A 67,111-nucleotide genomic window follows, 5' to 3' on the forward strand; every position below is an offset into this window, starting at 1 on the left:
GAGATTTTCTTTCTTCTTCTTTACAACAACTACTTCGAAGGATAATGTGGCGGCTGTTGTACGATATAGACAACTGTTGTGGATTTAATGGACAATTCTCCCCTTTCGATCAAAATAGCGAGTTTTAATCTTCAGCATTAATTAATTTTCTTGACGGGACGTACAGAATCACACCTCACGCAAATTATCATATTTTCCACAAAGTTTTGTGTAAGTTGACATTTTTGTAGCATCCCTTTTCACTTAAATGCACAAGTATACAAACTCAAGAAGTTGCAAACTAAGTATAAGATGCATTCATGTCCTCTCTATGGTACTCTGTACAAGCGCGCGTGAGTATGCAACCGGATTATATCGTGTGAAGAAGTGATCTTGGCGATCAATGTCTCAGGCCAAGAGATGTAGGACGATAAAGTAATTAAGTCTCATATCACTATAAAATGGACCGTGCTTCAGACTTCAGAGAGTCCGGCGGAAATACAGGAGCACTCTCCGAGAAAGAGCTCACCTTCTCTAGGTTTAGAATCAACGAAGCATAACGAAACATAATCCACAAACAGTGTTAGGTTTATTCAGCCTAGCAAGGTTCGGGTCTCTACTACTCCCTCCGTCCAACAACATATGTTTCAAGTTTGTCAAAATTTGGATGTATCTAGACATGACTTAGTTATAGATGCATTCAAATTTAGTCAAAATTGAGACATCCTTTGTTGGACGGAGGGAGTACATTGTTCTAGTACTTGTTTTTCCTTCTTCTCTAAAAAAACAAGTTGCTACATGGGGCTGCATTGGAAAAGGGTTTTGCGGGCCAAAATGATCTGGAAGGAATCTATCTTCGATGTGCTGTTATTCAAAGAAGCTTCAGAGTAAGGATCCAAAGAAGTTTGGTTTGAGCCCATGTTTGTCGTTCTAGATTTTTTTTTGTTGGTTTTGATAGCCCATGAGTGCCTGTACTACTGACAAGAAAAATGAACTAGAGTTGTCGGTGTGAAATTAACTTTCAAAGAATTGATTTTCATCCAAATAAGGATCAAATTTTGACCAATTTTTTGTAAGATGGAGTTTGGTCACCAGCCCACCTTGTCGACAGATTGGAGATTTTGGTACCTAAAGTAGCGTGGGTAGGATTTGCAATGTGAGAAGTTTAGTCGTCGCTGAAATAATACGAGTCATCCATATTTTCTAATCTAGTATACTTAAAAATCAGTTGTGGCGGTCATGATGGGCTCGTGAAGCAGCAAGGACGGGCTTCACACGCCCTGCTCGCGCGCACTCCTTGTGCGGCTGCGCCTCCTCGGTCGCATCGCATGGGCTCTTGATCGGGGCTAATTGATTCCAACGTCGGCCCATCACATGAAAGACAAACCATAATTTCAGTAATTGACATGCCTTTGGGTTCATTACAAGACATTGCAATTTGATTATATATTGGTAACTCGAATACACGAAAGTTTCAGTAAAGACATGCCCAAAGTTCAGGATTAATTCTTTCCTGAACCTTGAGCCTGGAAAACGGATTGGCTGAATCTTCTTTTCTTTTCGCCCCGTTCGATATTGTTGAACTTAACTTGATGCGCCTGGGTCTATTGGTTTGTTACAAAATAAGTTGCTAGTCTGTTTTTGCATCTTCTGTACATGCACGATGTATAAGAGCCGTTTGCTTTTGTAGCACCTGGTCAGCTTATCTGTCAGGTTGCTAGCTTTCTATTCTGCACGTAGATTAGATCGCGGCTAGCTCGGATCGTGGGATGGCACGTTCAGTAGTTGAGCTGGTAAACCGCGGATTGGTTTTTCATGTAACGGATCCTGGCTATTCGGCAGAATAAAGAGAAGAGAAACAGAAAAGCCGCAGTTGTTGCGCGCGGCACAAATCCTCCTGTGTGTTCGTGTGTTGCTCCTCAGGTAGGATAGCTACTGGGTGTTCGTGTGTGTCCACAGAGAGAGATTCGGTGAGATTGAGTTGAATCGCTGGTCCAGTTCTAACAGATATGTCAGGAAAAAAAATGCAAACGAAGAGATAAAAAGACAGTTTGATTCTGTAAGGCGGATTATTTAGCCCAACGAATGAACATGTTCAGCATATTTTAGGGTTCTAACTTACAAACAACTTCACATCCCAGGGTTTCTCAAATATATATCACCTGGCTGAATTGGGTTAATCCACATGATCGAAACTTGCCTTGCAAATACACCAAAACATCTTCTCATCATCTTTTGTTTTGACAATCCTCCTACTTCTCACCTCGCTTGTTTGTTGCCGGCAATGGCATTCGATGTTTGGCAGCTCTGATATCGATGATCATCTCTTAGGAGGCCTAACCGCCTGGTCACCCCCGCTGACATGCCATTGCCTGATGTCGATGACAAACCTAAAAAGGGCTAAAGAGTAATAAAATATTTCTCCAAAAAAATCCGCCTCATGTCCAAAATAACACTTTGATCATTCGGTTTTTCTCCAGACACGAATGCCCCCGTTTTCTAGAAACACAAAGTAAAGTATTTGCACAGCTACACGTACCTATGGGTTTCAAGCTTCAACACGACCTCAAAATGGTTGTGAGAAACGCCTGGGTAGGTCTGCATGGAAGAGTAGATGTAACACTGCAGACCTACCTTTCCTCCTTAATGATGTAACAGTTGTGTCGGATCTTTAATATAGATGGTTTTTTGCTATTAAAAAAATCCTTCATATGCATTTTCCATGCTTACTCTGCGGATGTAGTTTTGTCCTTTTTTCGGAAATACACATTTTGTACTCAATTTATGTTGGAATTTAGGACAAGGCACAGGGCCTAAATTAAATTAAATTCTTGGAAAATCTCAAAAGCCCATTTATCGAGTCGGTATGTCCGGATCGTTGCTTATTCTTTTGGCAGTTGGAATGTGTTGCGGACGCGTAACAAATTCCGATAATTGCTGAGTCTATTGGTTTACCAAAGTGAAGATTTTCTAAATCAACGTCGGTTGGTTTTCCAAACCGAAGGTTTCCTAAATCAACGTCGGTTGGTTACCTAAACTAAAGGTTTTCTAAATTGATGGTTTCCTAAATCGACGTCCGCATGCGTGCCTATATAAGAAGATGTTCCCGGCCTCAGAATGAATACACCACAAATCCGTCGTTGCGCCCACAATCCAATCTCGTTGTTCGCTGCCTTCTGCTACTCCATCCCGCCGGCTGCGTGCACAGCTCGCCGGGAGAGCAGGCCTCCGGAATCCCGACCTTCGAGATCTTGCCCAGGAGACGGTCGATAAGGTTTTTGGGGAGCGTTCTTACGCGACTGCTCGCTTCATCACGTCCCTTCTTCGTCGGCTTCTTCATCACCATGGTCAATAACGGTGATCCCACGGCTCTAGCTACCGCTCAGGCTCAGGCTGCCGCTCAAGTTCTGCAGCAGCAGGCTGCTCAACTCCAAACACAGCAGCAGATCGAACAACGGGCGACTGCTGCTGCCCAGATGCAAGCATAGGCGCTCACAGCTGCCCAGGAGGTTGCCAGGTCGGCTGCTGCAGCCGGCGTGAACATTGACGCCGCTGGACTCATCACCGACTTCAACAAATTCATCAACAATGAACCAACTCAGGAGAAGGGCACCTTAGCGTACGTAATCTGCTCTTTCTTGTTGATTTTATTCAGTAGTTATATTATGCATGCTGTGGAATTAGACGAGTTTTATCGCTTTGCATTGCTGTTTAGTTTGTCTAGTTTGCATTACATAATTTGCTACATGTTTTTAGCCATGATTTTCTGAATTAAATATTCATAAAAAAAAACCTAATTATTGAACAGTTTAGATTGAGGGCGAAATTTTCTAATCATCGAAGGTTGCACTACAAGAAAGATGTAGAGACTTTTCCAAATGAATAAAAGATATCCATGTAATGAGAACCATGTAACTGAAATTGTTCGATAGCACCAGAAGGAAGATGTTCTTTCCCGAATGATTGTGTATGCCATAGTTGTCGTGGTAATAGAAGAAGATAAACATGAATTTAGATTGATGGAAATTTTTCTTTGGATTTGCATCCAAAGTTGAATCATAGATATTTTTTTCCTACAGTTTTCATTTCTACAAAGTACAAACCAAGCAGATTCCACAGGTGAATTCATAAACCAAGCAGATTTGGTTCAAAGTTCAAAGTTCAAACTTCAAAGAGGTCGTCGGGTCGCCCCTTCCGAAAATACCCTGCAACTTGATTTGATGGAAAAATTAGGCCAGATGTGCCGGCGTGCCGCCGCGTCCCTCTCGCCCGAATAGCTCCTCTCGTGCCGATCCTCTGCTACTCCGCCCCCCGCCGCCCTCGCCTCCGGCGCCGTCGTCCCTCTCTTCCCTCCCGCCGCTCCTCCGCCGTCGTCCTCCCCGGCCGCCGCACAGATCTGGCACGAGCTCGCACTTCCCACCCCCATTTCCCCCAGCAGCTCGCCGCCTAGGTCGGTGCCCCGACCTCAGTCGCCCTCCTCTCTACCGTCGCCTGCCAGCCTGCGCCCCAGCCCGGTAGCTCAGCTTGTGGCCGCCAGTTGCCTTCTTCCAAGCCCGTGGCCGAAACCAAGTAAAGTATTTGCACAGTTAAGTTACACGCACCACAACTGCGTATCCCCGTGGGTTTTAATACATTCTGAGACAAACATGGAAATATGACCTGATAGTTTGGTTCAAGGAAAAAAGTTCATATTATCATGTTTGTAAGCTGGAGATGTTGAGCTATATAACAAATGCACGTTCTTATCTCTTTTGCTGCAATACACAAATAATCATATTCTCCACGAAATTTTGTACAGATTAACATTTTTGCAGCACCATGTTTTTTTAATGAAGTGCAGCAAGTAGTCCAGTATTCAACTCACGAAGTTGTGAACCTTTATTCATAAAATCTGCATTCATGTCTGGTACTATATGCAAGCACGTGAGAGTGCAATAGAAGTGATAAAAAAGAGACATAAATACCATGTGAAAAAGTGATCTTTACCGCAAGTGTTCTCATGCCAAGAGATATATAATGGCAAAGCATGTCTCGTTTCATTAATATATAATAGACCAAGAATCAACAAATATACTTCACGCAAATCATAGTGAAATAGAATCCACAACCCATGTCATCTAAACGTTCGGGGCGTAGTGTCGTCTGATTTATCCTAACAGGGTTCCTACTATATATATGTTCTGCTTGTTTTTTTTTGTTAAAAAAACCCTACATGTGACTGGGATGCATTGGGATAGGATTTTGCATGTCAATCCGTTTGGGCCGAGAAGACATGATATCGCCGGCCTATGGACAGCCTCGCAATGGTTGCGAAAAAGGCTTTGGCTGGTCTTGGACGAGTGTCCGCTGCCAATGGTTACTAAGCCCGACTGGACGGTGATCATTCCTGGAGATGGGTACGCCAATTAACTTTTGCACCTTCTGATTATGTTGATTGAATGATTGGTGGCGCATGGCATGGGCTTGGGTACTCAGGGCATTGTCAATTTCTCATACACGCTTTTGTGTCTATGGGTGAACAAAATACACGTACTTTAAAAAATAAAGGAGGACACGATCGCTAGGCGCGTGCCTTTAGAAGGGCGTTTGACGATGACCTCGGACGTAACCTTTCCTCGCATGTGATTGCTTTGCTTAAATATTTGGTAGTGTAACCAATTTGGCATCGTGTGTGGTAACATTTTCCTGCTGGCCAAATGAGAACATCTTGCACACTCCGTTGTGAATTAGAACGGGAGTGAGCGAAACTATTATTCTAGTTAACTTAGTCAACTTACGAGTGTTAACCATCAAGTCATTTTTTTCCCCGAGCTCACTCTCTCTGCCATACTGGCATATGGTTTAATAGGATTGAAAGACTACATATACCGATAAGATGCATCTTCTTTTCTGGAAGCCCATCCGAAAGAAACCTCAAAGTTAAGTGTGTTTCGTTGAGAGCAATTTGCTGCCGTGTCTGCCGTCCCTTCCTTTCCTGCCGCCGCACGGATCGAGCTCGTGCTGCCCACCCCGTTTCCCCGGCGAGCAGCTCATTTGACCTAACACACTCTAAGTGCGCATATAAGATGTAGACTGGGTTGTTGAGCCCGTGGCCATTGTTCAATCAAAATACTTCATCCGTCCTGAAATAAGTGACTTTGATTTGTGTAAGAATCTATACAAATCCACGTCATTTATTTTAGGACGGAGGGAGCGGAAAGTTTCAATCTTCATCATTACATTAATTAATTTGTTGATGGGGTGTACAGAATCACAGTTCACGCAAATTATCATATTTTTCACAAAGTTTTATGTAAGTTGACATTTTTGTAGCATCACCTTTTCAATTAAATGCACAAGTATACAAACTCAAAAAGTTGCAAAAAAGATAGGGATTACATTGATGTCCTCTCTATGGTACTCTGTACAAGCGCGCGTGAGTGTGCAGCATGAGTGATCAATAGTAACAAAAGGTATAGGATTATATCGAAGAAATGATCTTTGCAATCAGTGTTCACAGGCCAAGAGATATAGGATGATAAAGCAAGTCTCATTTCCCTATAAAATGGACCAAGGTTCATAGAGTCCAGCTGAAATACGGGAGCACTCTCCAAGAAAGAGCTCACCTTCTCTAGGTTTAGAACCAACGAGAACATAACGAAACAGAATCCACAAACAGTGTTAGTTGCTGCCTACTCTATACACATAGTTCGACTTGTCTTTTCTTCTTCTCAGAAAATCAAGTGCTACACGGTGTTGGGATGCATTGGGAAAGGATTTTGCATGGCAAAATATTCTGAAATAGGTTTGTCTCGAAAGTGATGTTATTCAAAGAAGCTGAGGGTACGTTTGGTTTGAGCTCGATGAGGTGCATTGGAAAGAATTTTCCCGAAGATGTGTTTTTCCTCTAGCAAGGCACGGTTGTTAGACCGTTACTTTATGTGCTGGCTAGTGCTGTAGTTAGTTGTAGTTAGCCGTTCCTTCTCTATAAATTGTACCAAGTATCAATGAGATGTGGTGTGCTCGCGCGGGCTCTACTGCTCTTTGTCTCTCTCAATTTCTTTCAACAACTCGTCTTGCCCCCTCATATCCGTCCGCTCCGACGGGTTCCTTCGGCCCGCACCACCACTGCAAAAGGCTGCTCCGGCCCACGCCGCCGGTTCCCTATTTGTCCCACTGCGACCCCTCCTATTGCTGATTTTTCTGCGTCCGTGCTGCCGGTAGCCGCAGCCAACAAATTCCAGGCTGCTCTCTGCTGCTGTTGGTGTTCAGCTTTTGCTTGTGATTCTTGCAGAGGAGAAACAATGTATGGATTGCATTCTGCGATTCAGAATAGAAGATCTTGCCTGTAGTTCTGATCTCCGAGCCTGTAGTTTTCTCCTTAGTTAACTGTTAATTGAATCGCATGTAGTTCTGTATTGTTAACTGTTAACTGAATTCGGTCCGTACTCTCCAACGCCATAATTAGTTAGCTGAAGGAGCATCCAAGTTTCCCTGTCTGTTCCGTCTAACTGCTGGTGCCGATCCGTCGCACCTGATCGCCCCAAGTCATCACGCACGCTGACACGCCATTTCTCGATGAATCCTAAAGAGTTCTACAGTATTTTTCTGCAAAAAAGAAATTGACTTCGGTCCAAGATAACAACTTGATCATTCAGTTTTACTCCAGATGAATGGCCCCGTTTTTTAGAACACCAAGCAAAGTATTTGCACAGTTACACGCACCACAAATGTGTGTGTCCGTGGGTTTCAATACATTCTGAGACAAACATGGAAATATGACCTGATAGTTTGGTTCAGGGAAAGAAGTTCATGAAAGTATAACAAATGCACGTTCTTATCTCTTTTACTGCGATATATAAATAACATATTTTCCACGAATTTTGTACAGATTAACATTTTTGCAGCACCATGTTTTTTTAATGAAGTGCAGCACGTAGTCCGGTATTCAAACTCACGAAGTTGTGCATAAGAATCTTCTTTATTCATAAAATCTGCACTCATGTCTGGTACTATATGCAAGCACGTGAGCAGTGTGCGATAAAAGTGACATAAATGAAAGGAGTGATCAATCTCTAGATTCAAAGCCAACAACACTTCACGCATAGCATAGCATAGCATAGTGAACCCATGTTATCTAACCGTTTTCACGTTTGGGGCGTAGTGTTGGCTGATTTAATTAGCCTAGCAGGGTTCCTAGTATATGCCGTTCTGCTTTTTTCCTTGTTAAAAAAATGGTTTCATGGGATTGGGATGAATTGGGATAGAATTTTGCATGTCAAACCGTTTCGGCCGCAAAGACATGGCATTGCGGCGTATGGACAGCCTCGATCGGAATGGTTGTGGGAGTGGCACTGGCAGCTAGCATTTGGAGATGACTGGTTGTTAGTGGCTATTAAGATCGACCAAACGGTGATCATGCCCGGAGATGGTCCGCCACCTTCCGCACCTCGTGCCTTTGTTGATTAGTAGCTGATGACATGGTTTGGGTTAGCGCTAAGGCCAGTTCAATCCATAATTGCCATGCACAACATGTGTCTATGGGTGAAAGAAATTGATGTACCTTTGAAGATAGTAGTATCTCTGTTGCTAGGGTTGCCGTCCTCGTAAAGGAGGCCGTCGCTTGCCTCTGTGTAAGTGTGTCAGACGATGACCTTGTATAGTTGTATGTGAAGATTTTCCTCGGCTGTCACTCGTTGCATGTAAATATTGGTGTGTAACCAATTTGGCATGGTGTGTGGCAACATTTCTTTTTGCTAGCCAAATAAGAACATATTGCACATTCCATTGAGAATCGGAATCCGGGAGTCAGGGGCTGGGAGAGATTCGTGAGCCGGTAAGTTTTCTGCAAATTCGTGGGCTTAGTTGGGCTACCTAGGAGCAGGCGTTGGTGTTGAACGGATGCAGGGATGCACCAATGTGGTCAGATTCACCTGATACAACGGCGTGAAAAAGTGATCTTTACGGCCAGTGTTCTCATGCCAAGAGATACACGATGGCAAAGCATGTCTTGTTTCATTATATAATAGACCAAGGTCGGAGAGTCAATTTAAAACATAGGATCACTTGCAGAGCTCACTCTACAGTGCAGTGATCATTCTCCAGCTAGATTCAGAATCAACAAATACACTTCACGCAAAGCATGATGAAATACTAGAATACACAACCCATGTCATCAAAACGTTCGGGGCGTAGTGTTGATCTGATTTAGCCTAGCAGGGTTCCTATTACATGTTGTCCTGCTTGTTTCTTGTTCAAAAAATCGTACTACTAGATGGGACCGTGATGCATTGGGATAGGATTTTGCACGTTAAACTGTTCGGGCCGAAAAGACATGGCATCGCCGGCCTATGGACATCCTCCGAATGGTTGGGAGAAAAGACACTGGTTGGTCTTCGACAAATAGCAGCTATCGATGGTTGGTCATGAGCCACCAAAATCTTCGTCAATTATTTGGCTAGCCAAATGTTGACAAGAATTGATAGCACAAGAGTCATGAACTAGACGTGTCATGCAACACTGTCTCGCCGTCCTCCCATCGCCGAGGTCCGCGCTCGCGTCGTGCTAGTGCCGATGCCGCGTGCAGCAATCCGCGGTCCAGTCGGAGCTGGCACGACGCGACGAGCCTGAAGAAGCGTACACGGCGGCCATGAAAACGTCAATACGGCGAGCCGCAAGGAAGAGATCGGCCGTGTTGCAGGGAGAGGGACGCTGACAGCCCCTTGGATCCCCTTTGGCACTCGTTGGGGGTGCTCCTCCGAAACCCATCTCGCTATTCTCGGGAGGTACGAGGTGGCGTCCAAAACAGAAAAAAAGAGCAGACGCACGAAAAGACGACGGACGGACGGACGGACGGATGCGTGCCACGTCCCGTAGGAGCGCACGGATAGGAAGGAGGAAAATACCCTGCAGCAGCTTGGAAAAATTAGGCCAGATGTGCCGGCGTGCCGCCGCGTCCCTCTAGCTCCTGCCGCCCTCGCCTCCGGTCCGGCGCCCTCTCTTACTTACCGCCGCTCCCCTGCCCTCGTCCTCCCCGCCCGGCTCCCCAGCCGCCGCACAGATCTGGCGCGAGCTCCCGCTGCCCACCCCGTTTCCCCGGCCGGCGAGCAGCTCTTTCGTCCGCCTCCCTTTCCACGCCGGCGGGCCAGAGCTCGCCGGCTAGGTCGGCGCCACGATCTCAGTCGCCTCCCCTCTCTCTACCCGTCTCCCGCCAGCCGCGGGCTGCGCAGACCCCAGCCCGGTAGCTACGCTGGCGGCCGCCAGTTCCCCCTTCTCCAAGCCTGTGGCCGAAACATCCAACCAGGTAATAAAAACATAAAATTCTACGGTATCTCCGCGTATGGTTTATGTGATTTAGTTTCTGCAGATTGAAAACCGTATAATTGTATATGCCCATGTATATTGCTGTGCGTGCTGTAAAGTGTAAACCGATATGTAGGTTTTACGCCGTAAATGTGCCCATGAAAATGGTAGTGTATGTTGTATAAAAATGCAAATGGCAGACAGTGAATAATTTCTTTTCTTTTCAAATGTTATGCAATGAGAAAGTTCATAATTATTCGAATGAAAACGCTTTTTTATCGCCACAGTTATTACTCCCTCCGTTCCTACAAGAATTTAGGAACGGAAGGAGTATAATTTAACATTCTAGGGTACCAAAACGGATCAGATGTCACTGTCGGGACAAAGATGGCAATGGTGCAAACCCTAACGCACGTCATCCCTTGCTACCAGGATGAGAGAAAACAGTTCAGGGTGCAATGAGAGAAAAATTGGAGTAGTTTGAGATTTATCAGGTGGCAAAACTTCAATAATTATGTGAACTTCAGGGTCTACGTGAAGATAGGTGGGGCATTTAGAAGCTTCATGCTACTAAACAAGAAATGGCGTGCTTAGAGATAAGCCCATTTTAAGCTAGGCATTTGGAACAACTTATGACTCATTTGGACCTATAAGTTAAGCGTTTGGAATAGCTTATGGCTTCTTTGGAAATATAAGCTAGTAACTGCGAACATGCTAATATATACATGGTCATGAGAAAGTAAAAAAAGAATACTTCTTTGTCTAATTATGGGATTACTCTTAAACTCAACACAATAATACTCATCTACTTTGTCTCTTTGAACCACGCAGGGCATTTACACCTGACCGTGAGTGAGCCCCCATGGCGGGGCTAGAGGAGTTGAAGAAGAAGTTGCAACCCTTGCTGTTCGACGACCCTGACAAAGACGGCATTAGTACCAGGGTTCCATTCCTGGAGGATAATTGTGATTCCTATGTGGTAAGAATTTATGTTTTATGTATGTTTTAGTTGTACCTTTCCCGGTATACTATGGTGTTACGCCCGAGTTCTTGTATTGGGGGTGTTTCCAGTAAATGTAGTTGCTACTTGCTACAAGTCCATGCAGTATACGATTTCAGTTGCCCATTGATGAAACTATGGATGATATTTTCTTAGCAGCAACTGAATAAATGCACCTGTGTTCAACGATTTTTTAGCCTGCAAGAAGCAATCTTTTTGTATTTGTACCATCTTCAGATGCAACCAATTGATATTCACATAAACTTGACGTGTTTAGATCTATACTGATGTTTGTTTCCTATTTCTTCTGTGAAGGTCTCAGATGGTGGAACGATAAATTTACTGAGTAGATCATTCGGTGAGTACAACATCAACGAACATGGCTTTCATAAACGAAGTACTGGGGCAGATGAGTCGGATTTTGGTGAGAAGGCATACAGATGTGCCTCTCATGATATGCATATATTCGGTCCCATTGGTAATGGTGCAAGCAGTGTCGTGCAGAGAGCTATTTTCATACCAGTTCATCGAATTTTGGCATTGAAGAAGATAAACATATTTGAGAAGGTTCATATCTTTATTCATTTATGGTCTATGTAAATTGCAACCACATTATTGTGCATTTTTTTTAGTTTCCATGAAAATTGAAGGTTGTTATTCCTTCAATTCGTACCCATGCTGTGGAACAACATATTACCTATTGCATGAAATAATTTACTGGTTTATTTTGCTGTACTTATTGAATTGATACAATTCATTCACTCTGTTTGAATTGGGAAATGAGTTATCAAGTTCTATTTTCATATGTTCATATCTTTTGGTACCTGTACAGGAGAAGCGGCAACAAATTCTGAATGAGATGAGAACATTATGTGAAGCATCTTGCTACCCTGGTTTAGTTGAATTCCAGGGTGCATTTTACATGCCTGATTCTGGCCAAATAAGCATTGCCCTTGAATACATGGATGGTGGCTCCTTAGCAGATGTTATAAAGGTCAAGAAATCTATACCAGAGCAAGTTCTCGCACATATGCTACAGAAAGTATTACTTGTATGGATCTTTCACTACACTTTTCCTATCTATGTTTGTGTTAGACAAAATCAGGCTGTGACCTGATGTATTTTTGAAGTTATAAATTGTTCCTTTTACAATTCTGAAGGGTTTGCGCTACTTGCATGAAGTAAGACATCTAGTGCATAGAGATATAAAGCCAGCAAATATGCTGGTTAATCTCAAGGGTGAGGCTAAGATTACAGACTTTGGTGTAAGTGCTGGTCTGGACAATACTATGGCTATGGTATGCTACTTCTTGGTGACAATATCAGTGTGTTCTTTTGATACTTCTTAACTATCAGCTAATGATTTTTGTATCACAATAACGGATTGAAATACTTCATATTTGTATTGTAGTAGCAATATATTTCCTGCTAAATAAATATGTTCCAGTGTGCTACCTTTGTAGGCACTGTCACGTATATGTCACCAGAGAGAATTCGGAATGAGAACTACTCTTATGCTGCTGATATTTGGAGTCTTGGACTAACAATATTGGAGTGTGCTACTGGTAAATTTCCATATAACGTAAATGAAGGCCCGGCCAATCTCATGCTGCAGGTAAGGTGCATTGATTTATTTTTTTCTGTTGTTTATTTTCATCATTGTCTATGTCACGAAGCAGTACCATCCTTTTATGGACCACATTGTCAACATTTATAGATTCAAAATTCAAATAGGTATACAAACTCAACACGTTAAACCAGCTCAAGGAAAAAGAAGGTGCAGAAACTAACATAACCAATGGGTGGACTTGCAAGAATGAATTTGCCTGGGTTGCAGTTGGATTAATTGATATGGTTAATGTCTAGTTCTTGCAAGTTCATCCTTTGGTTATGTTTGTTCTTGAACCTTCTTTTTCCTTGAGATGGTTTTAACGCTTGGAGTTTGTGTACCTGTTTGAATTTATAAATGCTGACAATTTGGTCAGCATGCACTGTTAGTACTATTGGTGTTATAAATATTGTGATAATTTTTTCAAATGTTTTATTCACTTTCATTGCTTTTCATCCTAAATCCTTAAATCTTGTTTTTCAGATACTTGATGACCCATCACCAACACCACCAGCAGATGCTTATTCACCAGAGTTCTGTTCGTTTGTCAATGATTGCTTGCAGAAAGATCCTGATGCAAGGCCTACATGTGAGCAGGTAAAGAAATGTTGTATAATATATGAAAACATTCACGTAATTTCAGTTATGTAGAGTGTAGACGTAGCATTTATGTTACTGTTTTGTGGTCCCTTTGGGTGTAATTAATAATGGATATAACTTATAAGCAGAATATATCAATATAAGTAGTGCCTTGATATAGTAAGTAATATCATATTAGTTATCTGAGTCACTGAATGCCAGTGCGCTTTGGATATCGAAGAAATCAAGTAGACCATGCGTCTGTGCCCTTTTGTTTCTTCCATTGTTAGATTTGTTTTTTGAACATTTTGCAGCTTTTCGGACACCCATTCATTAAAAGGTATGAAAATGCTGGTGTGGACTTGATAGCATACGTCAAAGGTGTTGTTGATCCAACTGAAAGGTTAAAGGAAATAGCCGAGGTGAGTCCCTTAGAGCATATTTCAGCTTATTGTTTTTTATACTTCAGTTTAGTATGACAACACACAGTTGATGTTTACCCTCCATCCCCGATCATGAACCAAAGAATCTAGATTGTTTACCCTACACACAGTTGATGTTGACAACACAGTTTAGTATGACCTTTTGTACCCATTTATACCGTTGACTTGAGTAGGGGCAGGATTGTGTCTTTCACTATCTGCTTATCTACTAAGCAGATTTTTTTTCCTTTCAATCCCAGATGCTTGCTGTTCATTACTACCTCTTGTTTAATGGCTCTGATGGGCTTTGGCATCATATGAAGACATTCTACATGGAAGAGTCAACTTTCAGGTACCTACATATTGTCACACTTGTAAATATCATCATAAAACATAGTTGTTACACTCCATATAGCATCTTGTTCCTGTTCAGGGTTTTATCCTGTGTGTTTCATTATGGCTCCAATAAAGATCGGGTGTTCTTCAAACCAGCTTGGTATGTAGAACCTACTGGGCCATTAGTAAGGATTCCAGTTGTTTGTAGATTTGGCTCGTGTACAAGAACCAAACTCTACATGTGAAAATTGTGGATACTTTGCTAGCTATGATTTTTAGTCCAGTTTTGCTAATAGTATTCAAAATATGTTATCATGGAATGTTAATGTGATAAGTTTCAGTGGCATGATTTCCCAGCAATTTGACATATGTAGGTGAATTCTTACTTGCAATTTACATGATCCATGCTTTCCTGTTAATCTGGAGCTGAATTAGGTGGCAATCGTCTGGTTATTGCCATTCCGCCTCAACTGTATATATAGGCAATGTTGCTTCTACATCAGGTGTTAACCCCTGGGTGGTAGAATCAGCTGTTTCTGATCATATGGATGATAATTGTTGCCTGTCCTGTTTTGGCAGTTTCTCAGGGAATGTATATGTCGGCAGAAATGACATATTTGATACTTTATCAAGTATAAGAAAGAAGTTAAAAGGTGATCGGCCTCGGGAGAAAATTGTCCATGTCGTGGAAAAGCTACATTGCCGTGCAAATGGGGAAACGGGAATTGCTATTCGTGTGTCTGGATCATTAATTGTGGGCAACCAATTTCTGGTATGTGGTGAAGGGCTGCAAGCTGAAGGGATGCCCAGCGTGGAGGAACTCTCGATTGACATTCCAAGCAAGCGGGTAGGTCAGTTCCGAGAGCAGTTTATGATGCTGCCAGGGATATCCATGGGATCCTTTCACATCTCAAGGCAAGATCTCTACATCATCCAAGCCTGAAAACGTTGGTCAGTCTCTGTTTGACAAAATCTCATGTGTTTTTACCTCCAAACTCGTATTATGATCTTTAGATAGTCTTTTATTTAAACCACGTGTCTAGTTTGGTAAATTACTGATAATGGTGTTGATCATTTATGTGCTCCAGCCATTGCTTTTATTGCAGTTCGCTCATATTTATGTTGTCATGGTGGGAACCTTATTGGGCAAAAAGGGACCATACATGGCATATTCTTCACAGGCTTCAGATAATTTATTCAGTCCCGTGACTTATTTTATATTTTGTTGCAAGCATATTTGTAATGTAAAATTTTCTTACTATTGTCTGTACGAAAACAAAACATATTTTATTTGTGACATTTTGATATTTTTATTTTTAAGAATCACAATTCAAAAATGGAGCCTAGAAAATAGGTCTGATCTCTGATTGTTTGATTTTTGTCTCCTCGCGCGACCACACGCTTGCTTGGTTTCTGACCAATAAAAGGTGCTACGCTTTTTCGAAATCCACTTTAAATGAGATTATTCGATGACAACTTTAAATAAGAGCGCAGATTGTTTCTGACAATGAACAGCAGAGAAAAGCTGTCTGATTAAAGATGCACTACTCTAGACGACCTATTATTCATAAGAACCTCAGTGCTAATCTTAAAGCTAACATTAAGCAGATTGGCCTAAACTTTTGAATTTGTTTTGCATCCTTACACTTTGGGACTAAAGTAACTATCCGGTAAATCAGCCTTACTATATCCAGTTATCCCTTATGAAAATCATATAACAAGTTTTAAAAATCAGCTTTAACAAGCTTCCAATAATCTATTACTATCTATTAAATTGCAGCCGGTGGTGAGGTACGGGCGGCGTAGGCGTATGTCATGTCATCAAAATTACAGCAATATGCCACTACAGGGGAAACCAATTAGGGCCAGGAGATTTATTATGTCCTTGCTAAACAACAGCCTCCTTAAGCTAATCCATATTAATTAAAGGGTTGAACCAAATAAGCAGCCTCTTCACTAGAATTTTTCCTAGCTCCATCTTTTTTCAAAGTGATGTGTCCAATCAGCTCTTTGTAGAAGCTAGTAATATATTTCATAAGGACTTCCTCCCCCTCAATCACCCCCTCTTGTTCTAAATACAAGATCAAATTCTTCCAACACCTACCATTAATCCAAGCATAATTTCTTCCATTAAGATCTAGTTCCCTAAGTCCTACTTGTTCAATGATAGCATTGAACAAGAAGCTCCATTTAGAATACCCTCATGGCTTATTCTTCTCACGTTATTTCCTAATTATTTTGAAATCCCCACCTACCAGAGCAGGATGATGCTTAGCCTGACACACCCTAGAAAGCTCTGCTAAAAAAAAACATCTTTCATGTCCTTCTGTGTAGCTCCATAAGTAATCACCAAATTCAATGTGAAATCCTCCCTCTTATCCAATAAGAGAAGATTTACTCAGTAACCTCCATTGTCATTTCCCAAGAACTCGAAAATATTTTTGTCAATGCCCCCTAATATTTTCCCAGATCTCCCTTTGAATGAAGACCATTTCCAAGTAAAATGTCTCCCTCCACTAATACAAGAAAAATCGAGGGCGGAGAATCCAGACTTCATTGTTTACTGAATTCGCACAAAATCCAGGTTTTTCCTTCTATGTTTCACAAGGGGTTCTCACACAGATAATATCTAGAGGCAGGGGACCTTTTGCCCCTTTTCGCAAAAAAACACAGAGATAATATCTGGAGAGCTCCCCTTTTTTTTTTCTTTTCTTATTCTGAACTACTCCGTAACTTATAAGCATGTAAACTCATATGTTCAGTCTGAATAGTATCCCCTCATCATCAGCAGCAGCAAGCAGCTCATCTCACTTGATGAAAATGACCATTGGTATTACCTGGCAGTGCCATTGTAATTCTCTCACGAAGTTGCAGCCTAGGTTTTTCCAAGTCTTCATTCTGATATCTCGGTGCTCACCGATGCTCCTCGGAGCCTCACCTCGTAGTGTAATTACCTGTACACTTTTCCTCAGTATCTTGTTAGCACCGTAACTTATTACTCCTCGTTTTACTTGAGCAGAGAGCACAATAATGCTAATCCATTGCGCTGGTGCAGCACGGGGGCTGATATGATGTTGACCAGGATCATTTTCAGAATATGCAGGCCTCAGAACTCAGCTAGAGAGAATATGCTTTCTGAAGAAGAACCCCGTCGAATCGAAGCAACCAAGCTTGCTTGCACACATCTACTATCTCCTCCAGCAGAGTCGTCTACTGGAGTACCAGTAGTGCTGCATTTCGCTCGAAGACTCTTTTACCCAGGGCAGAAAGCGAGAGCTCATCGCGTCCCAGCCAAGCCAAAGCCACAGAACCAACCAACCCAATCTCCAACAACAGCTCGACCAAACCGATCGGATCAATGGAGGCGGGGGACTCGCAATCCATGTTCCTGCCATTCCTGCTGATGTTCGCCTCCATCTACCTCGTCGCCTACCTGTTCCTCTTCCGCCGCTGGAGCCGGGACCAGCGTCCCGACGCGTCGAGCTGCCTCACCTCGCTCTTCCACGGCACGCCCGCGGCGCTTCTCGCCCTGCGCGCGGTCCTCTCCAACCCTAGTTTCGCCGGCGGCGACCTGGCGCTGGCGGCGCCCAACACGGCGGCGGAGGACCTCGTGCTCGACTTCAGCACGGCCTACTTCGCCGTCGACCTCCTCCACTACCTCGTCTTCCTCCGCCACGAGACCCTCTTCATCGCGCACCACCTCGCCACGCTCTACGTCTTCGCCACCTGCCGCGCCGCGGCCCGGCGGGGCGCCTACGGGCTCCTGGCGCTCGAGGTGCTCGCCGAGGCCACCAGCCTCGCGCAGAACCTCTGGACGCTCGCGGGCATGCGCCGCGCCCAGGGATCGCCGGCCGCCGCCAGGGCGCACGCCGCGCTGTCGCTCCCCTTCTACGTGGCTTACACGGCCATGAGGGGGGTGCTCGGGCCGCTGTGGTTCGTCAAGATGGTCAGGTTCTACGCCGCCGCCGGGAGACAGTCTGGATTGCCGGCGTGGGCGTGGGTTTCGTGGAGCGTGGTGATCGGGGCCGGGATCCTGCTCAGCGTGCTGTGGGTGGCCAACCTCTGGCTCGCCTACTTCAGGGACAGGATCCACAGCAGCAAGACGAAGGAGCAATGATTTGGAGAAACGGACGTTCGTTCTCCATCTGTGCAAACAAACACCACACTTCTTTCATTGTTTGTTTGCCATCCTTCCCTTGGGATGGGGATTTGGAGTTGGAGCACGAAAACTGTGTGATATTCCCTGCAATTATTAGAGCATTTAATTTTTTTTCCACCCAGCCGAATCCTACAATTCGAGCCCCATTCGGTGACATGTCTTTTGAGGTTGACGCAAGTGACCATCTCAATCTTGGAGAAGCCTCTTATAAAGTTTTCCAAGATCTGCCTGGAGCTACGTGGGATTTGTCACGGCGCACCACGCCAAATTTGGTGACGATTTTTTTTTTCTGACGCTTGATTTCTGACTTGTCTTGCTAAAGGTCTTTGGTGTCTTCACAGAGCTCCTCTGTTGTACCCACTCGACGAGAAATAGTTCCGGTCAGTGGCGCGATGGGAGGTCTGGGTTGCGATCAATACAGATGCTAATTTCGACGGACTGACAAAAACAGAGTAGCGTAGTATGAAGTACGAACTGAAACAATTAGCTAAAAGGGGTGCAGAGGCTCAGGTGTTGCGGCTTGAGTCACCCCCATGCATTGCGGAGTTTCTGCTTAGACAACTGAAATACTATAACTTTTAGGATGGTGCGTACACATTTCGGAGAGTTAATTTTAACCACCAACAGATTTTGCGTGAGAACTTTGTTTCTCGTGTTCCTCCTTGCACATCTGTGTTTCCTACACCTTGCTGCCGCGGTTCTGTTTCGGTTGCCCTCCTCAAATCGACAGGCCACCGTCAACCGGTAGCACCTGCGCCATCAGAATTAAGGAAGTCATCAAGTCTTCAATACACAGCCCAAAACTATTGAATGTCATGATCACATATCTGAAAACCATTTCTACTTGCCTGTCCAGTGATGTAGCTCGCAGCCGGATGAAAGGCCAAGAACTCCACCAGGCCAGCGATCTCTTCTGGCTTGCCGTACCTTCCTGAAATCTCCATCAGAAACAGCAGCACAGGCAGTAAAACCTTGTCAAAATTCAGAATAATTGCACTGAACTATGAAGAAGGCACTGCGTGCTACAACTATTTACCTAGCGGTATCGTGTCGAGCGCCTTCCGTTCGATGTCGTGGCTTAGCTTCGCGGTCATGTCAGACGCAACCCAGCCCGGAGCCACCGCATTCACCTGCAAGACCAAGCAGGCCCAGTTTCAGATGAGCATAATGATAGTAAGCTTTGAGATGAGTCTGTTCTTCTTGGTTGGATCGGCAAATTGGCCTTGCGTTTATGTTCCGGCTGCCGTACTCCCTGGCCATGGCTTTGGTCAGTCCGATCACCCCGGCCTTGGCGGCGCAGTAGTTGGCCTGCCCGATGTTGCCTATGATCCCTGCCACTGACGCGATGTTGATGATCCGTCCCTAGGGGCCAATTCTTCAAATCAACCAGCGCAAAATGAACGTGGCAACAAAATCATACTCCCTCCGTTTCTAAATACTTGTCGCTGTTTTAGTGCAAGTTTGCACTAAAACAGCGACAATTATTTAGGAACGGAGGGAGTACTGCTCTTACTCTAGTTGAATAAGAACTGTGTATACGGTTTTTACTGATGCTGCTGTACCTTCTTCCTTTTCGTCATCACTGCCGCCGCGGCCTGAAACAGGATTAATTTTCAGACAATAGAAAACATCTTCCGGCCCTACGTACGCAGCCATGGGAGCACGAGAAGATATCATCTGTCACCTGGGCGCAGAGGTAAACGCCGGTGAGGTTCACGTCGACGACTTGCTGCCATTGCGCCCGCTTCATCCGCATTAGCAGCGCGTCTCGCGTGATCCCTGCACCAAAACCAACAAATCATCCAACCTGGATTGTTCAAGATGTCTGGTTAAAGATGAAAAACCAGCAGATCAACCTGCATTGTTCACCAGCACGTCCAGAGCTCCCCAGGTAGCAATTGCCTGCGGCGGTAACATCCGACAACATTCATGTTAGATTTGGTCAGATTTTTTCTCTAAGAAAAACTTTTAATGACGACTCGCCTCTCTCATCATGGATTCGACGTCGGATTGGATGGAGACGTCCGCGGAGAAGGCGATGGCAGTGCCACCTGACTCCTCAATCTGCACCAAGGAAAGAAGGAAAAGAGCCACGCAATTGTCGCATGCTACCCTATCAGAAACAGGGGTCGACTTGGACTATATGGACGAAGGGATGTACTGAACTCACCTCTCTGCACACCTCTTCAGCTTCGGTTCCTGACCTGGCATAGTTCACTACCACCTTCGACAAAACAAAACACGATGTTTAGCTCCACTGAGCTCATGCACACCAGTGACACCACAGCAAGATTAACATTTACTTTATACTAGTTCTTTTCCTTGTTTTTCAATTCCAAAGAAGAGAGATGTACATTTGCTTATTTTCATTGGATTGTTAATGGCAACATGTAAGGAATAACGTACCTTGCACCCTGCTTTGCCAAGAGCCACAGCTATGGCTCTCCCAATCCCTCTGGACGCTCCGGTGACCACTGCGACGGGGGCTTCAAGCTGCTGTGCCCGCCCATCCATGCTCGCTCCAGCCATAGCTCTGACCTGACCATCTCTTCTAGCTACAGTAAGTTAAGTTGTTTCCTTTCATCAGGGACACCCAAGTCATAGAATTAATTAAAAAGGCAATTAATAGTCAGAGACTTAGAGATGGCCGATTTGACCGTTTGATCCATTTGCCTGATGAAACGAGAGTGCCCTGGCGCTGACGCTGCTGGAACCTGCAGCTGTGGCCTGGTCGCGGCGGCTGAGTTGCGAAACCGGCGGAGCATTGCACGGTGGAGGCCATGGCAGAGAGTAGTTTGTTTGGTCTGCTTTTACGCGGGGATCATACAGAAATGGTGTCTTCAAAATCAGAAGTAGTAGTTGGGAGCATATAGAGCCAACGCAAAGATGGCTGAATCCGTGTTAAATGGAAGGTTTGCTTCGCATGATAGCTGAATCCGTGTTTAGTAGGCGCACTTGCTTTGAGAAATGCATGATTCCACTGAAAAATGCACTGCTTGTGCGCACCTTGGTCTAGCAAAGCATATCTTTCTCATTAGATGAAAGTGTTATATATATTCTCTCCGTCCCAAAATAAATGACGTGGTGTAGCAAATTTGTATAAAAATAAGTGTTATACAAATTTGCATCACTTATTTTAGGACCGAGAGAGTATATGTATTTTCAAAATATATTCATAAGTAACTCGGCAGGGTAGATGGGTAAAGGGCACGATTATTCTGTACTACCTATGTAGCTATTCTGCATTCATGTGCATGGTAGAAAATTATTAGCTAGGCTTAGTATGATTGAAGTTATTAGTGTAGGTACAGAACAGCGCAACCCAGATGCGGACTTTTGAGTCCACAAGGTTGAGAGTGTAACTTAACCTTGTAACTTAATTAGTCGGTTCATGAGCTTTCCCATTTTGCACGTCGGAACTTGCACTCCACAGTACGGTGTGTTAAAAAGCCGGCGTCCAGGCAGTTTGGGAAGCGGTCAGACACTGAGATGCGTTGCCCATCTCAGAGTGGTTGCGTCGTTGGCAATGGCATATAGTTTTCATGATTTCTTGTCGGAATATTACATGTATCTTTAGACACACTTGAGACAAGAATTATGAAACAGAGAGAATACTAGTGTCAAAATCCATGTAATCCGTATACAATGCTTATCCAACAAAGTGTCGTTCCTCGCATTACATGTTCATCCATCTAGGTTCTCTACGGAACTTCACTACTTGAGCAACCTGCAAGGGCCTGGTATTAAACAAGTAGGTGAATCGCCCTCTAATCTCAACAAGGTCGACATCCTTTAACGCATTGTGCTAAAATGAAGACAAATACTCCCTAACTCCTTCCCAAAGAATTTCAAGCTCCAACTTTGACAATCAATAATAGTACAAACAAGAGGATAAGAATAAGTGTTACTTTCCTGGCTCTGACTTTTAGGAGATCTTTTGGGAGTATAGAGCAAGAGGAATGGGAAGTCCTTTCGATGTTACTTTCTCGGGTGGTGTTGGGACAGGGCAGAGATGTGGGGCGATGGGCTCTTACTAAGAATAAGTGTTACTCGACTAAATCTCTCTATGCTTTCATGACCAACAGTGGGGTGACGGACCTTCGGTTGTTGGATTTATGTAAGGCAAAGATTTCGCTCAAACAACAGATTTTCGTTTGGCTAAGTACTAGAGGTCGTATTCAGGTAACTAAAGAAATGGTGAAGAAGGGCTGGCAGGGGGATATGGGATGCAAATTGTGTGGGGCTGGGGAGTCCGCTGAACACTTAATCTTCTCTTGTCCAGTTACTTTGTGTGTCTGGTGTTTTCTTCGGGACTGTTTCGGGTGGCCTATTACTCCTGAGAACATGGATGATTTTTTTGCATGTTGTTTGCTGATGGGAGGGCGGAAGGCAAACTACAAATGGTGGTCGCTGCTAGCTGCAGTCGCCTGGGCGCTATGGCTGGCCAGAAATGATCTAGTCTTTAATCAAAGGTGTGTTCATCTTCTTTTCAGGTCCTTTACAAAGCCATGGCGTTTCTTACTTCCTGAAGAGTTCTTCTACCTGAGAAAGAAAGGGTTGACATGGATGCAATGATGAAGAAAATGCAAATGATGCTGCAGTCAGTTGCTGGTGGTGGAGCTCGTGTTGGTGTTGGTTAATTAGCTTTAGTCTCGTTTTGGCTGGGTGTTCAGAATAGTTGAATCTGGTTTGATGTGTCTTGGTGGTGGAGGAGCCGACTAAGTTTTCATTTCCAACCTATTTTGTGGTTTGTTGAATGGTGGTTGAATTCTTGTATTGCTGGAAACCCCAGCTAAACCTCGTTGCCTCTCTGTAAAAAGCTGGACTAGTAAGCCTTTTCTCAAAAAAAATAGTACATTACTATATGAGTTATTTTTCATAAAAAAAAATTCGTTGAAAACTTCTTATGGATATGAAATCAATAGAAAAAGGATGGATGCGGTACCAGCAGCTCCGTCTCTCCGCATTCAATTATCAGGTCTACCCATACGCATACACGTGTCTGGAGCAGTATGGAGCTACGGCGGCAGGACTAGCGGGAAGCAGGATGAGTGTCAGCTCAAGCACCCACGGATGATCGCCATCCATCCCAACAGTCCAGCCGCAGTCCGATCCGCGGGGTGCCAGGCTAGCCGCGGACCCGCAGCAGCAATCACCGTCGGCCCCTCTGTTCTGGTCTGCCCGATCGCTTTGCTTTCTTGTTGACGCGGTGACGTCAAGCGCGGATCCGGCTCCCGAGATACGCCTGCTGCCACGCGTCCCCGCTCCAATCATAGCGACCCTCGCCGGCCGCGCCCCGTTCATTCGCCCACGTACGAGTACTCTCCTTCCTTCCACGTCCCTGTTTGCCCTCTAGCTCGACCACCAACTACAACCACGCCTACAGCACACCCAACGCACACACAGCTTTACTGCTTTTAATCTAGCCAAGGCAAGGACCAGGGGAGCAACGAGTACATGCAACTTACTTTGGGCCCACGCGTCGGTGACCGCGTGCTGTCCTTCCGTGTGGAGTGCCGGGGTGGGGCTACTGCTGCTAGGATCCCTTTCCCCGAGATAAAAGCAGCGCTCCCTCCAGACGGTCCCAGACCCTCTCGCCGCTCTCTCCCTACGTGTTCCCTCCCCACCAAAAAGGGATGCACACTCCTCGCGCTCCCATTGGCCCGCGACAACTTCGACTTTCACCCGTCCCGTCCCACCACCACCAACGCTAAAGAAATCCCCTCCCACGTACACGTGGACCTCTATTATCCTTACCGGGCCCGCAGTGCAGCCTGTTGCGCGAGTGTGTGGAACTGTCAAGACACTGAACTGAAGAGTGCTTGTACTTGTCGCCAAAGCGATCCATTCACGGCTTTGACGGACGCTCCCTCCCTTGCGCTCTACGGAGACCTTCTTTTTTACTGGCCACGGGACACGTCGCTACAAATCTCTGCCTTTTACTTCTACGGCTAGATCAGGCACGGTGGTCGTCGATTCGTCGACCTGTTGGAGATATTTTTAACCCGGGTTTGCGACGCCAATAGGGTTTCACGTGTGGGCGCGAGACCAATGATATCCCGCCTCCGGTCATCGACACCTGTCCGACGCGTGTCCCGTTACCTTCTGTATTAAAGCAGCCCCACGCCCCCGCCGACGAGGTCGCAAAGAAACAAAGAAAGCTACTAGCTCCTGAGAGGCTGAGACTAGTCGAGTAGTCGCCGCTCTGTGGATGATGGAGAGGAACAATAATGGAGGTTGCTGCTTCGAGCAGCGGCCCAGGTACGGCGGAGGCGGGGGGCAGACACAGACACAAACAGGCCAGCAGCAGGCGTGGCAGGAGATGGGGAGGATCATGCTCAAGTTCCGGCCCATCGCGCCCAAGCCCGCCGCCATGGCGGCGCCCGCGCCGGTGCCGGCTGCTGCCAAGGTGAGGAAGCGGAAGGCGGTCGCGGCCGGGAAGAGGGGACGGAAGCCCAAGAAAGCCGCGGCCACTGTGCCGCCCACGACGACGACGCAAATGGTGGACGCCGTCCACAAGGATCAGGCGGAGAAAGAGAAAGACAAGTCCTCGTCGTCCCGGTCGTCTTCCTCGTCGGGGATGACGTCCGTGGACTCGTCGCCTCCTCCGCCGCCAGCGACAACGCTGCCGCTCATGCCTGTGCCGCCGGTCGAGGTCGCTGCGGCAGCGCCGGTGCCGGATATTCTAGGCGTGGGACATGTTCCCGTGGCCCGCCAGGCGTCGCTGGTCACAGTGGAGGACGTGACCGCCACGTGGCGCGACGGCGGCGAGGGGCCGCCGCCGCCGCCCGCTGCGGGCGTGCTCGTCGACGGTGACGCGGCGGCCCCGGCGTTCGTGTCCGACCGGTGGGGCCGCGTCACGTGGGCCAACGCGGCCTTCGGCCGCGCCGTCTCCGCCGGAGCCGGGGAAGACGACGACGAGGTGCCAATGGTGGTGCTCGGCGCGAAGGATGACAAGGCCGTGCCGGCGTGGGGCACGTGCGCGGGGTTCAGCTGCCGCGTGCGCGTGCGGCGCGTCCGGGGCGGCGGCGCTTCTTCTTCGCTGGTGGCGCCCTGCGACGTGTGGCGGCTCGACGCCGCCGGCGGCTACCTCTGGCGGCTAGACCTCCAGGCCACACTCACCCTCTCCCTCGGCGGCCTTCTGTAGCAAGAACCAGCTACGTATCCAGTCTCGACTCTCGACCAATCAAATCGTGTGCTACGTCAGGGCCGGGAGTATTAATTAAGCTGTCATGGCCAGATTTGGTATGCTCTGAGTATTACGAAATGGATGGTTTAGGAAGAGAGAGGAAGTCAGGAAGCTGCAAGTGTAAGAAGGATTTAAGCGGATTGCTTATTTGGATCTGGAAGCTCTGCTCCCAGCATGCAAGAAGGAAGCATGCTTTTCTTTTATTTATTTTCCTTTTTTAAAGAAATAATGACAAACCTCTTGGTCATCACAAATGCTTACTCCAATAAACTCACACCAATGAGTTGTACTTCCTCGGTCCTGAATTAACCTCAGTCCTTAATTTTTTAAATTAACTGACGTGTATTTGCATAAATTTATTAGAATTTCTCTACGTTTATCCGGGAAAGTAAAAAGTTCTATGTCTTAGGTTTGATCTGGTAATCTGGACCGACATATTGACAATATCCCTAAGACAAAATTGAGGATTTGTGTTGGATGCGTCGGCAGATGGAACAGGATCCGATCCGAACGTCGGAGCTATGGTTGTCTGCTTTGATACATGTATGCCAATGGCACCCTGACTGTCGACCTCTCGATGAAGCTACCCCCTACCCGTACGTCGCCATTTTGGAATTCCTGTACGTCGCCATTTTCAAATGTTCACGCAATCTTGAGCTTTGGTGCATTGAGGTGACCTTTGGTTTTTTATGTCTATCTGTTATTAGAGCAGTAAAAATGTGACCCTCATCGTGTCCCTTGACCCTCGTCGGTTCAAACTAATAATCTTTTTTGATATGCCTACGACCCCACCACCAATGGGAATTCCACCAATGGTAGGGGGCGCAGCATCGAGACCTAAATACCGGCACGCACAGGCCAAGGAGCGCCACGTCCATCCCGGGACAGCGCCACGTCGGGGCCTACCGCAAGTACGTCCACCCGTTTCTTTTACAGCGCTCCAATAAGATGGCACCAAGCAAGCAAGCCGCAGGGCACAGGCACAGTGGCGCTCGTACGTTGTACGAAGAACCCATGAGCCTAGGCCATTATCATCGCCATCATCATCCATCCATCCATCCCTCGAGATGCTCTCCACGAAAAAGAGCCGAGGCCAGCAGCCAATCCCACGCCGGGCTCCGGCTCAACCAAAAAGCGGCGACTCATCAGTCACAGGGCACCCAACCAGTAGCGGTACTATATCAGCTCAACGATTATTGGCCCAGGACACCGTTTTTCCAGACGTTTCGGGGTCAGGAAAATGGGACGGGCGGGCAAGGGAGATCTCCTTTTCGGATCTTCAGCGACAAAGGGGGAGCCATGTGGATGGTATTGGTATGGATGGACGGATGGTTGATTCTGGAGTGCTGCTTTACCGGAAGCGGCGTACTAGTACCTAATTATCGTCCTTCTCGTTTTCTCGATCCGCCTTTGGGGAGAGACAGAGAGGATCGGACGGGAATCTAGTAAACTGCGAAAGGGCAAGTCGTGGTTGTTTACCGTCGTCGATAACTGGCCGTTGCCCATTGGTGAGTGGCTAAGGGCACTTTTGCATTGCATTGCATGCGACCACGATGATAGCCAAACTGCACATTAGTGGACGAAAGGTGTACTACAAATGCTCCAGATTTTTTTCGTGGCCGAATGGAACAAGCAGAGAGCCGCAAGTTTTTACTCTCAGGATACCCTTTAACCCTCCTCAATTCAACCAAATAAACTAAAATTTTAAAATAACGTATTTTTTTAAAAAATAGTTCTTTTGTTTTAACTAAGTAGGATCAAAGGGTACCCTGAGAGTCACCATGTTACACCTCTAGGAACAAGTCAGGAATATTGACGTATTAGAAGTAGAACCGTTGTATTAAAAGTCCAAGGTCATCCCCACACTCTCTTTTTTCATGCATGCCACCGTGGGTTTAAAATCTGACGGCCAAACATGTTAACTGATCTCTAACTAAAAATCAAGCGACTTTTAACAGCAAAACTGAAAAAAGTGATTGCTATTGCTTAATCAACCGATAAATAGTTACCTTTATTTGAGTATTAATAAAACTAGCCACGATGGCCTTCCGTAAAAAACCCGATAAATAGTTAATATATATAAGTCGATTGTTAATAGCCACTGGATCAGACCCTCTCACCCCTTTTGTTCTTTACATGAATCCATGGGTCTAGATTGGACGATTCTCAACCATCTTTTATGTTCTCGCCTCTCTTTTTTTCACACGAATCTTGGAGTTTCGATCGGTCAGTTCTCAACGGCGGAATTGTTTTTTAATAGACTCAACTCTTTTTTTATCGGTTAAATAGACTCTAGTCGTTACAAGTTTGCCTCCAGATATGCTGTCAAAAAAAGTTGGACAGAACTATGGGGCGACCGTGCCCACGCTAATTAGCGTGCGGCGCCCCACGATTCTCCCGCGCATGTATGTCTGCGCGTGTGCTCACTAGCTGTCGTGCATCCAACTGGCCCACTAGCCTCCCCCCTTGCGGTGCCAGCTTGCCCAACAACGCGAGCTAGCCTTCACCCCGTGCGGTGCCAGCTTGGCCCAGCAGCGCGAGCAAGGCCCAGCACAACTGCTCCCTCTAGCGTACTGCAGCCCGCCCAGCGCCGCTAGCTGAACGCAGAGGAGCGCAACACCGCCCAAGCCTTCTAACTTTGGCATATTTTATACGTTTCGCTAAAAAAAAGTTTATTTTTTACTCTCTCTTATTCTAAATTCTTGACTCTGATTCGTCCAAATATGGATGTAACCATTCTTAAAAGTCGTCTAGATACATCTAATATAGGCGTCTAGATACATGTAATATTTCGACAACAATTTAAGATCGGAGGAGGTACGTCGCATAAAAATTTGATGCACAATAGTATGTGGTGATGTGCGCACCCATGTTCTAGCTTGCGGCGCCCGTTATCAACGCGCGAGGATCTCGACCCGGAGACCATGCACATGTGGCCCTAACATGCGGGGTCTGTCTAGTCTATCTAAATTCACGTGATTTTTCCGTTTGAAAATTTCAAAATCTTTTATCTTCTAAACCGTGCACCGCGTGACAATCTGTTTTCACTGTTTTTTAAATCTTGCCAATATTTACAAAACTAGATCTCATATTGATATGTCTAGACAACTTCTATTTTTCGTAAAAAAAATTACCAAGTTATGGTCCCTTGTGTACCTAATTATGAACACGTGGTTTATCATGTTAAACACTTACCAGATTATGACCACATGATTACCATGTTAAATCACTTGTTTACCAGATTATGACCAGCTGATTATCGTGTTGGATATCACTTGATTACCATATTATAGTGACTTGTTTACCAGTTTGCTGAGCACCAACACGCACCTATGTAAAGACTATCACTTGTTTATTAGGGTACGGTCACATGTTTACCATTTTAATACCACTTAGTTACCAGGTTATAGTCATCTATTTATTAGGTTAATATCACTTGCTTACCAGATTATAGTCACTTGTTTATCAGGCATAGTCACTTTTTTTACCAGGTTAGTATCACGATTATAGTCTATTATTTATCAGGTTAATATCACTTGCTTACCACGTTATAGTCATTTGTTTATCAGGTATAGTCAATTTTTTTACCAGGTTAGTATCATTTGGTCACCAGGTTATAACTAGTGTCTTATTTATCAGATTAATATCACTTGCTTAACATCATCACTTGTTTACCAGGTATCTGTCACCAGGTTATAGTGTCTTATTTATCAGGCTAATATCACTTGCTTACCAGATTATAGTCATTTGTTTATTAGGTACAATCACTTTTTTTACCAGGTTAGTATCACCTTGGTCACCAGATTATAGTGTCTTATTTATCAGGTTAATATCATTTGGTTATCAGCTTATTTGTCTAGGATCTGGCTGGGTTGAACATGAGCACGTCGGGAGAGCTGTGCGCCGGCCAAGGTCAAACCGTCGGGATATGGGACGGTCACGGGCGGTGGTGCAACCATTGGCATAGGGTCCGAGTTAGCCGCAGGTTGAGGAGCAAGCCCTGTATGTACCAGACTTGCTCAGGTTGAAGAGGACGTCCGTTTAATAGCTTTCACAGCGTGCCAAAATCAAATTTGCGGTGTCAAATGAGCATTTTGTCTACGGCGTTGGCAATGGCAGATGGCCTAAAAGTAGGACCCACTTGGAAATAAAATCATCCAAAACAACACCATTTTCCCCTCCCTGCTCTTTCACTGTCTCTGTTAGAGCTAGTCCAGCAGCTCCCCGAAACCCTCGCCGATCGGAAAAATAGGGGAGAAACCAGAAAAAACACCTTCTAGCAGCTCCCCAATCGTCCCCCCAAAATTTCCGCATCCCCGATCCAGGCCGACTTCTCCCCTACAGATCGGGGAGGCCGAGCCCTCCCCTCTCCACGCCAAGGAACAACCGCTCGCTCCCTCCCGCCACCACGCGCATCGCCAGGTACGTACCTCGCACTCCTTTCTTCTGGTTTCTCTGGTTTTTCCGTTCGGACCGAGGCCAAATCGAGCTCGTCGCCGAAGCGCCGGGGGCCTGTGGCATCGAGCCGCCGGTCGTGACGGGATGACGGGGCCGGAGGTGGCAGCGACGGCGTAGGCTGGGCCCTGGGGGCGGTCACCGGGGAGGCGGCGGGGATCTGCGCTGGGGAGGCGCATGGGCCTGTGCAAGGAGGGATTAGCGAGGAGGCGCGGTGGCCATGGTCCGGCCGTGGGCAGCGCACTGGCCTGCAGGGGAGGGCGCAAGGACTTGTGGCTGCTCCTCGATTGGCTGCAGCGGCCATGGACAGAGCGTGGCTGGAGATTTGGTACTGCTTCGTGGTGATGGAGGGCGTGGTTGCAGATGGACTACTTCGTGGAGATGGAGGGCGTGGTGCAGATGGAGAGCTGGTCTGCAGAAACAAGGAGTTTCAGATTTTTTTTATGGGAGTTTTAGTTTCAGATTTTGGTAATGGATGGTTATACATATTAGAGATATGTTTTTTTTATGGGAGTTTTAGTTTCAGATTTTGGTAATGTATGGTTATACATATTAGAGATATGTGCTGTGGTCTGAATTAAAAGGAGTAATGAAAAACATTGCATTACGTAGAAAATGATACAGTCACCGCTTACACCCCACCATGATTTAAAAACATATTAGAAATCTCATACACTACATTATTACTACCACTTATTAAAGCTACATCTCTCCACGGATCTGCCACAAGTGCTCAACTAGATCAACTTGACGTTGACAATGAACTTTTTTGTTTCGAATTGCGCCGTGAGCTTGAAGAAACCGAGTCAATGTAGCTGCCTCTTCACGAGAAGCTGTCACCAGTTCTCCCATGTTCTGAAATCGGTAGTCTACGTGACTTCCACGCTCATTTTCTATTATCATGTTATGCAGGATGATACAAACTGTCATGATTTCTCCGAGTGTATCCAAATCCCAATACCTTGCTGGTCCACGTACAATGGCAAAACGAGCTTGCAGAACTCCAAAGGCTCAGTTCAACATCCTTCCGACAAGCTTCTTGGCATCGGGCAAAATGTTTGTTTTTTTCAATTGTTGGATTTGGAATTGTCTTCACGAATGTGGCCCATCGCGGATATATGACATCTGCAAGGTAACACCCATGTTGTAGTTGCGACCATTGATGGTGTAATTCACTTCTGGAGCATGCGCTTCAGCTAGATTCGCAAACACAGGTGAACGGTGAAGAACATTTATATCATTATGGGATCCCGGTAAACCAAAGAAAGAATGCCATATCCAAAGGTCTTGTGAAGTAACGGCTTCAAGAATGATTGTGGGTACACGATTATGGCCAACAAAAAAACCTTTGTGTGCAGTAAGGCAATTTTTCCACTGCCAATGCATGTAGTCAATGCTTCCGACCATACCAGGGAATCTCCTTTGCTCTCCAATTGCAAGTAATCTAGCAGTATCTTCAGCATTTGGAGATCTCAGGTAGCAACCACCAAAGACCTCGATAACAGCACGCACAAATGTTCTAAGGTTATCTAAAGCAGTGGACTTTGCTAGCCGACAATACTCATCAGTACCATCAACTAATATCCCATAAGCTAGGATTCTGAATGCGGAGGTTAACTTTTGATAAGGATGTAAACCAGGAGTACCAGCACAATTTCTTCTCAAGGAAAAATAGCTATCATGTTCCTCTAGAGCTCTTGCTATTGCGGTGCATTCTATACCTGCTACGAAAAACTTAAATTAGACATGAAGGGCGACTAGTATGCTGGAAAATAAACAAAATTGCACCGGTTACGTACCTATTGCGAAACATCCTTGCGTTGAAGGTACAATTCTCAGCAAAATAGTCTTTGTGAAGACACTGAAAGCGTTCCGCAAATTCGCGCTGAAGAGAATGACGTCCTGGAAGTGAACCTTGATGGCGTGGAGCATTCAATCGTGCATGTTCTTCCTCGACTACGACTGCAACCATCATGAGCTCCTCATCTTCAGACGAGGAATCTTCGCAAAACTGCCGTGCCAAGCTTCGGCGGTGACTAATTTTGTTGTGGAGAGATGCAAGAGATTTGGTGAAAACAAAGTAGAAGAGGAGGCAGAAGCAAGATTGTGAGAGATATGAGACCTGATCATGTATATATAGATAAAAAAAGCTAGCCGTTAGAAATCCGACCGTTCAAACACTGGCCGTTGGAAATCCGGCCGTTCAAAAACTAGCCGTTGGAGATATAACCGTTGTGTTTCAAATGGTGGTTACACAAAATTCTTAAAATGTAGAATAGGAGAGTTCTTTTAGGAAAACTGCTAGAGTTAGGCAAGTTTTAAGGAAGAATATTTTCAAAGAAAATCCTCTATTTTGAAACATAGGGAAGATATTTTAGAATAACTGCTCCACTTGCCCTTACTAGTTAGTACCTCTTTGCGTCGGCTGACTCTTCTCCAATTTCAGCCCCAATCAGAAAAATCAACTCCCAAAAACAGAGCAGAGCACCAAGCCACGAGAGAAATCAAGTGTGCAAATCAAGCAGGACCGCTGGAGTGGCCACCACCCGTGGTTCCCTTCCCGCGGTAGGAGCGACGACGGGCAGCTCGTGCTGGACGGCGGCGTATTCCGGGGAGGCAGGCAGACGATGTGGCTGGAGACCTGCGTCGCCCGCTACCTCAGCGCGTGCGCCCAACGCCTCCGGCCCGCGGCCAGCGCCGCCTCCGCACACCCGGCTGCCACCCGCTGTTGTCCGTCGCCGGGGGCTCGCTCGAATCGGTCTGTTGTCTGCTGCCAGGAGCTCGTCCTCCGGTCTCCGTCGCTCCTCTGATCTCCGGCGTCCTCTACTTTTCATCTCTTCCCCGTCGCTCGGTTACGCCGCCGCAGGAGGAGGTCGTTGTGCTTGCAGGTGGCTGAGGGTGAGGCGGCGGTTGCTGGCACCGGCGCGCGCTAGCGGTGGAGAGGGAGAAGAACGTAGAAGGAGATACGAATCGACGGCGCCGGGGGCTGGCCTCGTTCGGCGGCGGCGCTAGCGTAGATCGAGAGAGCGAAGAAGACGGGGGAGAGAAGAGGAATCGCCTGTCAGGACGGAACGAAGGTGATGAGAGAAGCAAGACCGCCCCGCACGATCGGTTGCCACGAATCTTAAAGCGCGCCGTACGCTAAGGCAAGCCTGCGCACGTCTGCTAATTAGATTGGCCGAAAAAAGTTTGCCTCCAGATATGCTCGCTACAAAGGTGAAAAACATAAGCAGTGAATCAAATCGAATTGGGAGATGGGCTTTCTATATTACTGATGATGCTCTCACATAGCTTAGTACAATCACTCGTGCGAGCCCAGTTAGGGCATGATCCTGCAAGCCCAATAGCCAGACGAAGATTCGGTTGACGAATTAAGTTGGATACAAACACTCTTGGACCTCTTGGTTTTGTTTGGGTTGACAATATTTACGAAAGCCTGGCCCTGTTTCTTTATGTCTCTGTAGTGTAGTCCCCTCCCCTGTCGCTGTCCTCCCTGTGCTCCTATTGTAGCTTCAGGTTTTCTGTTCGACTGTTTCTTCTGAAGTCAGCCGTGATCACCTAAACCTATTCTTTTTACTCCTCTCATTAATGAAAAAAAAATGCTGCTGTGACGCCAGGAAAAACATTCTGTCTCTGAATCATCGTAGAGTTGATTTTCCATCCAAAGGAAGCTTCATCCGGAGTGTGAACCTACGTGCACTTTTGTTACAACTTACGAATTGGTTGAAGTCTACTGCATATTGGTCAACACAAAGTGCATACCCCTGTAGAAATCAGAGTATGCCAATTCTCAATGAACCGCACCATATATTTCTGTCTCCTATCCTAGATTTCCTAGACAGGACAAACGACTATGACTGGACCAGACGTTTCCCTCAAGAGAGATTTACGATTACACCTAGGGGCTGGAAAAAAAATCCAATTCATGCAAGCAAGCAGGCATGTAGTGCGTGACACTAATTCCATCATCATCATCTTATGATTCCTGACTTCCTGTCTCTCTCCATACCCTGAATATCACAATACCATATCCCTGATGCTACGGCCTACGGGGCAATGGTGGAGAAGCACGTCCTTGTGATATGCGTCGCGGTGGCCGCGCTGGCTCTGGCAGCCGCTGCGCTGGGCATCCTCGGCGAGGCAACCAAATCGAAGGCATCAATGCCATATCCCTAGCTGTAATTTATCTCCCCTTTGTCAGGTGATCGAGCTGCTGGTGTGCAGTCTTTTGTCAGGTACGACGGGGCCAACTGCGTGTACCGGAGGACGCCGGCGTTCGGCTGCGGGGTCGCGGCGGCCGCGGCGCTGCTCACCGGTCAGCTCGTCCTCACCGCCGCCACCGGCTGCTGGGACCGGTGCCGGACCCGGCGGTCCGACCATCGCCGGACCAGCGCCGTCTTTTCTTCTATTCTCTCATGGTACACTAATTAACCAGCTTCACAATCTGTAACCGATCGAGGAATAAAATGCAGATTATTTCTGATGCTCTGTCGGAAGAACTGTCCGTACGCAGGTTCCTGGCGATCCTGGCCGCGAGCGCCTTCGTGGTGGGAGCCGTGAGGAACGAGAGCGGGGAGCGGCGGCCCAGGGGTGACGTGGCGGCGGCTTACTACCAGTGCACCGTGCTCGTGGCCGGGGTCTTCGCGGGGGGCTCCTTCCTCTCGCTCCTCGCCGCCGCCGTCGGGATCGCCTCCTACCTCGGGATCGAACGGGCGGCGGCGGGATCTGCACCGTCATCGCCGCCGTGGTCCGATAAGGGTGGTAGCGCCGTCGCGATGGGCTTGGGCCAGCCGCGGTCATCGTTACAAGTTCGTCATGGACCTCCTGGTCAGGGATGTCTGACGGATTGTTCCACGAGCAGCGGGTCGGTCGGGGCCCGGACCGTGCTGGAACTGTTTGAAGACGAGCGCCGTGCAGGCTACATGTTGCACGAGTAATTTTGTTTTGCGTGTGCATCGCGCGTGTGCTCGGTGCAGAGTCCCGGGATCGATCGGTCGAGTGGCTGTGGTTCCGTGGGGATGTAATTTCTTGTACGGAGTACGTGTCATTCGAGTTCGACTAACTTGAACATTAGTTGCGCCGAATTTCTCGTGACATTCGTTACTTAGGCACCGCGCCACTTTCTTGTTTGCTCCAAGTTCCCTCTTGGAACTACTCTACGGAGTATGAACAACGGAGTTGTGCCATGTTTTCTAGAACGGCTGAAATTTAAAAGGCATGTTGGCTAGTGGCTACCGGGGTGTACCAATGTTACTGCATGCCCACAAAACATGAACGGAAATAAATTTGGCAAAAAATAAGAGAAGTTTGACAACGGGGAAAGTGCTTTCGAGGCCCCCCCAAAAAAAAGGGAGAGAAAAAAAACTAAAGGCCAAGCTGAACGCAGAACGCCCCGAGTTCGTTTCGGTCGCTCTTCATCCTCGGGCGGTAAGAGAGAACGAGGGAAAAAAAACACCGGAAGCGAAACCCTTTTGCGCCCGCCGCCGATGCTCTCCGCCGTGCGATCCCGGGCCCTGGGCCAATGGCGGACGCCGCCACACCTCTCCCCGCGCCTGCTCTCCTCCGCCAGTGCCTCCCCGGCGCGGCCCGCGGAGCTTCTGGAGCTCTCGGAGGTGGAGAAGGTGCTGCGCGATGTCCGGGCGGGGGACGTGCGCGTGTTCCCAGTCGGTGAGGGCGGGCTGCACGGCGGCTCCTGTGCGGACTACATGGTCGTCGCCACCGGCCGCTCCGACTGGCACGTCCGCAACATCGCCCAGGCTATAATCTACAAGGTATCGTCTCCCCCTCCTCCCTCTCCCGCACCCCCCCAATCCCTGTCGGCCCTCCACTGGTAGAATTAATAATTATATGGTTCTACTAATACTGCTTCTTTGTTAATCATTTCTCGCGTTATTAGTAATGTTGCGGTTGGGATTGCCAAGGATTAAACTTGAAGTATTTCTTAGCTAACCAACTGATTTAGGTTCAGGAATCTCTTAGGTCCGAGGATTTGTTTTTATTGATCTAGTTATTTTAATCTTTTAGTGCTATGGTGAACTCATCTGCTGATGATTCTTGAGAAAATGTTACTAATGTAGGCCAACTGGACATGTGACTAATATGGATGAATATTAGATGGGCGAAAGCAAGTGTTGGATGCAATATGTATGATAATGCTTCCTTGTGTGTGGTAGCGAGTTAGACCTTTTATGCTACCTCGCAGGCGTGGCGAGAGAAATTTTTGGGCATAAGTGCATCCATTTCGTGGGGTGGGCAATTGATAATGCTTTCTTGTGTGCGGTAGTGATAGATATTTTGCTCAACCCTACTGGCACGGTGGGAGAATTTTCAGAGGTAAGTGTGTCCCTGTCACGGGTTGTGTAAATGATTGGGGCGAAGGGGTAGGTGCGAGAGGCAGGGAGACATGGCCTTGGATCCCTGAGGGTATGTGGCGGCCATGATGAGGTCGCTACACTGTAAGGAGGCTGCCAAAGTTAATTATCAATGCCTCTCCCTCCATCACGAGCTTGGGGCTCTCAATCAGCTGGCTTAGCTTCCCGAGTAGCAAGCCAGATGCTAAGCCCACAAATGTTGGCTATTGGTAGTTCAGAATCCCACTGTAGCAGCCATACTCTGGGCCGTGATTTAAAGCAATCATGCACATGGACCATACCAATATGGTACTTCCTCTTTTTATCAGATAAAGCAGAAGCAGAAGGGTTCTGATCGAATATTGATGCCGAGTGTAGAAGGCCAACAAGCTGGAAAGTGGGTCGTCATTGATTCTGGTAACATCTAAATCGATATGCATCCCTGTGATTTTCTTTTGTAAACTTTGATTTTACCAATGGATAGACTAATGTTAAAGCTTCATAACAAGTAACTATATTATAATAACTGCCGGTTGGTTGAATGAAAAGCTTTAGTTTCCCCCAGAATTCTTTGTCTCTTGTTTTTTACAAGTTCTCTTATAGAGCTGGAATGCATAGAGCAAGAGCAACTAACTGGATCACAATCACTAAAACACTAGCCATGAACCTTTTGTCCTTTTCTCTTTATCAATAAAATCGTGATTGTGTTCAACATAATAGTTGTTGTGAGTAGTTGAATGCTATACTAGCCTTCTGTTGTAATTTTTCAGAAGTGTATTCTGTTTTATTGGTTTGCACTATATTTTAGTTCCCACTTATCCACTAAGGAAATCATGTCTGAAGCCTGAAATGCAATATTGGATCATGGTTCAAGCAAACAGGAAGAAAAGCTTGCCAACTCGTCCCTGCTAACTATGTGGTCCATCTGGAAACACGAATGGCTATGTGTTCGGCGGTGCCTGACCTTTGGCTCAGAGTAGCGATCAAAATCAAGAAAGATGCAAGCTGTGGATATTAGCAGGCTCTGGACCATCAGATCTGTTTTTGTTTGGTAGAAAATTGCTTAACGTTTACTTTTCTTTCAAGGAGGCCTTTTGCGTTCCTTCCTTTCTGTTTCAGTACCTGCAGTTGTAGATCTGTTCTCCATCTACGAATGAAAAGATACTTAAGGCTCATGCTTCTAGCAAAAAAGAAAAGAAAAGAAATGAAAACAAAATGGGGTATTCTGTGATCTTGTGTCTATTTTCTTTAGTAATAGAGTTATGAAATGGCAGTGTGCCTGTGTTGGTTGAAGTAGAACATGTTTGAAGTTTAAACCATTTATGTCCTGCACTATTTAAAGTTGTTCGCAGTAATTAACCAATGTTGTTTCAGGAAGTATCATCATCCATGCCCTTGAAGAAAGAGCAAGAGAGTATTATGATTTGGAAAGTATTTGGACAAAGGAGGTGTCCCCTAACATTTCTGTTCAGGTCAGCCAAACATATTGCTTCTCTTGATTGTTCCCCACAACAGCTGTTATCTAGTGTGTCTAAATTATTGATGGTGCAAATATATCATCGATATCAATGCCACAAGTACCATATCGCTAAAGGTTGTGTGTTACTGTTGGGATGAAGTACTTGATAAAACGAATATTTATTTGGTTGTCTGTATTGTGAAAACATAACTTTAGATTAAATTTCTGCATAAGAATGTGGAGTTTTAAGTAGAAGGATTTGTTAAGTTTATTGTTCTTCTATAGTATTAGCAGTATTGGTGTCAATGTTACTTCATCTTAAATGAGAACTTAATCTCAGTAAAGGGGATTTGAACCAACAGTTCTTTGTCAGAAGAAAACGGATGTTAAGAAAGTTACAAATAACTTTTAAGGATCACTACTAAAATGTAGCCAGGCATAGGAATGACAAGAGTAATAACAACATACAGTTGAGATTGCTTTAGGTATTTAAGTGAGCCGTCAAGCTGAAGGGAGTTACAACGATGCGCAATGTAAAATTATGTGTCTCTTGCTTTGTAAAAAAGGTTCTAGACCCATGAACCCTTCATCTTACAATCATGTAGAGGTAGCTTGGCACATCTTGTACGGTTCCCTTTCTCTGGGTTTTGTAATGCTGACAGGTTTTGGAGAAGAATGGAACGGTGGCCTGGAATAGTTCATGTTGTTTGAATTGCATAGTGACTAGTGAAAGATGCAAGCCAATGGTCACATTACTGTTACCTAGTCTGGATTTCAAGATTTGCTTAGACAGTTCTTTGTAAAGACGCAAGCAGACACAAATAGGATTTTGTTTTTGTTCTACATCTTAATTAATTTGTCATCTTATATTTTTAAAAACTTTCAGGAGTTAGAGACATCACTTGTGAAGACACGCCGCAGGGACCACTCGCAGAAACCCATGAAGAGCATTTGAACTAAATGTGCTGGTGCCATGATCATCTGTGGTGGTGAGTTTTCTTGGTTTTGCTAAAATAATACGTAGGCAATAACTAAAGAAAAACGTTTTGTTGAATGTACTACACGGCTGCACCACAGGCCTCCATAAGATGAGATGCATCTACAATTACATGCAGGTTTTGTACAAGGTTCGCAAGGTTGACAGCGCCAAGCATGTTCTGCATCCACGTAAATCTTTTCTACCAGGGGGGCCATTAACGGTGTTCAACAGCCCTGAGGGACAGGTTTGACGTCAGGATTCAGGATATCGTGTTGCCTCTGTTCAAGCTTGTTTTAGCATTTTGTTGCATGCAAGTACAAGGCTGAGAGTGAACCGCCTTTGTTTTGCTTTTGTTGTTATTCACCTCTTTAGCCAAGTACTGTAATAATACTTGAATAGTAACAGAGGGGACTTGTGTACGTGGCGGGGTGCTTGTTAGCGGGTACTGTAGCGATATATGTGAAATTTCGGGCCTTTGCGTCCAAACGTAATGGGTTTGCTGAATTCATGGTACGGGATCGGGCCTGGCCCGCCGAATAAGGCCCCTTTAAAGCCTAGGGGCTAGGACTCAGAATATCCCGAAGAGTCCAGGCTGTCTACTGGGCTCAGAATGGACTGGTACACGTACGATCATTTGTGTACGACATTAGTGCGATACAAAGCACTTGCATTTTGTGGGCCAGTATGATTTGGGCTGGGCTTTTTACGGTGAGGAAAAAACTAATCGTAATTGTATCGTAAGGGCATCTCCAACGAGGTACCAACCAGTACCGGTACTAAAATTTCTCTCTTTTTTTCAATGTGTTTCATTTTTTCTTATTCATTTCTTTTTTTGATGGATCCACATGTCATTTTCTTTGTTGTCTTGGTATCCGTGTAGTACCTGTTACTTCTTCAAGTAACCATTATTTGGTTGTGACATTCCTCTCTCATCCACATTGGCCACTAATTTCTTGGTACCTGTGTAGTACCCCTTGTTGAGGATGTCCTGATAAAACTGTCGTACGAACAAGGTTTCCGCTCAGAATATCCCGAAGAGTCCGGGCTGTCTACCGTCTAGACTTGAATCTGTTTAAATCTCAGTAATTTCATGTTAAATGCTCTCTCTCTCAAAAAAAGTCATGTTAAATGCAATAGCGCGTGTGCATAAATGTAAGCACTAATATATGAACCCTATCGAGGGGGAGTCGTACACTCATACGGTCATGCTGCACCCTGCACTGCAACTGCACGGAAATTAATGATATGGTTAGTTAGACCACGTAATCATACTCTAATTAATATATAACCACATTATGTGTACTTGTAGTAATGATTATTGGAAAAGTGTGCACCCGTGCAAGAAGTATGTTTGGTCCAAATTAAAAGCATCTTTTACTCTCTGTTTTCTTGCGAACTGTACAGAAGTATTCGGACATTTGCTGATTTACATGTCTGACTTCCTGGCAATATTTCAAGTTTCAACCTTCCAGCACGAAATTACTAGTACTTCTCTCTGGTGCAGGCGTGCTGGCTTTCAATATGCGCTATGGGTTGGGGTTGTTGAAACTTGGATGAGAACAGTACTTTAAGCAAGCAAGCTACGTACTACTCCAGCTAGCAGCTCTAGAGAATAATCTTCCAGTTAACCAATCGATCCATGTCCTCTTTTCCTCCAACGGTGCTCTCTGGCTGTATGTACTGGGTTGATCTCTTAATCTTTACGCCAGCGATTGGTCGCCATCCACGCGCATATTCAAAGCAAAGACAAAGATGGGGGGAGACTTGCTACGGCAAGAGAGTAGTAAACCACAAGGAAATGTCGTGACAACTCCAATTATATTATATAGTAGTATAAATATATGCAGGTGTCTGGCTTTTTCTAGTTTCAACGTTGTACTGATTAACAACCTCCGATCCCTTTATTTGTCCTTGCTTTGTTACTTGAGCGATTTATGGTTAGGAGGAGAAAAGGCGCCGAATGTAAGTTCCCACCGGTGAATGGACATAGGTACGTGGTTTTATGATTTATCACCCGGCCCTGAGGTTGTTTTCTTCTGCTTTTTTAGTGGAACTTTGCTTAGCAAATGCTTATAAGTGATTTCCACGCTTCCATTTATAGAACACTCAATTTATTAAAGGGTCAAAAACTAAATAATACAAATTGCATTGTCTTTATCTCTCCGTGAAGCATTCATTTTAATGTGACGGTGGATAATACAACTATTGTCATTGTCGAAGCAATATGATTTTCTTGGTAAAATCTCGATGTTCTAGTCGGGGAAAGTTTGGCAAATTAATTTGAGTGGCTTTTTTGTGTCCTTTTATTTTTCCTAATGGATATGCAATCTCAAAAGAGCGCGCCGCTAATGAACCAAGGACCAACATTTATAGTGCAATTTAAATTTCTTCTATATTGGGTTTATGTGCTTTGTTATTAATGCTGTTTACTTATTGAAGTTGGATATGACATCAAATGGCTTAAAAGTCTCATGGCTATATTCCTTGTCACAGACAGTCGTGGCCGATGCCAACCCATGGTGTTTTGGTCCTGCAGAGATTTAGCAAACTTTTGTTTCATACTTTGGCCTTACTTGATGGTGAAGGTGGCGTCAAGTTGTTAATTTCGTATGTGATTTTCTCATTTTATTTTACTTTGTTTGTGCCCACTTCCAGATTTTTCATTTGCTTAGAGTTTCATATATTTCTAATACTAGCAAAAAGCCCCGTGCGTTGCTACGGAAGAACAAATGTGACGTATCGCGTCCACCCCTGGACAGTGGTGGCATATTTGTAATTTTGGCAAAGTGACGTACCGCAGCGACGCCCGTACCATCACCACCGTTTCGAATTTAATATAATGGTATATATTATTATCTTTTTAGTAATATTATGGTTGCGTTCATTCGAACAGAGTTACCTTTCATATACATTGAAAATAATAATATACGTAGCAACTACTCCTATACAAAGTAAGGTAGGAAACGATTATCAAGGAAATAAAGTATAAAGATGGCCAGGGATCAAACAGATCAATAACACACGGTCAGCGCATGTCTGTTGGATAGGTGGCGAGCTTGCTAATGCTAGCTGGTGCTTTGCATGCATGGGATGTTTCCATTGCAGAATCCAGCCGAGAGAGGAAGTTATAAGTTGTTTAAGTAAGCCTTTTAAGGTGGACGGTTGCTGTTGAGTAAGCGCATGATTAATTGCTAGAGTAGTTAAATCATAGCACACCGGCCTTTTTGTTCTCCATCAGGAGATGCTTCTCCGATGGTGGGGATGTCCGTTTCTTTCCCCCACGGAGTTTGCTGTAATTACAAACCTGACCCTTCATTGAGCACACGTGCTACATTTAAATAGCAAACCCTGTTTAGCCTGGGCTGGATTTACCTTGCAAAATTGTTTCATATACTTTTAGCTAGTAAATTTATAGTGTATTATGCACATGCTTGAAATGCGTAGTTAGAAGAATGCAATGGAACCGTGACAAATACTTCATCCGTTTCATAATTCTTGTCGAAATATTACATGTATCTAAACACTTTTAAGAAATAGATACATCCATTTTTGACAAATTTGAAACAAGAATTATGAAACGAAAGGAGTAACAATTTAACAGGCCTTCTTGCGTCCTCTGCTAGATGAGCTCCATCGATTTAGGATGACGACACAGAACCCGCCGATCCATGCTTGGGATCCTATGAAGTTGAAGCCGGGCGCTATCTGACGCCAAAAGCTATTGCAAACGATCGGTGCTGGATGGATCAGCTGGATCTAGCATAGCAAAGCAAGAAGAGAGGTGGACTGTTGGAGATATTGTCCTGATCTGGTATGTTATGTTGCAGTGTTAAGAGATGCAGACGGGCCCGGCTTGGCGACACTCCACCGGGAACTAACGGCTCACCACGAAACCGTCCAAATCCAGTTGGATAGGAACAACTGGTAGATATTCAAAAGGAAATTTGAAGGAATAGATGAAGACAGTTGGGAGATCTAGAAAAGAGTTGGACTTCTCAAAGGAAGAATAAGACGAGGTTGGAGTTCATGATTGCTTTAATTCCCCATAAAATTAGAGCCATGTGAGTACATTCCATAGGAATTTGGTAACCTTTATGTGATCTGTATGTACACTAAATTCGATTGAATAAACCAAAGCTGGCCACCTCCGACGTAGGGAAGACTCGCATAGAAATGACGCACAACATATATAATGAAAATACTGCGTACTATTCTCATCTTAAACAAAAAAGGAAGCAGAATTTGGACTTTGTATCACTTGCGGTGGGCGGTTGTATATCCTTGTAGGATAAGCAAATTGGATCGGACGTGAACAGGAAAATCTTAGGTGTGGTGCGATGAACGTGACCATAGACCTTGGCTAGTCAAGCGTCCTGTTTCGGAGTTTCTATCATCATCTTCTTAACTCTGTACCTCAAACCAGAAAATTGGTAGCTTACCTTAATCATCTACCGTTGCATAACTGAAAAATCAAATCTCACGGCCGGTAGATTAAACCACGTCCTTTCATCTGAAAAGGCTAGGCTAGCCACAAATTAAGACGGTATTATCTCACTCCGGAAGCCTCCATCGTTCGCTTTACATACCACGAGGCCTTGCGGCTGCAGCAAGCAATTAATTGTATTTGGACCTATTAAAACCGCACATTAACTTGTTAGTACCGTGTAACAACGACGTGACAGAACCGTTAGATGAAACAGTCCTTTCTAGACGAGACAGACGGATAAAATCGTGAACAACAAAGGACGCCGACCTAGCAACGATGGAGAAACTAGAAACAGACCCTCCGTTTAGTCCGTTGGATAGGAACAACGTACGGAACCTTTGGAAAGCAGCCGTTGCTAGCTGCAGGACCGCAGGCAGAGATCCAGCCAGCCAGCCAGCCAGCCAGCAGCAAATCAGCTCTAGCCAGGAAGGAAAGTCCCATGTGGTCTCTCGTTAACGGTAACTGCCCACCCACCGAACCGGCCTGTCAGATCAGCAGTTAACGAACGTGTGGACTGCAGAGGGTAACGGAGAGAAGCACGGTACTACTCTTAAAAAAATTTCAATTTTTTTTAAATAAATCGAGTGGATTTATAAGATGTGTGTCTATACCCTTGCAAAGTTTCAAACCCAAACTCATTGTATGCATAGAAAAAAAAAGACAAATGCAAATATGAATAGCATCAGGAAGTTTGTCTTTTGTGTTTTTATCTTTTTACGACCTATTCACGTCAGGAAACATATTCTTTCTTGTTATCCTTTTATCGTTGATTTTGCTCTTTCGCTTGTCGACAAACAATCTGTCAAAGAAAGAAAATCTACCGATTTTCTTTCGCTCTTGAATTAACCAGACTTCAATTCTATGAAAATCAAATGACTAATGCAAAGAAGAATCCTATTTCATCCGGTCATAATTACTTGTCGTGCTGCTCGTAATCGAGATGCTCTAAAAACTTAATAAAATTATGTTAAGACGAAGAAGTCCAAATTGAGGGGTTAGTGCACCTACCATGTCGTCGGCAGCGGCAGGCGACCTCGCTATTTCGAGCCGACGTACGCGGGCGACTTTTCGGGATAACATTTTGGTTCCAAACCCTGAATCGATCGGCAGCATCTCTGTCGGAGAAAAGCCCGGGTCAGGACTCAGGACAGGATATATTCCTGTCGCAATTAGACAGCGTGGACTAGCCTGTATCCTACTGAGTACAGAACTTCGTCGTATAGAGACAGCGGCACGGCCCACAGACGATAGGCATTAGAGGCAGGCAGTTGTCAGCATTCCAAATACACCAAAGGAAGCAAAGCCGGCCAAAACTAGCTTAAGCTATACTACACTGGTCGGTAGCTTGTAGCTAACTGAGCCAACTGCCATGAAACGCGGCATCAGATGCTAATACTATCCGTCAGTTGGAGTTCTTCTTAATTGGAGTACTAGTAGTATTTGTGGCTAGTTAATTAATGTCCTTGTATAATAAAAATATTGAACCGGGAATGGTAGTATTTAAAGTGATCAAGGGCATCGCTGTCTTTTCATCATGCTGTACAGCAAATCTGTCTTGGGACTTTCGGTTCAGGTGCTGGTGGTTGCACCTCTGACCTTTCACTTTCTCGTTTCGTGTTTGTTATTATTTGTATTTGTACAGGACAATCATATGAATCTCAAAACCGAACCTCTAGGCCTATACATAATATATATGCGCCCATGGTGCCCCTAACAGATTGCTAAATAATTAATGACATGACGACGCTTAACCAACGACCATGCATCCAAGTCATAGCAATAATTTGGATCATCTGGATATAATATGAAAATTCAGAAACATATAAAACAGTCATGACGAATACCTCCCGAAGATGTAGAACTCGTCTTCACAGGAAAGTTTGGAGTTCCTTTCAGCAAAATATTTGTCGTTTCCGATGTTTGCTTGTTTGCAGGTGCACAATGTACCATGCGGCGATGGATACATTGCAACTAATATGCGGTGGATAACTAACTGTATATATCTCGATCAAGACAACTATATATTTTTTGACAGAGTAGTATCGACAAAGGTCTACAAGCTAGATATAACAATTTATGCTAGTATTAGGTTGGGGTGATAGCAATTTGACATCACTCGTCGTTTGTTCACATCTCCAATGGCTTGTACTACCTCCCTACGGGTATATAAGGATCTATTGAATTTCGTGTCAAACTTTGACCAACAATTATACAAATAATATTTGTCATATGTAATATTTGACATATGTATATAAACTACATCATTAGGAAGAACTTTCTAATATGAATCCAACGATATCTTTTTTGTGCCAAAATAGCCCCATATTACCAATGTAAATTTTGATCAAAAAATTCGGCATAAAATTTTGTGAGTGCCTTACAAACTCGGGCGGAGGAAGTATATGTATTCTCGCTCTGTTTGTGTTGGCATGAAATTATCAACACGACCATCCCCTCCTAGAGATCCTTTTCACCCCTTTATCATTGATAGGGTCCTTTTTCTGTATTAGCTTGCTAATTAATTATCAGAAGTAGATACAAATGTGGCATCATATAAATTTCTCTAACTTTGGACTGGTTAGCATTAACATTCTTACAAAATATGTTTACAAAAGTAAGCTGGCAGTTGTTGTAGAACCTAGAGTTCTATTGGGAACCCCTAAAAACATCTATAGATAAATCAATCCAGTATAACCGCTGCATTTCCTAGCCAAAGGGCAAACATGTAATCTGCCACCCATCCCATCTCACCATCCTAATCCTCAACCAATCAAGCATTCTTCTCTCTCTCTCTCTCTCTCAAAGACAATTATCATCGTCGCTTCAGAAAACCCAAAAAGAAAATAAAATAAAAGCAAAAAAGGGAGGGCAAAAAGAAAGAAAAAAACACTTCTTCTCTAGTCCACCTCCTCTTGCGAGCGCATGACGCAGACAACAACAGGAGCAGCGGCACAATTTTGCTTCCCCCGCAGCAATACAGCACAGCTACGAACCCAAAAGGGTATGAGGGAGTAGCCGAGAGGGAGAGCAAGCAAAGAGGAGCAGCGAGATACGGGTGGTGAGCGCGCGAGGCGGTAGGAGGAGGAGCAGGGGAAACCCTAGAATTTGCCATCCAATCCCACGGTGGGGTCCGCTAGGTTTGCGCTCAGATCTGCATCGGGGCTACCCAGTCGCGGCGGGGAGATCAAGAGGACGCGCGAGGCTGGTGAGTTGGGTGTTGGGGCCACGGATTCGGGCCGCGGGTGGTGGAATGTGGGTGGGTGCAATGTCGATTTTAGCTGATGCTGCTGTTTTTTTCTACTCTTTTATTTGGTGCGGTTTAGAAGCGTTTGTGCTGTGGCGGTGTTGGTGATTTGGTTCTTGGCTTTGGTTTTGTCTGTGTGGGTGGGTGGTTTGATGGGTTGAGAGGTGGAATCGGTGAGATTTATTTGTAAATTCGCGTCCGATTTGATGATTGTTGCGTTTGTGCTGGTTGATCCTACTAGCTGCTGGATCCAATTTGGTAGTTTAGTCGTGAAATGAAGCAAAAGTTTTAGGCAATTGTTGTCAATGATTTCTTTCGTCTTGAGCTCACTTTGATGGAATTTGTGGTTATTTGATCGGGCGAACGACTCCGGTAACCACTCTTATGTGTAGCAGGCTGGACCTGCTTATTTCTGTTGTTTTCTCAGCTGAGCTGTCGTTTTGTGTGGTTTAACGGTTCTTGGATTCTGTTCTTAGTTTATATGACCTCTGTTTGGCATCAATATCTTGCTTTCTACTACTTGTTGCTTTAGTTTTGATCTTCCTGGATACTTTTCTAATCTGATGATCTTTATGTGTTATCAAGTGGTGCAAACGGTTTTATTTTAGTTTAAGTTGTTTGATTCACGGTTTACCCTGTTTAGTCTAAATTTGATGAAAAACTCGTCGCCGTGTTTCCTAAGTTTGTTCCATTATTTGGCTCTACTGTGATATGGCGTAGGATCAAGCCATGAAATGTAAGGACAAGTAAAAATTGAGATATCTATGTCCTCTATAGTTTCCGGAGCAAAAATTAAGTCCGGTATAGTTGAATTGATATTATTTGAATTGATATTATATTTACATGCTGCTTTGAACTAGGAGTAATTAGATTGTGTGGGAGGAGTAATTGGATTGTCTAGATGCGGTACTCCCTACTAGTCGCGAGCAACGCCCGTGATGGCGCGATCTTCTCGGACTAGCAACAGATGCGGTGGCGGCGGCAAGAGCAAGGGAAGGGGAGTGGCAGTGGAGTGTGTGGTGTGCCTGCAGGAGCGGGCGGACCGTGACGTGGTGCGCGTGCTGCTGGTGTGGAGGAAGGCTGCATCGACGTCTAGCAGCGCACGCGCTCGTTGTGCCCGGTGTGTCGGGCTTACCCGGAGCCAGAGGTCGGCGCGCGGCTAGGGGAGCTCTCGTCGCCACTGGACTTGGACCTTGAGGAAGACGAGGGGACGAGGGAAAAAAAGAGAAAAGTATGAAAAAGACATGAAGCGTGACAGGTGGGACCCACATGTAACGAGTAAGTGTTAAAATCGCTTTAATTTCTATTTTAGCTGATGTGAGACAATTAGATACAAAACATGTGGTTCTGCGGACAACTCAGCAAAAGTGGCTCCCTCAAAATCTGTGAAATCTGCTCATAAAAAAAACATTATGCCGATTTAAGTGTCGCAATCCGCAATCATGAGTAAAACGGAAAGGAGAAAAAGACGCCTCTTCTCCAGTTCACCTCGCCCAGGCGCGGCAGTGCGGCACGCAGCCAAGCACGCAACAGCGCACGCTCCCTCTCTCCACTGCGGAGTGCGGAGTGCAGTGCTCGAGGCCCGCGCTCCCTACGCTTGCTTCTCGCCGCAGCAACGCAGTCACTCGCTGGCGGGGGGCGAAGCCCAGCACCACGCCTGGAGAGAGCGCAAGTCGCCGCGGAGCAGAAGCGGCGCGGCGGAGGAACCCTAGGAGACGAGACTCCCACGCGCGCCGCCGAGCAGCTCGGATTCGGCCGGATCTGCGCTCTCCTCGCCTTCCCCTGCGGCGCGGCGGCTGGGGGCTGGGTGCTGCCCTTGCCGACCGTCCGCGCATTTTTGGCCCTGGGTTGGCGGTGGCCCGGCGGGTGTGTGGACCAATTGGGCTCGAGATTTGGCTTGTCCGCCGCACCGTGAGGGTGGAATGCGGTAAGGAGGAACTGGAATTCGTGTTCCCGTTCGTTGTTTCGTTGATTCATTCAATCGGGTTTACCCGTTCGTTGGCTGTGTGATGTTGTGGCCAATTTTTTTCGGGAGTTTGCTTTTGCGGGTTTCGAGCTCAGCTCGCCGGGGTTTATGATTGGGCCAATAATACTTTGGGAATGATTGCTTACGTAACTACTCCAGGCACGAAGTAATGTTCCTTGAATTGTTTTATTATACAAGTTACTAGAAGTTTGAATTTTGTTGTTATTTCGCTTGCTCTTTAGTTGGGGGCTTGAAGAACTCTTGGCTGTTGTCCTTGTCGCTCTTCCTTTTGGTTTGGTAATTTTGTTCTAATGTGGCGTAAGAAATTTATAAGCCACGAAATTTCGTTTGAATGATGACGTAATTGAATTGGGTGTGCAAATGCAGCAAATAAAGTAAGACTGGATGCTCTAGATACTACTTATACAACAAGTTGAATTAAGCTTGCTGTTTCCAGCTTTTACTATCACTTCTATTGTTTACGAGGTTTGATTTCCAGGGAACAGCTAGACATATTGTGGCATGCCTTTTCTTCAAGTGCCTACTTGGAATTGATTATGTTTATTATGCTTTCTTGGATTGGTAAATTATCTCGATCGACCGGTCCAATAGATGTGGTAAATAGTCTCCTTGATCACGGAATAGAAAAGTTTAATGCAAGCTTTTTCCATATTGTTGTGGCAGTTTGCCTTGCCATCCAATTTTTGTTGAGGAACCCACCACATGATTGGCTCTCATCTCCCAGATGGGTGGATCTTTTCATCTAGAAATGTGATTGATTGGGCCGTTTGGGCTTTGAAGTGCAAGAGTCATGGGCAGCTTCAAGTTTTGGGGTGCTTTTTCAGACCCTTTTGGATGGTTCATCCTGTTTGATTGCTTCAAGGAATCAGTAACCACGTTAGAGTTGTAGGTGTAATTTGTGTAGATAACTTCGGTTGGCGGTGTGATGGCTTGGCTATTTTTGGCAATGTGTGCTGAGATTCACTTGTTCCTTTATATATATTGTAACCTCATAGTTCTCAAAAATAATGACTTGTTGATATACCCTTTGTGTTTCTCTACATTTTCTGTGTGGCTAGTCCTTAGTGATAGTAACTTGTGTTGCAGGTAATTGTGCTAAATGGATGATGATGTCAGTGTGATATCTTAGAAAGGAGGAGCATAGGACCGTGTCCTTGGAGAGATTACAAGTCTGCATTGCAGCATTACAAAGATGCCAATCTCACCTTCAATGAGGAGATCTCCAGCAAAGGAGATTGCCCACAAGAGGGGCCAGAGTTTTGGGAGCAAACTGCCTGCTAAATCAACGGATGATGAGCTCATGTTGTTCAATGATATGCAGAGAAGTGAGAGGGAGAACTTCTTACTGGAATCATCAGATATTTTCCATGAGTCATTCTGTAATGCTTATAAATACCCCCCTTTCATATATTCAGTTTTTTTTGTAACATGCTATTTCAGAGTGTGTGGAAGGTGCTGTATGATTTGTATTCACTGTTACTTATTTGTGTCTTATCCCCTTGCTTCAGCAAAGTTGAGCTATTGTCCGGATTTCAAGCTTGGTGTCAACATTGCTGGACGAGTAGAAAGCCGTGATCTACTTAATGTGGACGGTGATAAAACTGATTATGATTGGTATGCAACTATGCACACCTCGCAGCATATTGCTTTGTTTTGTTTCTTCATGACAATTGCTGTTATTTTAATTGTTTTAACGAATCTAGCTTTTGTAGATGTTCGGTGAATATAATCTGCATAGTCATGCGATGAATGTTAACATATCGTTCCTAAGATGTATTAGAGCTACCTGTCTTCGTGCTGTTTAGTAGATTGAATATGAGTTCGTTTCTTATTCGAAATTTACTGGGTAAGCTGCAAACTGTCAACTGCTAAGGTTCTGATTGATTATGATGCGGGTGTGTGCATTAGGAATTTTGTAAGTGAGACCGATTGTGAAATTTTTAAGTCTGTTAGTCTCCATAATGTCAAATGTAAAAAACATCTCCTTATGCAGTGAGTTCTTTTATAATATCTGCAACCAATGTACAAATAAAATTTCATTGGACAGGTTGCTGACTCCTCCAGAGACACCACTTTTTCGTTCATTGGATAACGAGGAAGACCACCGCATTGGTCTGGCTCCTAGAGGCAGGGCTCAGACTAAGCCGGTATCAATTTCAAGGTCATCAACAGTAAGTGTTTTTATCTCATGGAAGTTCTTGGAGTTCTAAATATGTAGGACCTGTACTGGTCAAGTGGCAATATTCTTGTTTAATCTATACGCAGATGGAAAGTACTCAAAGATCTAGAAGAAGCAGTGCAAGTCCAAATAGGCTTAGCCCATCACCACGCGCAAATTGCGGTGCAGCATTTGCAAGGACAAGGTCATCAAATTCACCTTCTCGATGTAGCCCATTACTTGCTCCACAACCATCTGCAGCATCACCAAGATCTTTAACTCCTCCAGCTCGTAACACATTAACACCTCCACGAAGGTCGCCGAGTCCTGTCTCGAGGAGGGTGATTACCCCTTCAAGTGGCCTAACATCGAATGGAACTAGGGGAACCTCGCCTGTAAAAGATAATCGCAGGTCATCTTTACCAAAACTTCAAAGTTGGCAGTTAAATGATCCTGGTTTCTCTTCCGATGCACCTCCAAATCTTCGCACGTCTCTGCCGGATCGACCATTATCCCGTTCAAGGGGTGGATCCCCTTCATCTTTCAGTGGATTGGACATGGGTTCAAGAGGGAGCAGACGATCAATGTCTCCAACTCCATCAAGAAGGGCCAGTTCATCCCATAGTAATGAACGAGATCGTTTCAGCTCATGCAGCAAAGCTTCTGCAACATCTTCTGGCGATGATGATCTGGACTGTGTGCAATCTGTTGCAGTTGGCTATGCTGGTAGCTCAGCTGTAAAAAATAGCCTGTCAGTGATGACGACCAAAGCTATAGCATCATCAAAGAAAGCATCCAAGAGTTTCTCCCCTAATTCCGCTCCAAAGCGAACCTTTGATTCTGCTGTTTGGTTGATGGTACGTTGTTATGCTTTGCTGTTATGATGATGATTGAATATTTCCTTGTGTTGCATGGTATTATTTCCCTAAGTATATAATCGGTAATCCATTTTATAAACTGGGAAAACATTACATATCTTACATTTCTTATGCAACTTGATTCTGGTCAGCTGGTATCACCATGTCAGGGACGGTGGAGCTAATGTGGCAAGCTGTGGTGCCCGCTACACCTTGATCCAGCCGCAAGTACCAAAACCCCACAGTCCAGCCGACATCTTTCTTCCCTAGAACCTGCAGCGGTGCCATTAGTGGCAGTGCCAGTAGTCTGTCCGTGAAAGAAGATGGGAGCGAATAGGTATTCTAGGTAGTCTTGGGCCGTGTGTGTTTTTTAATTGGTGAGCTGAAGGGGCAGGTAGATCGTGGCCTGGGTCAACCCCCAGTTGATGGATCAACCCCTCTTCAGCCTGGAGTATGGTACTCCCTCCGTCCAGAAATCGAAGGCCAAATCCCAAATCTGAAATTTCCATAAATACGTGGCTACTTTTCTTCCTTGAGTTAATTTGTTACCTACCCTGCCACAACCCTAGCACAAAATCTCATTGTTACTCGCACCTTACTTGGTGATTGGTGTGCATGCATGCATAACTTAATTGCTCCTTGTTGCAAGAGAATATGTTCTCCCATACTTCCGTTGGCTAAACAAAAAATCCTTACTACTACGCACTACTAAAAGGATTTTCCTCGGTTCCCGTGATCTTGGAAAATGGCCTTGTATTTCTGGATGGATGGACTTGGAGCTACTTGTCCATGGCTACGCGCAACGCTAGAAATGACACGACATAATACACGTTCATGCTATACATTAACTCTGCCACACCAAGAAATTTGTCTGTCCTCCGCCACTTGCTGGTGTCATATTCCATTCGAATGATTTGGCAGTAGGCACCTTGTGCAATGGTATATTTTTTGAATTCTGCTAGAAACTATGTTTGACAGCAAGATTATATGGCACTATGCGTTCTTTTTCGGGCGTTGGTTGAAACGGTGAATCTCAAATTAAATATTATCAAGAAAGAGTTTGTAGCCTTGTGGGTTCTCCATGGAATTTTTTAAATGAGAGCACCATACCATAACTCAGCATACCGCCAAGTTTACCTCAATCATTTTCTGTATCTTCATTATTCGGACTTTATTAAAAAACCCATCTGCTTGGGAGTGCTACAGATGTTGCACATGATTACATAAAGTAAAATACTCCCTCCGTTTCATAATTCTTGTCTCAAATTTGACCAAAAATGGATGTATCTATTCCTAAAAAGTGTCTAGACACATGTAATATTTTGACAAGAATTATGGAACGGAGGGAGTACTCTATAGCGATTTCATTCAATGAACATAGTTTTCCCTCTAGTACTGTACTCGTTGTACACATTGCTTGATGTTTCATGCAGTTGGTCTTCTTTTAGTGTAACTCAGTCCTATACTATATTCTGGTTTCATAAATCTTAAGAGGAAAACTGTGGTGTTCTTTTTCTAGGATCACCGCAAAGCTCCTCAAGATATGTTCAGGCCACTGTTATCAAGCGTTCCCACCACCACTTTTGGTGCTGGAAAAGGAAGTAATGTGCATCGGCCAATGCTCTCGCGCAATTCCTCAGTCACAACCAGCAGTAACGTGCATCAGCCAATGCTCTCACGCGTTCCCACCACCTCTGAGCACGGAGCCACTTTTGGTCCTTTTATGGAACCTGATCAAGAACGGCATTATATATCTGGTGAATTGGAAGCAACTGCTAGTTCTGGAATTCATGAAGACATATTTATGTTTGATAAATTGGACGAGCAGAATGAAGGGCCCAGTTGTCAGCAGCACAGTTTATCATCTATTCCAAGTAGCCCAGAAGAATCATCAATCACAGAACAATATGTAAAAAGCTGTAGATGGGACCTTGATATGGAAAGAAGCAGAACAGCGAATCAGATTTCAAGTGATGTTTTAGGTAGTACTGAGGCTGGCCATGGTAAACTGGCTACATGCGCTAGGTGTAGAAAGTTATTCAATGCGGTGAATGTGGATGTGGATGGGTGTGATTATTGTGAAGAATGTGCATCAAGGGATGGAACTTTTTCCACAAACCATGAGACACACACTACAGAAACACCACATCAGCAAGACTATAAAGCTTGTATTGCAGCCCCACATTGTGCAGAAGATAGCAGTGAGGCATCTCTTGACCATCAACCAGTGATCAATGAGCCTCCTGCTGATTCTTCGCAACTGGTGGACACAACCGAGGAAACGTTGCTGGGGGAACGCTTGAAGAATCTTGCAGAAAATAATAGGCCGCATTTTATTGAAGACTCTTCACTAGGACATAACAATGACATTTCATCGCATCGAGTTAATGTAGGTGGCTATCAACCAGAAGAATCAACACCTGTGGAGTATGACCATTTCAGGGACCAAAATGGTAACCACAATGATGAAATTTCCCGATGTTTGCCAGAGATATGTTTCCAAGGTAGTGAGTTTATGTCTGACATAACAACCGGTGATTGTCATAAATCAACTGGATCGCCTAGCCATAAGGTTAATAATGCCGAAGGAACAGGCATATCAGTATTCCCACTGCAGAAGTCAAGCAGCAACAAATGGCCTGTTGTGGAAGGAAGGCCCTTGGCTGCTACAAACATTCTTTGTTCGGAACGTTATTATACGAGAGATAATGACAATACGATGAGGTATATCCTTGGACGTGATAGTTCTTCGGCCACTTCTTCCATTGATGTAGGGTGTTCTAGGCAATTAGACATAAGCTTTGAGCGCCTTAAAAGTAATCAGCATGGTGATGTTGATAAGTCTCAAATAGGCAGCAACGTGAGTCGTCAAAGCATTGCTTCTGTATCAGATATGTCAACCAGTGGTTCTTCAGTTTCATTTTGCCCTCGGAGTGATGTAAATGTTGATGCTTGTTGTCCAACAGATAATTCAGAAAATGATGTTTCAACTATGATTTCTAGAAGAGAAAATGGATCTTGTAAAGATGCTCTGTCAAGTGCTATAGAGTGCTGGTCTGTAGCACAAGCTATTGCAAGCAACGATAATGAAGCTGTTGGAGATGTAGTAATTCGGAATCAAGAAGCAGACAAGATGGCTCATGATGATGATTTATGTGCTAACATGTCTGTAGACGCTGATAGAAACTGCATAAGAAGTCAAGAAGAAGATGTTTCTGCTATCACCAGCTATCCAGTTGAGATTCCTGAACATCCTCATGCATGTGAGAGCAGTTGTGATAGTCGTCAGGTGCAGTCTGAAGCAGTTTCGGCTTCCGATGAGACAAACATGTTTGATGATTGTTCTGTGTCTGCCATCTCAGATGAGGGTGTGCTGGTTTCTGCAACAGAGCCTAAAATAGAGGATCTTCCAAATAATGGTATGTGTCCATGACTTTCTAGTTTTTGTATTCACTTTCCTGCCCTCATAGAGTTCTGCTTCTTTAATTTTTAACTCTTTATTTACCATTAATGTGTTTTCCTGGGTGTATTTTGGCACAAAAATGTTATGACCTTGTTTGAGATTATCTATTTTGTGGCACTAAGGAACTGTTGCTAGATACATGAGGACATTTTCAGGGAAAAAACATCTGCTTTTAGAAACCGAAGAGAAATTATAATAATTTATGTAACTCTGTGACTAAGGGCATCCCTAATTCCTAATACTCCCTCCGTCCTGAAATAAGTGATGTGGATTTGTATAAGAATCTATACAAATCTACGTTACTTATTTCAGGACGGATCTTATACAAGTCCACGTTATTTATTTCAGGACGGAGGGAGTACATGATAAACATAATTAGCCAATTTGTCCGGCTCATGTAAAATAATTTGGACAAGAGGCCTTGGTTAAGATTGTTTCATATAATTCGCTTCCTCCCATAGCAAATACTTCACACTTTTGTTCATTCTTCTCCATGATGCCCTCCCATATCTAGATTTTCAAATGGAGCCAAGTAAAGACAATAGATTGCTCATCTTGTTCGGAAAGTAATTGATGAAGTACAAAAGCTTCATTCAATGTGCACACAACGCCGAAGAACCAAAATCCAACAGGCGACTAGTAGACTTACCACCTGCACAGGTTTCACGCATGCATCTTTAATCTCAAAACGTTTTTTACAATAGTATTTTCTTGTGCTTATGAGGTCATTTTGCATGCCTGCTACATCCACATTAAATTCACTGATTTTTGTGTACACATCAAAAGTAGTTTGTATAATGCAGATCTATTACATCTTCTTTCAGACCTTAACCAATAAGTGGTAATCTTTTTTAAGGGATGAATATCATTAACATAACATAATTTTTTTTTGCCTGACTTGTAGAAGGATCAAGGAAACAAATTCAGAGAAGTTTCACTTTAGAAGAGGCTACCGATACAATTCTCTTCTGTAGTTCCATTGTTCATGACCTGACATATAAGGCTGCAACAATTGCAATGGAGCATGAGCAGGAATCTGAACTTGCTGGTGCCCCTCGGCCAACAGTCATGCAAATAGGTAAATCCATTCGAAGGGAAGATGGCTTGTTGAAGCTGCCTCACAGACAAACACCACAACCCAGGGTTCGAAAGAAAAAAATAGAAAGTGAAACCATCACAGAAATAACGAAGACGGAAATCATTGCTAAAGATCCTGTAGCTGTACATTCTGCTTCTGAAGTTACAAAGGCATCCGATAGCATGAAGCCTCCAAAGATGGAATCGAAGTGCAATTGCACGATTATGTAACTTCTCCAGGAAAATATGACCAGGAGACTTCTGATCTGAGTTGAAATCCATGTGTGGCGGTTTTATTTCGCGAAAGTCAGTTCCGTGGTGTAATTCTGGCTTCCCCTTTTTCCTCGATGTTTGTTTCTGTGAAGTTTTGCTTGTCATGTGGTGCAATTTTAATCTCCTCAAAGTTGTTACACTTCTATTCTACACAAAAGAAAAGTGTGAAGTTTGGCTAATACAAATGTGCTGTTAGGATCACATGCAGCTGCTGTGTAGTGCTACTGTACGATCCGGTTCCACGTGAAGAAACTGTATTTTGGGCTCATTTTTTATTTTTGTATTTAGCATTCTTTTGTGGAGAAAACCAAATGCGCGTATTGTTTCTTTTCTTACTCGAGAGCTACAACGCTAAGGGCACTCCCAATGGAGTGACGTCGGTTTTTCTATTGCCACTTAATAATTGATGATATGAGAGAGATAGTTGGAAAAAAAGTGTGAGCCCTTAAGTCTTAAGTAAAAAGATGATCTCTTCACGAGGATAAGATATAATTTCCCATTATGATACATTTACATTATCTTGACATTTATTTATTTAATCTTATTTCAATTTATTATTAATCGCAAGGTATGACGGAAAAAAAGATAACCTATTGTTTGACATGTTTTATTGTCTTCTGTAAATAACATGAAACATATAAGAGAATTTGTGTTATTTATCATTGTACATGTCGCCTCATCTCTCTTTCCCAACTTAGACCATCTCCAACAGGTTCCCTATATTTGGGTTCCTAAAATTAGTTTTAGGGACAGGAGAGAGAAGAAGTTGGGTTCCCTCTTTTTCATCAAACTTTCCTCTTTGTTCAGCTTCATTAATCCTGAATGTTTGAGAGGATTTTTCATGTTTCTTGTGTAACTTTTAGCTATTCCATCCCTCAAGAAGATTACTTTTCACACCGACAATTTTTTTTATGGTTTGTTTGGTAACCCACGTTTCTTTTCTTTTCATTTGGTAGGAACGAAGTGAAATCAAATTTGTATTAGGAATTTTTTCTTTGAATTTGGATGTTCAAAAATCATGTTTGTCAGCCACATAGATTTGTAAAATGAGAGACAAATCTAAAAAAAAAAATCTTTTACAAAAAGGATTGGTGCTAGGTATATATGTGATTCCATGAAATTTTATACTGAATTCCTGTAGCTAAATCATGGATGCCAAACGAGCTGTTAGTAGTTACTACAGATTGCATGGAGAATTTTAAAAAAGATCCAATCAAACTTAGGAGCATAAATAAATCTTAAACAAATACTCAAAAGAACTGTTTTTGAGAGCATCTCTAGCATTATCGTTTGACATCAGGAAGAACAGATACTGAAAACGAAAACCGCAAATTTGAAAATTTAAGCATAGAAGATTCGCGTGTCGAAGCATCGCAAGTTCATACATAGAAACTTCATAAATTTACACAGATCTAATACGAGTAGAGCAAGTTCATACATAATTAAAAGTATCGTTAATAAACCTAATTACGAAACCCAAAAATGAATTGTTGGCTGGCTCCGGCTCCTCTACCTAGTCCTCGGCGGTTCCTTGTCGGAGAAGAGCAACCCGTAGTCCTCGGAGTCCGGATAGGCGTTGAGGTCCTCCTTAGACCTTTGGATCACGACGGTGAGGTCGTCCTGGAACTGCTGCTCGCGGCGGAGCTCCTCATCATCATTGGTGACGATGGAGGCGGCCACCGCGTGCTGGTACTCCTCCTCCGTGGCAGGGGAAGCAGAGTTGATGTGCTGCATTTTGGTGGAGAAGGAGGAGCGAGGGGCTTGGTGGAGAAGAAGGAGAGGAAGGCGCTCCGCCTTCGGATTTGGTGGCATTTCGGTAACCTGAATTCAGAGCGCTTGGAAGTGGCATTTCGGTAACACGAATTCATTTATGCGGGCCGGGCCAGTTTGGTATCTCGGGTAGTTTTTTGGCCCAAAACCGAATAAAAATGAACTGTGTTTTTTTGACAGTATAATAAAATGAACTGTCTTATTTTTACAGTATAAAAAAAATTAATTGTGTTGCATAACCAGCTCCATAGAACAAAACAAAACTTGGTTGCGTTGCTTTAGCCGTTAACGACACACGAAGCAGGTGCCGATCCACCGCCGTGGCGCCGTCCTTCAAGTCGACCGAGCCTGGTCGTAGATCCGGTGGCCTGCCCCTTCCTGCCGCGGCCTCCATTGTCGATTTCCTCCTCGTCTCGTCCGCCTCCGCCCCGAAACCCAGTCAGCTCATCCAATTCATTCGCAGATCAACGCACAGCCGCTTCCTCCCAGATCTCCCCCGCCGCCATGCCGCCGGCGAATGACCCGCCCGCGGCGCTGCCCCTCACCCTCGACCTCGAGGACTTCAAGGTGCGTCCTCCCCTCCCCCCTGCTCCCTCATTCGATTCGATTCGATTCGGCTGGGTGTCTCCCCTTCCATGCGTTCTACAGACCTAAGCGTTGTGGTTTGCAGGGGGACTTCTCCTTCGACGCGCTGTTCGGGAGCCTGGTGGACGAGCTGCTGCCGGAGTTCCGCGGGGACGACGCCGCGGGGGTGCCCCCGCCCCCGCCGCCCCTGCTCGGGGCCGCGCCGCCCGTCTTCCCGGCCGTCGACGAGCTGCTCGGGCTCTTCAAGCACTCCTGCAAGGAGCTCGTCGATCTCCGTCGCCAGGTCGGTTCAGACTAGCCTCGCTGGTGCCTGTTTGGCTGCGTGTGTGGCTTGGTTCGTTGGTTGGTGATGGCATGGGCTGATGCTGGAGTGTTTTCCATCTCTTTTTGTTCCTAGATTGATAAGAGGCTCCAGAATCTGAAGAAGGAGGTCGCCACACAGGACGCCAAACACCGCAAGACGCTTGGGGAGGTTAGTTTAGTGTGCTTGCATGTTTTCCTACGTGTGTGGATTACTATTGATGTTATAATTGGAAATTAGAGAAAGACAGCTACAATGGAAGTAGTTGAAATGAGGAACAAGAACAGCTAAATGGGATGTAAACCCTGCATAGATTGGGAGTACTGAGTACAAATTACTTTGATATAGACTATAGAGACAATGACCCGTGCATAACTCGAAGACCTATCGGTGGAATATTATGTTTGTGTTTCTTCTTCATCGTATTCGCTGAGATGAAAGTGCCACTCTAAATTGGTAGTTAATTAGTTATGCCATCAACATGCAGAAAAGATTCAGCGGGAGGAATCTTATGTTGCTTATAGGTCAACTCTGTTCTTTTGTGTTCGTCGCTTTATGATCCATATCAACCTATGATCCATGGTTTGTTGTCCCCTTTTATCATCTTCACTCAGTATATTTATGTACAGCTATACAGTCGAAGTCTGGAATTGCATATTTTACTAGTCTTTTCTTGCAAGTAAATCTTGTTACAGACAGATGTTGCTTCTCTAACCCTCTTGTCCTGTTGGACCTCATCAGTTGCTCGAAAGGTCCCTTTTCTTTTAATATTCCAAATTTAAACACCGGACAAAGTTTAATTTAGCCGTTTTGTAGAGAAGTTCTTGAGTAGTTGCTGAAAAGGGGCAGTTTGGGGATGCAAGAATCAGAAGAAAGTACGTGACATAACTACAGCAGAAAACTGAAAAGTGTGAGGCGTGCATTTTACGAGCTTACTTAGAGCAATAGTCATCGTCTCAAGTTTGTATGGGTACACCTCTTGTTCAATTAAACTGTAGTCATGAAGGAAATTTCTGACCAGGAAAGCATGCCCGGAAGAGATTTGTATTGTATACATACACTTCTGTTTGCTTTTGGTACTTTGGTTATAAATGTCTATCTTATTGTTAAAAGCAAGCTGGGATGTGGGATGTTTGATTTTAGAAAGTCAGCTACACATTTCTATAGTTTACCATTTTTGGATTGTGATATTGTTAAACTAAACCAGATAATGTGGCTCCCCTATGCTTTTGTCCCTTGGGATCCTGGCAAACAGGATCAAATTGTTACTTTTGAATAATTTTGTGCACAATCTCCTTTTTAACCTTTCAGTGTTAATCGTAAAGTGCCCAATAGAAATAAATCCTTGAACTGACAATAAATGTTGTTCAGTAAGTAGAACATATTAGTTGCTCACTTTCTGGTTAGTAAGGGTACGAGGAAACTGTTCTTCCAACCAGTGTTGGCAAGTTGAATAACAAAGAGTCATGCAGAAGAAGAGAACTACAAGAATCTGTATATTGGTTTCGACGTTCCAACTGATCACATTTTGTTTCAAGACTTCAAAGAATTGCTCTTTTGGGACCTGCAAGTTGTAAGCTCCAATATGGAGTTATTTTTTTGTATGGGTTCTTACCTTGAAATGGATTCATTCGGTATGATCCCAGATCAGCACTATTATCTGTAGTGAAGCCGTTGAAGCAATCAGTGAATATTTTAGCTTAAACATGAATGATTTCAAAATTGATGATCTTAATTTATTTGTTGCATAAACAAGATAGTGTAACCAGATATTGGCTGCTATTTAAAACGGAAAACTGTTTTCTTTATCTATTTTTGAATAGAAAATACATGAAGATGGTTATTTTGTGCAAACATTTTGAGTTATCTGCTAATTATCTCTAATCTTTACTGTGGAACCTGCACTTTCAATGTATTTCCAAGATCATTATGCAACCTTGTTTCAATTTTGCTGATTCATCATATGCGAGAGCTTGGTGATTGATTTTGTTTCCCCTTACTTTTAAGGAATATAAAGTACATATAACAACGGGATATTCTTCCAATATAATATACATGTTTTGTTGAAATAGTGATTCTGGTTAGTTTTTTATGTTCACTGTCGTATTGTTTTCCAGCTCGAGAAAGGTGTGGACGGTTTATTTGATAGCTTTGCTAGGTTGGATTCCCGAATCTCCAGTGTCGGGCAAACTGCTGCCAAAATTGGTGACCATCTGCAGGTGATTTTATGTTATTATTGTGCATAATCATTTCTTGCAACTTCAGTCTTTGGTTAGTTTTTTTTGTTGTCGTCCTCTACAATCTTAAGATCAGAATTTACTTCTCACCTCAGAGTGCAGAGTCTCAGAGGGAAACCGCCAGTCAGACGATTGAGCTCATCAAGGTATCATAACTTTTTAGTTCGAGACAACTGTTGTCCCTTGAATGATATTGATCTAATTTTAACTGAAATGTTCTTCTTATTTAGTATCTGATGGAGTTCAACAGCACACCTGGGGACCTTATGGAACTTTCTCCTTTATTTTCTGATGATAGCCGTGTTGCTGAGGCTGCTTCAATTGCACAGAAATTGCGTAAGCTCTCAGCCCATGCATGTGCACCATTTCTGTGGTTGCACTTTACATTTTTTTCCTTTGTCTAGGAGTGGTAGCATGTCCTTATTGTTATAAATAGAGCTTCAGGTATTGTACAGACCAAAGGGCAACTATATAGTACAAAGAGACTTGGATTACAAGTCAATCTGCTAGAGCCTAGAAACCTAAACCGATATGAAACATACAATTGAGACCTAGAACAATATGAAACTGTAATGCCCTTAACACTTGTACTATGTTTCATCTGTCCTGTCACTTATTTGCTTCATTCATTTTTCCTGCACAAAAACCACGGCACCACACATTTCTGTTTTTACATATAGTGTGTGAAACTGTATTTTCTAATTTGTTCTTTAGTCCTTGTCCATGCTTATCTTAATTGTTTTCTTACTGTTGGCTCAGCAACTGTAAATTACTAAATTACTCCAGCTTCCATGAAAATACTCCGCTCTTTTCTTTTGGCGATCATTTGTCTGTATGTAAGTGGGCTGCTCCCAAAAAAGTTACACAGATACAGCTCTGTATACCAGTTCTTGCCTTTTTTTTTTACTGTATGCTAGTTCTTAAACTCTATCCAGTATAGCTACTATGTGTTTTTTTGGTTACAGTTGGTAATTCAATCAAAACCATGTCAAGCTTCAAATATTAGTTTTTCTGTTTTTTCTTCGGGGGCTTTTGACACCCAGCTGTTGTGGGTAATACAATGCTTGAATATGTTATCTTGATGGTGCAGGATCATTTGCCGAGGAGGATGTTGGAAGGCATGGTGTAGCATTAGCAGTAGGTTCTGCTAATGCAAGCCGTGGTTTGGAGGTCGCAGTTGCAAATCTTCAAGAATATTGTAATGGTCAGTTTTCTTCCCTTCAACTTTGCTTAGCTGTTCTTTTGGCATGTACTTATGAGATCTTATCATATGTTCAGAACTGGAGAATAGATTGTTATCTCGGTTTGATGCTGCATCACAGAGACGGGAGTTGTCTACAATGGCAGAATGTGCGAAAATTTTGTCGCAGGTGTGTACTCTTTGCAAGAGATACTGAACTTATTTTAATGCTCAGTTTGGTTGATTGAAGGAGAAATGGAGAATGCCTTTTTCATACTATTGTGATCGACCATTCGCAAGATTAGCATAATCATCACTCGTTTGAAACTCTTGAGTTGATATTTCTCATAAGTATAGAATTATAACCCGCACGAAAGAAATATAAAATGGGTGCTGTCAGGCTAACATGTTTGTATGACTAGCACACTACCTGTGCGTTGCTAGGAAAAAGAATATAATACATGTTGAAAGAGAATGTTGTATTATGGTTTGAGATCAAATAATCCACACCCACTTATGTCTCAATGTTTTGTGTCTAATCGTATGGTGATGCCATCCAAAGGTGATGGACTGCCGCCACTGATTGAGATCTTTATAGGAGTAAAGATAAAGATGATGGGATCACCTGTATGCAGGAAGAAATAAGGAAAGATTGTGTTTGACTTGTTCAGTTCAAGCTTATCTTATAACCCAGCTTTATCGGGCTGTAGCTCAGGCAGCTTGCTGATTAGATATGCCCTAAAGATGTCTGGATGAAAGTAACTTGTGAGCCTCTGCAAACTTACCTGCTTATAATCATCTCTAAATCATGATAACTTCTTAGTCAAGTCAGCCTACCACCTGAGGATCCACATGGCAAAGATGGTGGCAGACAATGCTGAGAGTTCCCCCTCCTATCACATGCATACGGGGTGGATGGCCCCATGGGATACTGATATGCTAACAAAATATAAAGTAAACTGTTGGAGGTTACCTAAAATGAGGGCTGTCGAGGGGTGGAGCTTCATTGGCAAAGGATAAAACATAGTATTTGGTGTGCGGCATGCTGGCAAAAAAAAGGGGGCTCTTAATCGCTTCTGGACGTGTCCCTATGTGGTCCTAACATGGCAGCCAACGTCTGCTAATGCAGGTGTCGATTTCGTTGCTCCATTGGTGCACACACCATCTCACCGAGAGCTGCAAAATGTGCTGCTCAACTGGTTCAGCATTATGAATATGCATGAAATGCGCATAGCTCACGGTGCTTCATCAAATGGGGATTGCACAAAACGATGCCAGGGAGAATGCTAAGATGGAGGAACCAAGTTCCATTTTGGCTCGAACCTTGTGCTAGTAGAGGCATGGTAAAACCTGAAGCAGCCATCCGTTCTGTCACAGCCACGCCAGAAGGAGCAACCATCGCCTCCTGGCGATGGCTGGTTGAGAGCAAATGCAGATGGTGCTTTCTTGGCATCTCAACCTGTGGGCCGCTGGTCCTTATGGATCACAATGGCAGCTTTCGTGGAGCCTGCCACCCCCCACCTGCCGTACCGATCCTGAGGGTGCCGGAGTGCTAGCCTGCAGGAGAGCAGCCAAGTCGCAAAGGAAATTGGCGTGTCCAAGCTGGTGATAGAGACGGGTAGTACAAGTGTAGCAGGGAAGCTTTTGTTGTCAGGAGGTGCAGGACAGATCAGTCTATGGACGCTTATTGAGGAAATCAAGTCCAAGCTCTGGAGCTTGGAAGAATTTCAAGTCGCGGCAGTGCGTGTTCTGCTAACGAAGTTGGTCATAGTCTAGCAAAAGCCGGTTGGTTATATCATCCTCCGAGTTGTATCGTAAACTTATTGAATCATGATTTTACCTGTGACGATGCTCCCAAAAATAAATAAATAACATGCAAGTGGTAACTTATTTAGTTCTTTTTGGAAAGTAGCTTAAGCTTATTGAGTTGAGCCTGAAAATAAGCTGGCTCTTTGACCCCTGCTCATGTTTGTTTTCCTGATAGTTGAGCAGGCAATAGTCTAAACTGGGAATGCAGTATTTATTATTCAAGATTTACTTGATTTACATTTTTTCCTGCTACATTGAATGCAGTTCAATCGGGGAACCAGTGCCATGCAACACTATGTTGCAACACGACCAATGTTCATTGATGTGGAGATTATGAACACTGATATTCAAGTTGTTCTTGGTGATGAGGGTCCACAAGCTGATTCAAGTTATATTGCAGAGGGTCTCTCTATGCTGTACAAGGAAATTGCTGGTATTTAGAAGTTGTACTCTAACAGTTACTGTTTATAAGATGTACTTCCATGATATTTTTATGGTAATCTGACTTTCCCATTGCTGCTTCAGATACTGTAAGGAAAGAGGCAACTACAATAATGGCTGTCTTTCCTTCTCCAAACGAGGTCATGTCTATTCTTGTGCAGGTATGTTTTACTAATAAGTGTTCTCTGTGTGAGTGAATTGTTTATCTTATTGAGAAAGTAAGACTAATGAACTCTCCTTTTCAGCGAGTGTTAGAACAAAGGGTCACAACAATTCTTGATAGACTTCTGATAAGGCCCTCTCTTGCTAGCTTGCCTCCTATTGAAGAAGGTGGCCTTTTACATGTAAGCATTGTGCACACTATCACTTCCAAATTGTATCATTATGCCAATCATTAACTGAAGCATGAGATCTTGTTCCTTAAAAAGAATCAATTGTAATGGCAAATGCAGTATCTAAGAGTGCTGGCAGTAGCATACGACAAGACAAAAGAACTTGCCAAGGAGTTGCAGTCCATTGGTTGTGGGGATTTGGATATTGAAGGTATATTGTATTTATCATCGTTCCCTACTATATATTCATCTTGAACAATATGCTGTTCCCTTGCTTTGTAGTGAAATATTGTACCCTCCGATCCTAAATTCTTGTCGTTGTTTTAGTTCAAATTTGCACTAAAACAACGAAAAGAATTGAGGATCAGAGGTAGTACCCTTTATCCTTGTTTCCGTCTTAATTGTTTTGGATCAAGTTCCATTTTTCCGGAACGACTCTGCTCCATATAAATATTTATGATTTTATTTTGGAGCCCTGGTTCACCCTTAATCTGCCCAAATGAAAACTATAGCTATGATAACAGGTATATTATAGTACCTACTGTATCTTACATCATCATTATTGAATTTTTTTAGAAAAATATTTAGAGAAATGATTTCCACCAGAAAGCCCCAGGTACTGGAGAGCTTGACAATTAGATACTTAGCATTGTTCTTGAAGTAAAATTAATGTCACATGTAGTATAATGAACAATTGCTGCTAGTATCATTGGTCCATTCTGGTGCCCTATAATATATTAAACTCATAAATGTTAATTCAATGTTCGCCATAATGTTGTATTTTTTTTTATTTTAGGTCTCACTGAATCCATATATGTTTCCCACAAAGATGAGTACACGGAATTTGAGCAAGCATCACTCAGACAGTTATATCAAGCAAAGGTTATATTTTTTGCATTTGTAGAATGTAATGTTTTCAAGTATCATATTTTGTAACATTAATCCACTTTGTAGATGGCTGAATTGAGAGCTGATGCCAAGCAGCAATCTGAATCGACTGGCTCAATTGGACGTGCAAAGGGAACATCTTTGACCACCTCACCACAGCAGCAGTTATCAGTTACTGTAGTGACTGAATATGTTCGCTGGAATGAGGAAGCAATATCGAGATGCACACTGTTGTTTTCCCAGGTTGAACATTTTTTTTTAGCTATTCGCACCCTGTTCATTAGTTGTGCATCTGTTGAGAGATACCTTGTTTAAGGCTTCACTCACAGTTGTTCAACAACATTCTTTTCTTCTACAAAATGAGATCCATGCATTTATTTTCTCGCATGTACGTATGCTATTCTTCTCACAAGACTAAATTATATTGTTATCTTTTACAGCCTACCACTGTGGCAGCTAATGTAAGATCCATATTTGCATGCTTGCTTGATCAAGTAAGTAAGGAACTATGGGCCATACTAACATATGACAGTCTTAGAAGTACCATGCTCTTCTAATGACACTGTTGTTTTGTTATATAGGTAAGCCAATATTTAACTGAAGGGCTTGACCGTGCTAGAGAGAGTCTAAATGAGGCTGCAGCTCAGCGGGATAGATTTGTCATTGGGACAAGTGTTAGTAGAAGGGTTGCGGCGGCTGCTGCTTCTGCTGTATGTCTGCTTTCCATCCTTTAATCTACTTCTAAATGCTAGCAGTGAGGCACATTTGGTTATGAACATTTATGCGTGAATGGAAGAGTTAGCTAGATTTGAAATATTTGCAGGCAGAGGCAGCAGCAGCTGCTGGTGAGAGTAGCTTTAGATCCTTCATGATCGCCGTGCAGCGTTGTGCCAGTAGTGTAGCTATTCTTCAGCAGGTAATATGTTCAGACAATTGCTTAACATGCAACCTAGGTTACAAGGCAATGAACCATGTTGATTTTGCCCTTCTCCTGTGTAGTTCTTCTCAAATACCATATCACGTCTCCTGCTGCCTGTTGATGGTGCTCATCCATCTGCTTGTGAAGATATGGGATCCGCAGTATCTGTTGTTGAGGCTGCTGCTCACAAAGGACTGTTACAATGTATTGATACCGTCATGTGTGAGGTATGCACCTTCTCTTTTCCCTTTCTTATCTAAAATGAACTTATGGGGTGGTGGGAATTATCAGTACTGTGTGAACAAAT

General features: G+C 44.2%; 9 protein-coding genes and 2 long non-coding RNA genes across 15 annotated transcripts in view; 9 read left to right on the forward strand and 2 right to left on the reverse strand.

Moving 5' to 3' along the window:
* The first annotated feature begins 9,875 nt into the window (after window positions 1–9,875).
* Window positions 9,876–15,557, forward strand: MKK3-1 (mitogen-activated protein kinase kinase 6-like). Of its 3 annotated transcripts, none has more exons than XM_010238646.3 (11): window positions 9,876–10,261; window positions 11,092–11,239; window positions 11,576–11,827; window positions 12,093–12,311; window positions 12,421–12,558; window positions 12,708–12,875; window positions 13,353–13,466; window positions 13,763–13,870; window positions 14,131–14,222; window positions 14,786–15,157; window positions 15,295–15,557. In XM_010238646.3, the coding sequence occupies exons 2-10, from the start codon at window positions 11,123–11,125 to the stop codon at window positions 15,147–15,149; spliced, it is 1,572 nt and encodes a 523-aa protein (XP_010236948.1). In that variant the 5' UTR covers window positions 9,876–10,261; window positions 11,092–11,122; the 3' UTR covers window positions 15,150–15,157; window positions 15,295–15,557. The 3 variants fall into 3 exon arrangements, with proteins under 3 accessions (XP_010236948.1, XP_010236947.1, NP_001266841.1); XM_010238645.3 differs by having other exon boundaries at window positions 15,313–15,557; NM_001279912.1 differs by lacking the exons at window positions 9,876–10,261; window positions 15,295–15,557 and having other exon boundaries at window positions 11,123–11,239; window positions 14,786–15,149.
* Window positions 15,558–16,782: 1,225 nt separating this feature from the next.
* LOC100842894 (TLC domain-containing protein At5g14285) lies at window positions 16,783–18,590 on the forward strand. Its single transcript, XM_003576881.4, has one exon. It carries the CDS (start codon window positions 17,565–17,567, stop codon window positions 18,321–18,323), a length of 759 nt encoding a protein of 252 aa, XP_003576929.1. The 5' UTR covers window positions 16,783–17,564; the 3' UTR covers window positions 18,324–18,590.
* Window positions 18,591–18,817: 227 nt separating this feature from the next.
* On the reverse strand, window positions 18,818–21,349 carry LOC100843198 (3-oxoacyl-[acyl-carrier-protein] reductase 4). Of its 2 annotated transcripts, XM_003576882.4 has the most exons (11): window positions 21,039–21,346; window positions 20,772–20,920; window positions 20,536–20,589; window positions 20,349–20,429; window positions 20,222–20,267; window positions 20,050–20,144; window positions 19,928–19,960; window positions 19,593–19,727; window positions 19,402–19,495; window positions 19,214–19,296; window positions 18,818–19,116 (listed from the first exon to the last, which is right to left on the reverse strand). In XM_003576882.4, the coding sequence occupies exons 1-11, from the start codon at window positions 21,145–21,147 to the stop codon at window positions 19,084–19,086; spliced, it is 912 nt and encodes a 303-aa protein (XP_003576930.1). In that variant the 5' UTR covers window positions 21,148–21,346; the 3' UTR covers window positions 18,818–19,083. The 2 variants fall into 2 exon arrangements, with proteins under 2 accessions (XP_003576930.1, XP_014758700.1); XM_014903214.2 differs by lacking the exon at window positions 19,593–19,727 and having other exon boundaries at window positions 21,039–21,349.
* Window positions 21,350–24,479: 3,130 nt separating this feature from the next.
* LOC100843499 (translation initiation factor IF-2) lies at window positions 24,480–25,889 on the forward strand. The gene has a single exon (XM_003576883.4). It carries the CDS (start codon window positions 24,577–24,579, stop codon window positions 25,510–25,512), a length of 936 nt encoding a protein of 311 aa, XP_003576931.1. The 5' UTR covers window positions 24,480–24,576; the 3' UTR covers window positions 25,513–25,889.
* Window positions 25,890–29,721: 3,832 nt separating this feature from the next.
* On the forward strand, window positions 29,722–31,249 carry LOC100843806. The gene is made up of 2 exons (XR_732704.3): window positions 29,722–29,976; window positions 30,922–31,249. It is a non-coding gene; the product is annotated as an uncharacterized LOC100843806 (long non-coding RNA).
* On the reverse strand, window positions 31,075–33,039 carry LOC112272421. Its single transcript, XM_024463141.1, has 2 exons — window positions 31,809–33,039; window positions 31,075–31,730 (listed from the first exon to the last, which is right to left on the reverse strand). Exons 1-2 carry the CDS (start codon window positions 31,939–31,941, stop codon window positions 31,102–31,104), a joined length of 762 nt encoding a protein of 253 aa, XP_024318909.1. The 5' UTR covers window positions 31,942–33,039; the 3' UTR covers window positions 31,075–31,101.
* A 188-nt stretch (window positions 33,040–33,227) lies between these two features.
* On the forward strand, window positions 33,228–35,116 carry LOC112272422. Its single transcript, XM_024463142.1, has 3 exons — window positions 33,228–34,164; window positions 34,234–34,427; window positions 34,523–35,116. The coding sequence occupies exons 1-3, from the start codon at window positions 34,066–34,068 to the stop codon at window positions 34,944–34,946; spliced, it is 717 nt and encodes a 238-aa protein (XP_024318910.1). The 5' UTR covers window positions 33,228–34,065; the 3' UTR covers window positions 34,947–35,116.
* Window positions 35,117–35,386: 270 nt separating this feature from the next.
* On the forward strand, window positions 35,387–39,305 carry LOC100845439 (protein Iojap-related, mitochondrial). Of its 2 annotated transcripts, none has more exons than XM_024463144.1 (5): window positions 35,387–35,780; window positions 36,689–36,776; window positions 37,734–37,831; window positions 38,705–38,807; window positions 38,896–39,305. In XM_024463144.1, the coding sequence occupies exons 1-4, from the start codon at window positions 35,496–35,498 to the stop codon at window positions 38,771–38,773; spliced, it is 540 nt and encodes a 179-aa protein (XP_024318912.1). In that variant the 5' UTR covers window positions 35,387–35,495; the 3' UTR covers window positions 38,774–38,807; window positions 38,896–39,305. The 2 variants fall into 2 exon arrangements, with proteins under 2 accessions (XP_024318912.1, XP_003578737.1); XM_003578689.4 differs by having other exon boundaries at window positions 35,389–35,780; window positions 38,934–39,305.
* A 1,356-nt stretch (window positions 39,306–40,661) lies between these two features.
* Window positions 40,662–42,950, forward strand: LOC112268815. Its single transcript, XR_002960301.1, has 3 exons — window positions 40,662–40,787; window positions 41,291–41,404; window positions 42,421–42,950. It is a non-coding gene; the product is annotated as an uncharacterized LOC112268815 (long non-coding RNA).
* Window positions 42,951–48,003: 5,053 nt separating this feature from the next.
* Window positions 48,004–56,610, forward strand: LOC100845738. The gene is made up of 7 exons (XM_003578690.4): window positions 48,004–48,454; window positions 49,601–49,893; window positions 50,023–50,128; window positions 50,562–50,685; window positions 50,780–51,529; window positions 53,049–54,948; window positions 55,897–56,610. The coding sequence occupies exons 2-7, from the start codon at window positions 49,707–49,709 to the stop codon at window positions 56,298–56,300; spliced, it is 3,471 nt and encodes a 1,156-aa protein (XP_003578738.1). The 5' UTR covers window positions 48,004–48,454; window positions 49,601–49,706; the 3' UTR covers window positions 56,301–56,610.
* Window positions 56,611–58,389: 1,779 nt separating this feature from the next.
* Window positions 58,390–67,111, forward strand: part of LOC100846044 (exocyst complex component 5) — a 12,769-nt gene continuing 4,047 nt past the window's right edge. The window contains exons 1-18 of the mRNA XM_003578691.4: window positions 58,390–58,679; window positions 58,783–58,980; window positions 59,095–59,169; window positions 61,116–61,217; window positions 61,331–61,381; window positions 61,466–61,571; window positions 62,326–62,439; window positions 62,514–62,605; window positions 64,489–64,657; window positions 64,750–64,826; window positions 64,911–65,009; window positions 65,118–65,208; window positions 65,794–65,879; window positions 65,952–66,128; window positions 66,326–66,379; window positions 66,467–66,595; window positions 66,709–66,801; window positions 66,885–67,031. Of these exons, the coding sequence (XP_003578739.1) occupies window positions 58,617–58,679; window positions 58,783–58,980; window positions 59,095–59,169; window positions 61,116–61,217; window positions 61,331–61,381; window positions 61,466–61,571; window positions 62,326–62,439; window positions 62,514–62,605; window positions 64,489–64,657; window positions 64,750–64,826; window positions 64,911–65,009; window positions 65,118–65,208; window positions 65,794–65,879; window positions 65,952–66,128; window positions 66,326–66,379; window positions 66,467–66,595; window positions 66,709–66,801; window positions 66,885–67,031 (1,923 nt within the window). The 5' untranslated portion in view covers window positions 58,390–58,616. The remainder of the gene's footprint in view (window positions 58,680–58,782; window positions 58,981–59,094; window positions 59,170–61,115; window positions 61,218–61,330; window positions 61,382–61,465; window positions 61,572–62,325; window positions 62,440–62,513; window positions 62,606–64,488; window positions 64,658–64,749; window positions 64,827–64,910; window positions 65,010–65,117; window positions 65,209–65,793; window positions 65,880–65,951; window positions 66,129–66,325; window positions 66,380–66,466; window positions 66,596–66,708; window positions 66,802–66,884; window positions 67,032–67,111) is intronic.

This window comes from Brachypodium distachyon, chromosome 4 (genome assembly GCF_000005505.3).
Source record: "Brachypodium distachyon strain Bd21 chromosome 4, Brachypodium_distachyon_v3.0, whole genome shotgun sequence".
Taxonomy (NCBI): domain Eukaryota; kingdom Viridiplantae; phylum Streptophyta; class Magnoliopsida; order Poales; family Poaceae; genus Brachypodium; species Brachypodium distachyon.

Excerpts from the sequence above, each read along its gene's own strand:
- LOC100845738 (XM_003578690.4), top strand. The coding sequence starts at position 49,707 with ATGCCAATCTCACCTTCAATGAGGAGATCTCCAGCAAAGGAGATTGCC. Across the intron at positions 49,894-50,022 it reads TATTTTCCATGAGTCATTCT|CAAAGTTGAGCTATTGTCCG; the intron begins GTAATGCTTATA and ends CCCTTGCTTCAG. Across the intron at positions 50,129-50,561 it reads GATAAAACTGATTATGATTG|GTTGCTGACTCCTCCAGAGA; the intron begins GTATGCAACTAT and ends TTCATTGGACAG.
- LOC112272422 (XM_024463142.1), top strand. The coding sequence starts at position 34,066 with ATGGTGGAGAAGCACGTCCTTGTGATATGCGTCGCGGTGGCCGCGCTG. Across the intron at positions 34,165-34,233 it reads GCGAGGCAACCAAATCGAAG|TCTTTTGTCAGGTACGACGG; the intron begins GCATCAATGCCA and ends GCTGGTGTGCAG. Across the intron at positions 34,428-34,522 it reads TTTTCTTCTATTCTCTCATG|GTTCCTGGCGATCCTGGCCG; the intron begins GTACACTAATTA and ends GTCCGTACGCAG.
- MKK3-1 (XM_010238646.3), top strand. The coding sequence starts at position 11,123 with ATGGCGGGGCTAGAGGAGTTGAAGAAGAAGTTGCAACCCTTGCTGTTC. Across the intron at positions 12,312-12,420 it reads TGCTACAGAAAGTATTACTT|GGTTTGCGCTACTTGCATGA; the intron begins GTATGGATCTTT and ends ACAATTCTGAAG. Across the intron at positions 13,467-13,762 it reads CAAGGCCTACATGTGAGCAG|CTTTTCGGACACCCATTCAT; the intron begins GTAAAGAAATGT and ends AACATTTTGCAG.
- LOC100842894 (XM_003576881.4), top strand. The coding sequence starts at position 17,565 with ATGGAGGCGGGGGACTCGCAATCCATGTTCCTGCCATTCCTGCTGATG.
- LOC100843198 (XM_003576882.4), bottom strand. The coding sequence starts at position 21,147 with ATGGCCTCCACCGTGCAATGCTCCGCCGGTTTCGCAACTCAGCCGCCG. Across the intron at positions 20,590-20,771 it reads TTGGCAAAGCAGGGTGCAAG|GTGGTAGTGAACTATGCCAG; the intron begins GTACGTTATTCC and ends GTTTTGTCGAAG. Across the intron at positions 19,496-19,592 it reads ACGGCAGCCGGAACATAAAC|GTGAATGCGGTGGCTCCGGG; the intron begins GCAAGGCCAATT and ends TTGGTCTTGCAG.
- LOC112272421 (XM_024463141.1), bottom strand. The coding sequence starts at position 31,941 with ATGCTCCACGCCATCAAGGTTCACTTCCAGGACGTCATTCTCTTCAGC. Across the intron at positions 31,731-31,808 it reads GCAAGGATGTTTCGCAATAG|GTATAGAATGCACCGCAATA; the intron begins GTACGTAACCGG and ends TTTTCGTAGCAG.
- LOC100845439 (XM_024463144.1), top strand. The coding sequence starts at position 35,496 with ATGCTCTCCGCCGTGCGATCCCGGGCCCTGGGCCAATGGCGGACGCCG. Across the intron at positions 35,781-36,688 it reads CCCAGGCTATAATCTACAAG|ATAAAGCAGAAGCAGAAGGG; the intron begins GTATCGTCTCCC and ends TCTTTTTATCAG. Across the intron at positions 36,777-37,733 it reads GTGGGTCGTCATTGATTCTG|GAAGTATCATCATCCATGCC; the intron begins GTAACATCTAAA and ends ATGTTGTTTCAG.
- LOC100843499 (XM_003576883.4), top strand. The coding sequence starts at position 24,577 with ATGATGGAGAGGAACAATAATGGAGGTTGCTGCTTCGAGCAGCGGCCC.